Source organism: Egretta garzetta, unplaced genomic scaffold, assembly GCF_000687185.1.
Source record: "Egretta garzetta isolate BGI_Z169 unplaced genomic scaffold, ASM68718v1 scaffold299, whole genome shotgun sequence".
NCBI classification, from domain to species: domain Eukaryota; kingdom Metazoa; phylum Chordata; class Aves; order Pelecaniformes; family Ardeidae; genus Egretta; species Egretta garzetta.
Window position 1 is genome coordinate 637,055 of NW_009260696.1, and position 57,064 is coordinate 694,118.

The window sequence follows — 57,064 nt, forward strand, 5'->3', positions numbered from 1 at the left end:
AGCATGGGGCTGGGCTGCTGCTGCAAGGAGCAGGAGCCCCCCCTGGCAGGGGTAAAGGCTGCGGGGCGGTGGGGTGCTGGGCACGGTGTAACACCTGGAGGGGGGCTTAAAAAATATAATAAAATATAAATGAAAGCACTCCACCCCACTGAGCCTTCAGGAGCGGGTGCAGGCAGCACACCAGCCCTCCAGTTTGTCCCACACCAGGCTCCCAGCCTCTCCCTCCTCCCTCCACTCGTGGGCCGAAAAGTAAATAAATACACGCATTAATAAACAAAAGGAAAACAAAAGCAAAGCCTGCTGCTCTCACATACTTGGCGGGCTCATCAGGCCAGCCTGCTTTCATCTGCGCCCTGGCGCTGTTGTGGGACGTCCTGTTTACTCTCGCCAGCTCGTGGCAGCTGATAAGGCGGCTGTACCTTTTGGAGAGAGCTGGTGTCTGGTGGTGGGGTGGGGACAGGCCCAGCTTGACAGGGAGACTGTCACTGTGTAGGGAGCACTGCTGTTGACACCATCGTGCCCAAGGGATGCTCCAGCACCATGCCCGGCCAAAGGCTTTCCCGGTCCCTGGGTGGTTGCAGCATCGAGGGCAGAGTGTAACACGCTGCTTTAGGCCTTTTTGTTGCTCTCCCACTTCTTTTTCTTTTTTTGGTTTAATTTGCATTTGGGTCACTGGCTATCCTGGACTTTGTGTGAATCGCTACGTTCCCAGCCCAGCTGCAGCATGGGAGCTTTGTGGCGTGGGGACTTCTCGCCAGGCAGCTGTGTCTGCGCAGCGATGGGACCAACACCCATCCTGGCACCGACGCCGACGAGAAATATTTGAGACTCGGGCTGGGAGGGGGTGTCAGGAGACAACGAAACTTGTGTGAATCGGCTCCAAGAGCCACTTCCAGCCCCTCTGGCCCAGCAAACTGGAATATTTGTGGGAAATGAACATAAAAGCGGCCGAATTGCAGGGCCTGAGCAACGGCGCACAATGCTCCGGCTGTGGCTTTGGGATTCGCCTGTCCCAGTGCCGGGAGGGGGGGAGTGCTGGGTCCCCGTGGGGGCATGAGCTGAACCCCACCACCTCCATGCAGCTGGAGGCCATTAACCCCTCCCCTAGCGTTGTCCACCTCGGAGCGAGGGGCTGCAAAGCCCTGTGGCAGATGACAGTGATGGCTGCAGGACAGCGGAGAGGCAGCACAGGGGTGTTCAGGGCAGCCCTCCCCCCCCGCCCCCAAAGCAGCTCCCAGCCATCGCCCACATCCCCTTTATTCTTCCACCTTTCTCCTGTTTCCCACCCCTGCATCACTCACAGATCATTAAAAGAAATACCTCCCCAGAGCTCCAAAGTTTATTTTTCTCTTCCTGACTTTTAAGACCAGCCTTGAAGCGATCAAAACCAATTCCCTCCCCCGGCCCGCCCCAGGGCTCCCAGCACCCGCTGCTTCTGGTCTGCCCCAGTCACCCAGTGGGGCCAGCCCTGCTCCTGTAGCCATTTGGCAAGCCAAGAGCAGAGGAGGAGATGAATCGAGCATCTTAAAAGCAGCTGGAAACACTTCCCACGGCACTGCCGGACAGCCCCGCTCCCAACCCCTCCTTCCTCCTCTTCAGAGGACGTGTTCCCCTCCATCCCCCCCAAACCAGGGTGGCTTCACCCAGGGGGATGGTGCCAGGTTTGTGCCTGTCCCTGCTGAGGGCAGGAGGCTGAAAGCAGCAGTGGCATCACAATGGTCAGCATCCAGTGATGTTCTGACCATGTCCACATCAGCCCAAGCAGTCCCCCCCTTTATTTAGGGGGGACACAGGAGGGGCTGTTATGTTAGGAAACCCCTTGGAGAGCGGGGGGCCATGCCCAAGCAGCCCTCCACTGGCCCCGGAGCAGCAGCATTTGGAGCAGATCATGAGTGACCAAGTGATTGATTTATAGGGTGCAAGCGCCAGGTCCCGTTGCTGCTCAGCTGGTGGGAAGAGGAAACGGGCGGGAGAAGGGCTCCAGCACCAGCATCTGCAACACCTCGCAGTGAGACCGGAGCTGTGCTTCCTCCCACTCCCCTCCAAGGACCAGGGAGGAATTAAAAATCCATGAGCAGGGATTTTCATTGAGGTCATGGTGAGAAATGCTGCCTGCTCCAGGCAGAGACCTTCCTGCCTGCAGCCGAGGCGAACCGCCCTGCGGTCCGGCATGCAGCAATAGGGACATCAGCCACAGGAGGAAAAGCCCTTCTGCTCCTGCCACCACCCATCCCTTCTCCTGTGCCCTGAATGCAATGGCACAAGGGCACAGCAGTGCTGGACCCATGCCCTGAGGTGGCCACAGCCAGGCCACCCTCCTTCCCTGCCCGTCCACCTGAGCCAGCGAAGGCTGCCAGCAAATGTGCCGGGTGGCCACATCCCCCTGCGCCGCAGTGCTGTGACCCACAGAGCTGGTCCAGGCGGGGCTGCAGACGTGGGGTGCAGAGGTGGGGTGCAGAGGGGCCCTGCTCAGCCCCAGGGCTGCAGCGGGGCTGGCCAGGCCCTGGGCCAGCAGCCCCATTGCTCCCTTTGCCCTTCTTGTCGCTGCCTCCGCTTGCAAACCCTTCCCAGGGCCAAGAGCAGGACTTCAGCATCCCCATGTGGTCAGACAGACCCGAGTCTCCCAGTTCAGGCTTTTCCTTCAAGCCGACGGGCCAGCAGTCACTCAGCTATCTGTCCTGGCCACCAGTGCAGTACAAGGAGAGGCCACGACCTCCTGAAAGCAGATGTGGTCCGACAAAGTGAGACAGGGAGATGGGGGAAGGGGGAGGGGGGGGTGGCCACTCCTTGGGGACAGGGGTGCTTCAGAAGGCGTTAGAGGAGATGAGATGCAATTTCAGCTGCCTGCTGCCTTCCCCAGACACATGAGGAGGCAGAATCCTCATGAGACCCTGCCAAAGGAGAGCTGTGACTCCAGCTCTCAAGTGCATCCGGTGAAGAAGCCGGGCAGATCCAGGCTTCAGCAGCAGCAGGTGCTTCATGCACAGCGCCACGTCCAACAAAACACATTACCTGTAGCACAGGCCATTTCCCAAAATGTGACAGAAGATGGGGGCATTTGGTCAGTACCTGCATCCCAGCGAGCACGCCACAGCCACCAGCTCTGCCTGCTGGTTTTCCAGCCGCCAAGCCATGGAGAGCTCCCGGAGGCAGCACTCCTGTTAGCACAGCTCAGCACACCAGAGAAACAAATACATTTGAAAGCATCTCCCCAGGGCATCCCTCCCTGCCTTATCTTCGAGGACAGAGATCTAAGGGACCACTACTGAAGGCTGATCAGAAGGCAAGGTTTATTCAAACACATACTTCACCCACCCTCTGTTTTCTCCCAGCTCTGCATTGCTCAGGAGAGAGCCCTGCCCTGCTCCTGCCGGGACAGGGAGCGGTGCAGCAGGGTGAGCAAAGCCTGTGGCTGCTGGGGATGGCTGGCTGGCAAACACTGGGAAAGGTCACCGGGCAGGTGGCCTTCGCGTGTTCCTATCCCCGGTGGGAGTCCACAAACCTGGTAAAATATTTACGTGCTGACTCTGACGGGGGCTTTATTTTCCTTCATGCCGTCAGATGCCCTTGGCTGCTCCAAGCCCTTTGCACCAGAGAGCAGGTTTAATCATCTCAGAGCAGGGATGAAGATAGAAAATGTGGATTCCTCCTTTAGGGGGAAAAAAAAAGAGGGGAGGCAAATCTGTCAATTATTAGTGAAGGGAGGACAAGTGGTGTCGGTTGAGATTCACAGCCGTGAGGGTGAAAGGCAGCAAAAAGCCCTCTGTGGGTCTGCACTGTACTGACGGGCAGGATTCGAGAGCCAGGGTGTGGGTTTCAGCCATCCAAATGCACACAGTACTTAAAAAAAATACAGTATTGACAAAAACAGAGTTAAATTATTGCTTCCAAGGAAACAGGACGTACCTGTGCACACACACTCCCATGGGGAGCGGGGCAGGACCAGCAGCACTGAGGAGGAGGGTGCCCGGGAGCCCAGGTCACAGGGCTGCAGGATGTGGTCCCTTCTCAGTGGCCTTCAAACCATCTCTGCCACTTAGCCGTGCCATCCAGGAACATCAGCCTTGCAGCATCACATAGAATTGTAGAATCATAGAATCATTAAGTGCCACATCTACACGTTTTTTGAACAACTCCAGGGATGGTGACTCCATCACCTCTCTGGGCAGCCTTTTCCAATGCTTGACCATGCTTTCAGTAAAGAAATTTTTCCTAATATCCAATCAAAACCTTCCCTGATGCAACTTGAGGCCATTTCTTCTCATCCTATTGCTTGTTACTTGGGAGAAGAGACTGACGCCCACCTCACTGCCCTCTCCTGTCAGGCATTTGTAGGGAGCAATAAGGTCTCCTCGCAACCTCCTTTTCTCCAGACTAAACACCTCCAGTACCCCCAGCCGCTCCCCACCAGCTTTGTGCTCCAAACCCCCCACCAGCTTTGTTGCCCGTCTCGGGACACGCTCCAGTGCCTCAATGTCCTTCTTGGAGGGGCCCAACACTGAACCCAGCATTCGAGGGGCAGCCTTGCCAGTGCCCAGTACAGGGGGACGATCACTGCCCTGGTCCTGCTGGCCACACCATTCCTGATACAAGCCAGGATGCTGTTGGCTGCCTTGGCCACCTGGGCCATCACCAAACCCTGCCAAGGGGCTTTTCCATGCCCCTTCCCACCCCACAGTTCTTTTCCCCAAAAAGACCCATGCATCTGCATGAGATGCTGCTCTGCTCCCCCAACCCTCATCCTAGGGTCAAGTTCAGGCGCGGGAGCATCCAGCAGCAGGAGATGATGTTTGGTTTCACCACAGTTTGGTGGTGGGGAATTTCCCAAAGACCCACAGCCGGTAAGCGATGGCCTGAGGTCGGGGGCAAGAACAGGATGGGGGTAGGAGATCAACCCCTCACTTTGACTGGCAGGATCAGGCAGAAAACACATGAAGAGCATTACAAGAAGGTAAAGGTTTTAGTTCACTACTTGATAGAGATGTGGCAGAATGGGCCTGCGATCAGAGAACTGTACACATGCAGAACTAAAAAGAAACTCACAACAGCCCGGGGCAGAACAAAGCTGAGCCCACACCGAGCTGCACCTCGGCTCCCCGCGTGATGCTGCCGAAGGCACGTATATACATTCCACTGTCTCCTGAAGGGGGACGCCTTTGCAGGGCTGAGCTGGTGGTGTAACCCCTCATACTGCTTTTCCACACTTCTTGTACTTCTGCTGGTGAAAAGGAACCGCTTGCGTTCGCTGCTGCTCCAGCAGCAGAGGGGGCTCAGGGGGGGTGTCCCATGCCATGGCACCATGCGCAGGGTGAACATCTCCACAGACTGATGTACGCGTCCCCCCAACTGCTCCAGAATCTTCTGCAGCGGTGCCTGTAGCCCCCGGAGGTCCCCAAAATGAGGACGGCCCCACAGTAGGTCCCCGGTATCAGGATGGCCCCTCAGCAGGTCCCTGATATGAGGACGGCCCCCGCAGCAGGTCCCCGGTACAAGAAAGGCCCTGCAGGAGGCACCAGCCCGGCTCCGTACCCCCATCCAGGCTCCCCCCCTCAAACCTCACCCTCCCAGGCCCCCAGCTGCAGCCCGCTTGGGAGGGGCACAAGCCACATCATTTCTAAATCAGGATCGGTGCAGCTTCCCCTGGAGGAAACGGCCGTATCGATCATTTTTTTCTTCAGAGGTTCTTTTGAAGCTGCCCAATTCTGAAGTCTGGTCTTCAAACGGGATTAGAAAGCCCCCACGTCTGTGATTTCTGAGCAACCAGATCAGGCTGAGACCTATAAGCGAAGGAAGAAAGCAGCCCTGCCAATACCTGTGCACGCACTCCACCTCACATGGCAGGGCTGACACCAGTAATTTGATTTCTGTAGTAGAGGGCACTCCCGTTCCTGTTCCTTCCACACCCTCTACTAGCTATTAGACTTTCTGGCTCTATTACCCATCCTCACTTCATGGATCTACCACGATGTATGAAAGGTAACAAAAATTCAGGCAGGTTTATGAACAACGAGGAAAAAAAAAAAAAAAAGAGACAGAAAATAAGAATCAATAAAAAGGAACAGTGGTTTTAAATCGTTTATTTTTAAAACATGAAACCCAAGCTGAATAGAAACCACAGAAATTACATTTAGGTTTTTTGTTTAGTATTTGCAAACCAAAAAGTTACAGTAAAAAATAGCTACATTACAATCAATAGAACTACAGAATTAAAAGTAAAGATACAAAAATGGGCTCAATCCTCTTTAACCCTCACAATTTAAAAACATTTTGGGTAAGTGCAGGAACACTTGAAAGAAACTAGCAGGTCCAAAGTTTTAAAAAAAAATTATATATATTTATATATTATATATGTATATAAAGTGGTATGATATACAACCATTATGGTTAAGAAGAAAAAACAGAAAAGTTACAAAAAGGCCAGGTACATGTTCACCATTAGGTTTCTGTGCACAGTGTCCAAGAAAATAAACTTCCCTCTGAATGATGTGAATAAAACTCATGGGGCCTCCCGTTAACAAGGGACCTGAGGCACGCGACGTGACGGCTGGGCAGCTGGACCCAATGCAGAGGACAATGAAGGAAATGAAGCTTTTCTGGGACTTCAGTGGCCTCCTGGGCAGAGGCCACTGGAGAAGTCTGGGTGTGAGATTAGAAGAGGAAGAGGAAGGAAGGAGTTGGGAATTGCATAGTGAGGAGCAACGTGGTATCAAATATGCAAAGCACCTAAGAGCTTCATGCTACAGTTATCCTCTTCAGGAAAGGAATATTTTGAACTTTCTGGTTGTACATCAATTTATGTTCCACTTTGTTCATGCATGCAGCCACAGGGGCTGGGTGGGCACCTGGGAGCTCCAGGCCACCAGTAACCCATCCCCTCTCTCTCCCAGCTGGGCAACACGCTCACCATCACGGCTCGGCAGGAGATCCCACTCCCCCCCTCAAAAGCACAGGTCGCTTCCTAGCCATCTAGGAACTGCTACCAAAACATCCCACACTTCTGCTGGGCCTCCTGGAATGATGAGGGAAGCCATCCATAGCACGCACACAAATAATTTCTAGAAAAGGGGAGTAGGCTGTGATGAAAGAATCCACCTGGTTAAAGATGCAGACTAAGCCTTGTCAGGTCTCTTCTCTCAAGGCATTAGATCTACTCCTTGGTATCTCCCTGGGGGCTTTTCCCCTCCCACCCTGGGACATTCACTGAGTTACACTAACAGACTTGTTGAGCTGGGGAAGACCCTGGCTTCTCCTCGGTTCCCAGGTAGGAAGTACTTCAAAGACAGCTCCTCTCCCTAAGCTAATGTGAAAGCCACCCACTTCATCCACTCCTGAATGGGGTGGGGTGGCTAGAATCAACAAGCCAAGACATTTCTCTCTTCTTCAACGGGCTCAGCATGGTATTTCAGTTGCTGCTAGAAGGAAGAGAAGGTGGGACCAGAAGTGAAGCATGGGTTTATCCACACGGGTACCTGTACCTTGCTCTTACGGGTATCCACCCATTCCCATCTGCTATCATCCTGCAGCACCCAAAGCTCTCATGAGCAATTGCTAAGCAGCCCCCTGAGAAGTGGCTTACTCTCAGAAAGGCCAAACTTTTAATGTATTGTCAGGGAACTGCTATGGAAATCCTAACTTAGGATCACTTAAAACCCCATGCACTGTGTCCCCCTCAAAGCACTCAAATGAACATCCTTGCATCTTGGCTGAGATGACCGTACACGGAAAATTAACACCTATCAAATGGAGAAAACTTAAAAAGGACAGGAGGGGAAGGGAGCACTCCATCCTTCACATTTGGGTACATGGATGCACGCTAAAAATCTTAGCTTGAACCCTTTTGTCAGCACATAAAATGAACTCAGTTTAATAATACATACAGGATACAAACACTACAGTTATATTCCCAAGACAGCACAAGAAATTCACAGCCAAGTCTTGATTCGATTTCCTTTACAATTACAATGCAGTCTTGAACACTGGACACAAGAGTCCAACATGCTATTTACATTTCACATTGTGGAGATGTTTGTGTGCTTGGAAGAGTTCTCAGTTCCAAAAGAAAGTGTCATTCACACATGATGATGCAGTGGAAATAAACCAAGCCAACCAGACAAGCCAATGACCACATTTGTGCTTCTGAAAAAGTAACATGAAGTGTCTTCACCGATGCAGTCACCTTCAACCAGACAAGCTGCCTTCCATTTTGCAGTCAGCGAGGTGTCCAGAGGCCAATCTCATCTCCCCTGAATTCTGGACCCTTTTGCTAGCAACCAGTAACATGAGTAATGTTCCAATAAGGTCAGCTGGGACATACCAAGTGATACGGCCTTGGCATTTTGTCACATTAAAAACAGAGACACAAGGGAAGAGAGAGAAGTCTCTACAGCTTTACCTCCTACAGCTTGAAGAGTTTGGACTCCCTCAACCATGAATGCCATCTAGAACAGATGAGTCTTCGCCAGATAGCACCTGCTGTTCACCCCAGAGGGTGGCACAGAGTCTGGGAGATCTTGGCTTTTGAAAGTCCACTCCTCAGACAAAATGTGACCATATGGATGAGGCTGATTATGTCGCAGCCATAAGAATAGGCAAAGGCCATCTGTTCTTCAGCAGATCTGTTCAGACCAGCCTGCAGAAATGCCACACTGTTGTTCAAGGTTCCAGTAAAAAAAAAAAAAAAGTAGTAATAATAATAATAACAACAAACCAAAAGAAACCCATTTGTCTGTGTTTCCTATCCAGCGCTCTGCACAGCATGCAGCGGGGCAGCAGAGTTCCAGGATGCTTTACAAAAGTGCAATATCCATGTCAAGTAAAGGATGTGCTGGCTGGACAAAGGTACACAGCTCACACCGCAGTCACGTTATGCTGGCCTCCAGAGAGCAAAATGTTATTTCCATAACATTCTTTCCAGTCATATTTTGAAGTCACAGAGCACACATCTCCATATCTGTGCCTTGCTGCAAGCCCCAAACATTGTCAGAAGTTGTTCTGGGTGTTACGAGTGGCCATGCCAGACCTTGGAAAGAAGCAGGTCAAGGTGGCTGCTCCATTAGATGCTGCAAACAAAAAGGCATAGGCTCGCTCCCCCGTTATCCCTGCTGGCTCAAACACCACCACTGTGACAATTTAGATTCAATCCAAAGTGCAGTCACACGCACGTTCAGGATGCATTCTGTATACAGAAAGGTCAATATACAGAAGCATTTGTTTTCACAGGGTTCCCCACACCCTCCAGCCTTCAAAACACTTGCCTTCAATGAGTAGGACTGGCCACAGATTTTTAGGGCAGCTCCCCTAAAATTGATAGTGTAAGTAGCAACCCGGGCACATCCTTGCAAGGAGAGATGATGGCAGAACAACTCAGTCTTAATAAGGATTATATGGCTCTTGCTTCTTTCTTCCAAGTGAGGGGAAGTTCAGTTCCCCCCAGATAGCAGTTGCATGCTTTGGGCCCTGCAAGCTAACCATGCCACATGCTTGCACACCTGGGTCTCCTGGTAGGCTTTAAGACAGAGTGGAAAACCTGGTGCTCACGAGCCAGAGTGTCCCTCCATACCACCTGTGACTACATTTCCCTGCCCTTGTTATTTGATAACAGAGGTATGTTTCAGTGTGAAGCCCATCAAACATGTCTGAAAGGGCGTACTCAGTCCTGAGCAAGAAAATCCTGCTTGCAGAGATTTATGGTGAAGTGTGAAGTTTTTCTCCAAAATCTTCTCTTCCTGTCTGCGTGGCGGTGCCTCCTCCCTGTCTCCCTCACTCCTTTGAATGGTAATAGCTGCCCTACAGCTTCTGCAGCCTATTAGTGGTTTCTATCTTAAGAGGAGTCTCAAAGCTTGCTCTTCCACAGAGCTGGTACCATTTTACAGCAGATACCATCGTGCTAGTTAGCTACCTGCTAGGAGCAATTCCTACCTCACTGCAAGAAGGCAACTGACTTGAGTAAAGGCAGATTGGTAGATTCTGTGCCCCGTACAGCAAACATGGGGTAAGCAGACATCAAGTCTGAACATCACTGAGGTGAAGACACTGCCTCTGCCAATGGCTCAACTCCAGTTTGAGAGACGTTTCCCACTTGATTTACTCTGCCAGTTATTTAATGTAATGCTCAGCAGCTACACTAAGATGCCCCTGCTCAGAGGTAAAAAGACAAAAAGGAACATCGTAGTTACCCTACTGAAAGGGCAGTACTCGACAGTACCTCCCAAGAGGCAGTCTCCTCTTCCAGTAGGAAGCTGTCAGTGCCCTTCAGAGCACTGCTCTTCAGTGGAAAGTACAGCACCAATGGAGGATGTTGCCCTCTGCAGGCACCCAGCTGCCCCTTTGCAACCCTTGTTCTGCCTCATGTCTAGAAAAATGCCTTACACGTGCCTTAATATGGTCAGACAGTGGTTAGCAACGTGCCTTGAAAAACAAAGTGAAATAAAATAGAATAAAATAAAAACCTGTTCTGACAGTCACAATGTTCTCCAGATGTCATTTGGGTTTCTGATTCTGGAACACAGAAGTAGTAGTACTGATGATCTTGTGAGTTTGTTAGGACTGAGGCTCCAAAAACTTCCTTCAATGCCAGTTCAGCAACCCTGTGCTGTAAATTACGATTAAAAAAAAAAAGAAAAGAAAAAGTCCAGGAGTTCACAGGTCACTCCTGCAGGGAGAGCTTGCATTTGCTATAAATCCACTGGTGCTTCCAGGCTCTCTTGCTTTTGCAAGCTGACTGTCCCGTAAGATCTAGCATCAGAGAGCCGAAATTCTTCAGTGCAAAAATACCCCCCCCCTAAAGACTTACAAGTCTTTTCCTGGAAAAATTTGGCACCAAGTGGGTGGCTGGCTCCTGTTTGATCTGTGTGTCAGCCTCGTACAGGCAGCACCCAGAATGCCATCTGCAAGTACCTGGGCTTCCCTGATGGAGCAGAGAAGTCAGGTTCAGAGCAATGGACAGGGTAGTTGATTGGTGCTGGGACCCCCTGCTCCTCCTTGAGAATTCACAGGCTAGATATAGTGGGAAAGAAAAAGACATTTTCTTAATGAATTAAAAAAAAAAAGTAAACCAGGGTAGTGGAATGGTTTGCTCCAGAAGAGCCCCAGGCTCCCAAATTGCAGTGGATATACAGTGACAGCAATGAGGCAGGGGGTTCCCTCCTCCCTCGCACAGGGCACCGGACCAGAGGACTCCCAGAATGCTGTATCGTGCATTGACTCAGCTTTCCCTCGTTGTACGCTAGTCACAGGCACCAAGCCTCTGCTGCTTCCGTGTTTAACAGACTGCTGATTCCATTGCAGAAGTGAAGAAGATCTACCACCATCTTTCACCGCGTCCCTCTGGGGAACTCAAGGGGAAAAAAGGGGGCAGAAGATATTCACCAACTCTTTCTGATAAGCTACTCTGATAAAGCTGGCCCCAAGCAGGTGGACCCAGTTTCTTGCCTGGGTGCTCTCAGTTGCTTGCCTGCATGTGCTTCCTCTCTCGCGCACAACAAGGCAAAGGCTTAAATGCAAAAGGGTTTTCCACTCCAGTGGGCAGGTACCAGGTTGGAGGGGTGGTCTGGATTGGAGCAACAGAAGGAGCTGCACTGGATTTTGGGCAGAACAGCAGGATTGTTCTAAGAGGACAGCACAGGGGCACAGCAGTTGGCACATTGTTTAGTCTGACTGCATGTGTGGGTTTTGTTTGTTTTGTTTTGTTTTTTTTTTTTGCTTTTGCTTTTTCATTTTAATGCACGCTGCCAGCATCTGGACGAGGTTGGTTGGTGGCGAGGTATTTGGCTCTCATACTGGAGGTGTACTAGAGGAAGACAAGACAAAAAAACAAAACAAACAGAAAAGTAAGTAAGAATGACTAATGTAAACACGGAACCACAGATTAGGACCACCTCCCAGCATAAGATGGTCTGTATTTACAGCAAGCATATCAAGGAGCTCCTGCTGGCTTGGTCTGACAAGGGAAGTTTCACAAGCCACTGCATAGTCAAGTCTGAGTAACATACAGCCAGCCTGCTGCAAAGATGTTGGGCAGTGCAGATGGGCTAATGATTTATCCAAGCTCTCGACAGAGAATGGAATCCAATAGTCATCGAGTCGAAAAATGCCACACTTCGCTTGGGAGAAGAGAGGGAAATGGAAATGATGCAGATGTAAAAACCCACCTCACACCTTCATCCTCTCTTAGTCATGTTGTTGCTTTCAACCATGCCAGAAAAGGAGGTTGAAAAGACAAAAGGTGTATACTGCATTTTTACATTGCATTTTATGGCAATGAGGGCATCAGAAGACTGCATGCGTCACAGATGGGCAGCTTGAAAGAAAAGTGTGGAAGAATGAATCTCTGAACAATTTATGCCCAAGAAAGAACAGACCCTGCCAGGCTGGAAACAGGCTGTCATCAAACCAGATGATATTAGCTAACAGTTATCAGATGGGTAATAATCCACTGTGGCTTGGGATCCAACCTGCATACCATGCAGCAGTAGACAAGACCGCAACTTGGAGGTGAGAAGAGAAAGAAAGATGAGAGGTTGTTTTGGTTTGGGGGGTGTGTTTTTTATTTTTATTTTATTTTTTTTATTCTAAGCAAGGTAATCCAAAACAGCTCCCCAAAGCTAAGCTACTGAGGTAGCATATGCCACTCAGCTTTGAATAACGAGCTGAAAAGCATGTAAATAATACCCAGCAGTAAGAACAAAAGACTTTGCCTCTTTATACCAATGTGTTCAATGCCTTCATCATGACCACATTACTACTTCTGGGATTCTGCTACCATGACACTAACAACCAAGCAACGAGGACAGACATTTTATTCCTCTTTTTATACCAGCTGGAGCTTGAATAATTCTGTAATACCCACACCTTACCTCCCAAGAGTGCTCTTCAGCACACTGACTTTTTATCACCTTTAAAACTGAGCCACATAAAATAGCCGGTTAAGCTGGCAAAGAGACAACTGAAAGGCAGTTCCACACCAGGAGGTATGATTTATCTTGCTCACTGGGAAAGAACATTATGAGGTATCTTTAGGCTCTCAAAAGCTCAGCTGTCCAAAGGGGTTTTCAGAGAATTAACAATATTTCATCAGTTTTCCTTCAAAGACTGACCCAGGCTGAACCTCTGCACAATAGAAGACAGAATCCGCTCCTTTGGCAGAGCTGACCCCACCGGCACAAGATGAAGACACCTGTGGCTTATTTGCACGCTCATCTTTTAGTGTCTTCCATAATTGGAAAACTTTCTGCAGAACATGGATCTTAATATACAACTACTGGCCCAGAAATGGCATCTATATTTAGAAGACAAGGTACACCTGTTCTTTCTCTTTTTAAGATGAATTTTTTGTCAGTGAGAAGGAAAAAGGTAGAAAATATCAAGCTGAGCCAGTTTAAGGACTGTATGCTATAGAGTTTATTAAATGTGATTACTGTTTCAGAAATAAAGTTTAGGGCATTATTAAGACATATGAGACTAACCCAACAGGTTCAGAGAGGCTTAGAAGTCAAAGAACTTTCTCATAGAGTAAGTAGGGCACGTTTCAGGTAGTGCAATGCTGAAATTACCAGCCAAACGTCATGCTAAGAAGAGGCCCTTAGAAGAAAAAAATGCATTTGATTGCTCATTTTCCATTTGTATTCTGTATGGTGACATGTGGTAGGAGATGGGTATGAACAGAGAACTTCCAGGCACTAAGGTTTTGTAAGAACCATTTAGAAAAAAAAATATCTCAGATCATGGAAGGTTATTGTGCATCCTCTTGGACACGTCATATAGGTTCAGCACACAACATGCAACATCAACTTTCTTTAGAGCATTAAAATCAAGATGGGCCACTTGAACTGTATTTCAAGGATGTACAAAGTACACCCACTGTGGAGGGAGAAGTCAAAAAGAATTCACTCCTTCCTTCACCAAGAAAACACCCCACATTTTTTTTAGTGCCAAACTAATCAGGAACATGAGATTTGGACAGTCAAGCAAAGGGCATTTTACATTCAAACCTACCTGCAGTCCACCACAAGGAACAAATCAAGACTCAGAGTAGTCAGAGTTAGGGCTGATGTTCTCTCCTTAACTCGGGATTTTTGCACCTTTGTACCTTTTCCCCATTACAGTTTGAGCCAGTTACTCCTTCTGTTAAAGCGTATTTTCAATGGCCATGATAAGTATGACTGAAACCTGGAAGTAGAGAGCTAACACTTCACCGCCCACCTCATAACCAGCACAGCTCTATCAGCATGCACTGGATCTTCAGTCACTGCATTAAACTCCATGTACAAATGCTTTGCTCAGCATGCCGTTGACAGTAGTCCCTCATCCAAGTCCTTCAGTGCATCCTCTGCTGGGAAGCAGAGGAAAGATGCTGTGGAATACACAGATCCCGACATCTGGACGGGCCAGCAGATGAAGATGTATCAGCAGACACTTGCCAGTCACACGGATATGAAACCAAACTATATTATCCATAGTTAAAATAACTAAGCCTTTAGCTCCTTTGAAAAATAATTCTAAGGACTTGAAGCCTGAGCCCAATTCAGAGCTAAGGAGGTCTTGGACTCTGCTCTGAGGTAACCGGGATACAGTGCCTGACACAGCGATAAGGTATACAGTTGCATTTAGTTTCCTTTAAAGAGGAGCTTTCATAGAAGGTTAAAGAACACGCACAATGCAGTCATTCTTCCAGTACTCTCGCTGGAAGTACCCATGGACCTATACAGCCGCATTTACCCTTTCAAAAACAGCACAGAGGACAAGTTTCGACCCATACCTTCACTGTCAGCTACCCTAAGGAGCACCCAAAAGACTTCTTGTTACTGTTTCTCTTGGCAGCTTGTGCTATTCAACACAGCACACCCCTCAGTCACTTACCAGCCAGCTAGGACAACCGCTGCTGATTGCACACAAGTTTATTTTTATGTTTCTCCAAAGGAAAAAAAACAAAAACCGACTCTCCTTCACATTCAGCCTTGTTGAGGGTATAAACTTTCATAGGTATGGTTTGCCAGCACACACTAGGTAGGCGCTTAACACTTATAGCCCGTGTACAAAGGAATCATCGGTTGCAAAAGGAATCATTGGTTGCAAAAAAAAAAAAAAAATTAATGGGAATAATCAGTTAGTTTTAGAGACCATAAATTCTACCAACTCATGTGAACTATGTAGGCCATGAGTACTTCACAGCTAACTGAGCTGTGCTGGGAGATCACTTACCATATGAAACCATGACGCTGAGTATAAACCATTTACTGTTTGTGGTTAAAAACCCCACGTCTATCTCTTCAGCTACCCTGACTTTGATTTCCTGCCAGACACATTCAGGTAATCCAATAAAGACCAAAGCTTCTGGATTCAAGTTCTTAAAGACTGATCCACCTCTCGAATAGCTAGAGCACAGTACACCCACAGGGTTTGGTATCATTGCGTATGGGAGGTACAAGATGCAGGGAAACAGCCAATTCCAGCCAGTGGGTTCCAAATTCAAAGGGCCTTAAGTTTTCCAAGTCAAAAGAACAGAGCTTCTGTTTGTTTTGTTTGTTTTTAAAGTCTTGGAAAGAATGCAATGCCTTTTTCTTAGCCCTGCAGACAGCCACATTAAACTTTGGGTGTGACGTTAGGTAAACAGAAGGCAGTGCAGACTGAGATCAGGTCATGTTTCAGCCCAGTGGAGATTTCAAGCCCCACCAGAATTCTGCCCCCTCCCAAGCAATATTTTATTTCATGGAATAGACCCATCTAACATCGCTACAATACCACCTGCAGGAACCAAAAAGCAGAAAACCCACCATAAGCTGACGCCCCAGAGCAGTCTTTGCAAGATTTAAGACAGAAGAAAATTGTGACCCTTTCAAGGGTGTTAGCAACCATGCTTCAAGACAAGTTTGTTTGTATTCATGCACAATGGCAGAGGGCATCAAGACCCCCGGTTCAGACAAGCACCCTTTGCAGCACGTCACAAGGCAGGGAGACAAACGGCAAGAGGCAGTAAGAATGCAGACCAAGCAGCAACATGACAGAAAGGAATCCAATGCGAGGCTGACCAAAGCCCCAACAAGAAGAGCAGAGAAGAAGGGACAGCAGCTTTATGGACATGTATTTCTGGGAACAGAATGTAAGATACAGGTCATTGATTGCATTAGCCAAAAGCAATGGGCCCTCTGTTCCAACTGGAACCAACACCTTCCAGTTTCTGTGTGACTGTAGTTCCCTTGAAGAAGCACTGCCCTTCACACCAGGTGAGTTGCCTGGTAGCTCTAATTATATCCTATATTCAACCAAGCTAAAAAACTACAAGGCCTAATGCAGACCACCTACTCTTTCTGTAGGCACGTGGCTTTGTCATGGACCACTGCGAGGGAAGAAACACTGGCTATCTTGGAGAACATCAGCAACTACAGCTCATTAAGAATTCAGACAGTGAAATGGTACTAGGAGGGCCCTGTTCACAGAGCCTGTGGGACATGGATGGGATGATTTGGACACACACAGAACAAACAAAACAGTAAAAGGTTTTGAAACAGAATGAAACAGATCTTAGTGCTTATGTCTGGACCCTTAGGGAAGTTGTTTGGGTTTTGGTTTTTTGGGGTTTTTTTGTTTTTGTTTTTTAAACTTGCTCCCTTCTGACTTTAAATGCAAAGATAAAAGGAGAAGCTGCACACAGATCTAATGGGCAATGAAGTAACTCTTCAGGACAGGCCACTGTTACCAGCTAGGATCTTTCAAGAAATTAAAAATCCTACCGAGGAGCTTAAAGCTTGTGGCAGGTAAGTATCAGTGGTTTTGGGCACATGCTGTTATGGCCAGTCAAGACAAACAGAGCAGCAGTAGGGCTCAAGGGAAGCAGAAAGCTGAATTAAGACGAGTCCCAACTGAAAAGCTGCTAGATTGGTTCTCTCTACTTCTAGAAAATGGCTTCTTGTGATGGGAGAACTTGTATCCTGCATTTGGAGGGCAAGGTTAGTTCTACATTCGAGCAGCACTCAGTACTAAGTGTTCAAGCTGTTCTCAAGTGCGGGCTCTGGGTCGAAGCTGCTGTGAGTTAACCTTCGTGAGGCATGGGCACCTGTAACCCTCCCAACACACACCAGAAGCCTTTGGAAGGTTGACACTGCTTCTTGAGTCTGCACCAGAGTAAAACTGATTTTAATTTTAACCCTTGGCAGGAGGGAATGGGGTGGGAGGTGCAGAGGGAAGGAATGTGAAGAAATAAAAGGCACTGGCCTGGGATAAACAGTGCAGGGATGAAGGGAGTGGTTGGGAGTGGAGAAGGGGTTGAGCAAGAAGGACCTTTTTTCCAGTACCTGTTCCATTTGCGGGCGCTGTTACCAGTATGTCCGTGCACTGTCCGAGGGCTTAAGCTGCCAGCTCATATGGCTGCTACTGTCCATGGCAGCCAAATACAACTGTGATGACGCAAGAAAGAGAGAGAAAAAGAGAGTGCAGCCTCAACGTGCATGAAAAACACAGTGCAAGCAAGTGAAACGCCGTGGTGTGTGTCAGCGACAAGGTGGGCTCTACAACCCTATGGGAATAGCCCTGTGGCAAGAAGGAGAAAACAGAAGGAATGAGAGAAGGGAAAAGAACAAAAACAAACAAACAAAAAGCCAGGAAAAGTAAACGGACAAACAATGCAGCAGGATCATCACATCTTAGTTTTCACCATCTGTTCACAGAAAGCTAAATGGAATATATCAGCTCTGTCCGCCCACTGGACATAACCCATTTGGATGGCTATCCCCCTCTCCTCCCTCCCCAAGAGAGGTAGGGACATATGCATTGGCATTCCCTTTTTTATCTCTCTCCTCACACAGATGATATGCTACAAAAACTTACAATTTCTTCTGCCTCAGTATGGTCTCAGCCACCTGCTACGGAGAGCTGCAAATATCAAAATCCCAGAAAAGCCCCCTTCCCTGCTGCCTGCCAATATGAGAGTAGACAGTATTTTTCTTCTCTCCACTGCCCGTCTACTATGTCCCTCCAGAAAACACATTTATCCTATAGCCTGCTCCTTGCCCCACCTAGGGAGATGCTCCCTGTGCTCTCCGCCCCCAGCTCCTGCACTTCCCTACAGCCCAAATTGATGGCTGCCAAGTCAAGTTACCCTGAAAAAAATCTCTCCTCTTTATTGACTCTCAGAAACCAGCCTAAGGCACCAGGAGTCAGATTCCCCCGCAGGGTATTAATGCAACCAGCTACTGAAGAACCGGGGAACTTCTTGCATAACTGAAGCCCCTGCGGAAAGGAGCGCGCTTTCTCTAAAGCAAAAGAGCTATAGGGGAAGGGGAAGCAGGACCTGAGTCTACAGATGTTGAAGAACATATGCCTTGGCAGTGCCAGAGGGACAGTGCTCCTCCTACAAGAGGTAACACCACTGGTAAAGCATTTGCCACGCTCTACTGTGTGCGGCACATCAGGTCTTGTTCTGAGGACCACCTTGCTGCTGAGAGCACATAATGCTACCAGAGCTTGCGATCAGAGTGCCACTAGGAATCAGGAAAAACCCTTTGTGAAGGTTGAAAGAGGTCTGGCCAAGTACAGAGACAAGGATCAGCTCTCCACTTTTCCGCTTGCTCTACAGCAAGATGAACTGGTCCTTTTGAAGTGAAAACATGAATGTGATGTCCTCTTTTCCACCACAATTCCTACTCCTTCATCCTCCAACCTCCTCTTCCTTCCCTTCCCGTGAATTTCAACCATGCACCGCATTTACTTTACCTATACCTGAAGACTGGTTGATTATTAAGCATGCTACTACTCATCCTCTGTAACCACACCACCAACTTAGTGAGCACTGCGATGTCATGTTCTCCGAGTTCTGGCATAAGTAAGGATCCAGTGAAGAAGGGCAAGATTCATCTAGTTCTTACACAGACATGAAGGCAAGCCCATGTTTTATCCAGCATACAGAAATGGCTATGAGGCCACTCCAAATACCAAAACCTTCCATGAAAGTTGGTTGTTTTTTTTTTTTTTCCTCCATAGGAAAATAAATACAAAAACAGATTCTAAAGAAAGTAAAACAGTTGTGAAAGAAAGATTTAAAAAAAAACTCTCAACAAAAAAAATAATACAGGTTTCATCCTACCATCTCTTTAGGGCAGATTAAGGAGAGAGGTTCAGCGATAACTCTGAATTGACTGTTTAAACAAGTTTCTTTTTAAACTTGAATTACCAATGCCACAGATAGCAAGTACACTGCAAAAAAAAATACTCAGATAGAAAGATACCAAGATACTCATGCACTTCAGTGGTGACAGGACTGGGCCCATAGGATTACCAGTGTTAACAGATTGAGTTTTATTCTTTTTATGTGCAGTGTCCAAAGTAGCATAGCAGGGTTTTCTTCTCCATGGCAGGTTAGACATGGCTTGTCTGTTCAAAATGCTGCCATTTATGGGCCAGATCCTGTATTTAGCTGCACAATCAGCTCCCTTGAGAGTATACAGGAGTGGTAAACGTGTATTCCCCAAAGTTGCCAGAGCAGAGAGGAGCAGTAAAGAGAGACTTACTGAGGGAGGTGGGGACTCCCGGCCAATGAGCGGGGTATTCTCGCAACGGGGGTTCTGGAAATTTGCATTCTGGCTCCTAGGAAAGGAAGACACACATGGTAACGGGGGGTACATGCCATGCTTGCCTGAGGAAGGTCTCTGACAGTGACATGGGACAGAGCATATGCACCCCCAGAACTACTGTATTGGGTCAATCTCCCTCAAAGCTTTTCTTACAGGCCAGGTGGATCTCCTTTTTCAGACACAGGCACAAAACTAGCATTATTTTCCTCAGATTAAGCACTATCTTTACACTCTTACTCAGAAGGGCCCACACTGAATCATGTCAAGCGATTTAAAAATAGGTCTGTGTGAAAATCTGCCTCCCTGCAGTGCCAGAACTGCCAAGCTGCAGAAATGGAGATAAAATGAGGACAAAGTCTAAGGGGAAGAACAAAATTACGTGCCAGCCTAAAAAAGGTGGGCCCTGAAGGTAGTCCAAGTGTGATCAGGGTTAGGTACTTCTGGAGAAAGCTCTGAAGATCCCACCTGGACTAGGTAGCTCTGGACTGCAACAGATGTCAGAGCCAACTTCAAATACTCTGGAAGGACAGAGCCTGCAGGTTTTGTCTTGGCTCTGTCTCTCAGGAGGCTTAAAATCTTCTGGCAAAACTGGTCTGTCTGAAGAATGAAGTCTTCTGGTGATCAGAATCACTGTGTAATAAGGAGCCCAGACAATACTTTCCTACTTCTTTTCTCTAGACAGACTTCTAAATCCTGCAGGACAAAGCTGTTCACATTTTGGAGGATGCTGTCTAATACAACTCTACTGCAGCACTTTTAAGCTATTCCCTTCTCCCCATAGATACCAATCAGAAAACACACCTTCTGATACTTTGGAAAAAATCCTTCATCCCTTTCTACTGCCTGATCGAAAGCGCCAGCCTCGCAGCACTTAGCAACAACAGAAATCAGAGTGAAGCAACCTGGACAAGCTGCAATACAGCCTTCTTGTCGGGATACTCACATGTACTCTGTGACGGGAGCATTGCTGACTGTGTGTGCTGCTGCTGGAATGCTGGTCTCACTGCCATAACTACTCCCACAGCTATAGAGGCTGGGCATGTGCACTCTGTAAAGATTATCGTGTGTTTGTCTACTCCCTTGAGCAGCTGATTCTTCTTCCCCATCATCATCTGAGCTTCTGCAAGAAGGAGAAAAAGTTCCTCCTAGAACCCTACAATTACCCCACTTGTGGGGTTTGCAGGAAACCATGGTAATCCTAGGAACCTCCCAACCATCTTCCACACCTCCACATTTGTACCCATTTGGGATGCCTCAGGGCGGCAGTGTCAAACACAGCCTACACCACAGTGACTCAGACCTCCCACAGATACCATCTGGACTTTTACACTGCGTGATCCCCTACAGTCTCCCCACAGTCTTCTCTCAAGGCTTGGCAGACAGCACAGTTCTGCAACTGCCCAGTCATACAACTAAAGGATGGACGCACATCCTGAAATATATAGCACTTGAAAAAAAAAAAAAAAAAAAAAAAAAAAAGAAAGAGAGAGAGAGAGAGAGGTGCAGTGGGGATGTAGCGCTATGCACCCCACAGAAAGCATCCTTCAAAACTGCAATCTGTGTCCTTCTATTTCTTGTAGCCATGTCCAAAGAGCTTTCAAGGATAAGACTCTGCAGACTTCTCTGAACTCCCATTCTGGCTACAAAGGGTCTGCTTCAGCTTCCAGCAAAATCTCAGAAGTCTTTACAGAGACTAAGTTGCAACATTTGTCTTTAAAGGCTTTATCTTCTCAAAAATGCCAGGATTTTAAATCAATTTTAATGCAGAGCAGAGCTGTTTGCCAGCTGGTTCCTTTCCCCATTCCCATAGTATTCGCTTGTCCCTCCTATATAACATACACTGCTATTATATCTCACTAATTATGGGAAGAAGCACCAAGGTTTGAAATATATTTTAGCAACGTTTGACAAAGCTAGTAAAAGGTTCTACAGGAAGCACTTTGTTGCTGGGGGAGACAGCATGGACATCACTAGAACATCCCAAACATCACCTGCAGCTTCTGTACCACAAGGTGGCACTGAAGATTTATTCAGGGAATTGCAACCTGCACAGTCTCTTACAGGCTCTAAGTATGACATCCTCCACCTCCCAGAGGGAGGCAGAGGAAGAAATGGTGCTCCGGGGAACATAAGAGGGAATCCTCCAGTCCACAGCAGCAGCCTGAGCCTGCTGGGGTTGGCAGGGCAGGCAGCAGCCCACATGGAAGGCAGCACAAGAGGCAACACTGCATAAACCTTTCTCTTTACAACGGGCAGACTACTATTCTCTTCTCGATAACGCTTCTGCAGCTGCTTGTGGAAGAGGTAAGGAAACCAGCCATTTTCTTAAGTGCTATTCTGACGCATTTCCCAAGGCTTTCTCTGTGGGCACTGCAGGCCTGGCAGGCTCTGGCTTCCCGCTGTTGTTCAGGATGTTCCATTTTACTTTGAACCTTGAGCCTGGGCTTAGACCACAAAAAGTATGTTTCAGGATGACAGAAGAGAATTTGCTGCACAGCCTACTGCTCTTCTGCAAGAACAGAAAACTCAAGGCTACTTGTACAATAGCTGCATGTGGTACAACAGCCCATCAGTGAAACAAAGGTTTGCTCAAGACTTACTGGTCAGCCTGGTTACTGTCATTAACACTAGTTCCAAACAACTCTGCTGCTAGAGGATTGCCATCAGTTTGCAAGTGTCTCATCTGCCCATGCTCTTGCCAGCAAGACAGTTCCCGGTTTCTATTAGTTATGCAAGTCAGTCGCCCCAGCGTGAGCAAAGCCAAGAAAGGCAAGTGTGAACTGCTTCTCATTCCAATCCTCTTCCCCATGCTAGAACAAATACCTCAAAGCAATGCAAGAGAGTTGGTACTTCACAGAGATGGCACATAGTTCAAGCATTACCTCTCTCTAGAGGTATAATCATTCAGCCCTGACTTGACTCATTGTCCTACAGTGTACTGAATACTCTGCACACATAGTATCCCAGTGCAACAAGGTTCAGATGTAAATATTAACCACAGCCAGAGCAAAAGCCAATAGTTTTTTTTTCTGTTGGACCTGTACTTATAGAGCTTTATCCTTCACACTCCTGAGATTATACAGGAAAGAGCTCCATATGTTCATGGGCACAAATCCAATAGCTAGTCTTCATTAGGAAAGAACTCTACAACACTACAGGATCTAAACCCTCTCTATACCTCTTTTGCTGCCAAGTGTGTGGGACACTGCACACAATGGAACTGAACATGAGGGCTGTGACGAAGGAGAAGAGAACCAGGTAGATGAGGCCTTCCACTCCATCGTAGCAAAAGCCCGTCAAAGCCTGGACGTAATCCTGGAAAGAAATGAGCAGAGTTTCCTGATCACCAGAGAGTTAACATTGAGCTCTAACTCAAAAGCCCTTCCCCTGGACTACATTCTCTGAAACAACTTACAAGATTGTAGTCCCTTTTCCAGAGCATACTTCTATTTTAATTTTGGGGACCTCAAGTGTTTTCATAACTGATCTTAACCCTTATTTCCCCTCATAAAGCCCAACTCGGATATAGATGTGGGAATACTTTCAACCCCACACAGTAAGAGTTTAAAAAAAAAAAAAAAAGCAAGAAAAAAGCCAAGACAAATGTATCCACTCAGCTTAAGATACCACATTTTTCATTAAGCTTCCCAGCTCCCTCACTATGTCCCATTGCCCAAGAACACAAGCATGGAGACTCTCTTTCTCTGCCTTCAGAGATGCCTCCAGGGCAACAGTTAGGCCATGGTATACTGCAGCTGTAATACATTCCATTGCATGGGAAAGGCAACAAGCTACGTGCTATGGAAAAAAAAAACCAAAACCTGAAGGCCCCTGAAACCTTAGGGCTGCAGCTTGTACATGTATAAAGGCATGTTATCTAGTTTCCTATGTTGATCTTTAAACAGAAAGCTAACTTGATCCAAATTCCCATTCTCCTTTCTGCTGGAGTCGGTCAGTAAAAGCTGTCGTAAACTGTTTTAGCACACCAGAGATTTGAAACTCCAAAATAATCAGTCACTACAGTCTCTACACCCCCTTTGTTCTTTCTTAGCTCAAGCGCGGTTACTGAGTACTCACCAAATGCAGACTCCGACAGTCTACTAAAGCTGTCAGTTGCTGCAAGTTGATCTCTGTTGAATTTAAAACCTCCTGGATCCGAGTAAGATACTCCTGTAAGCAACAAGCTAGCAATTACAGCAAGGAAATGGCTTAGCAGGAGCTGATCTCAGGCTTTGTACAAGGGTAAGGGAAGCCAGAAAGCACAGGGAGAGCAAACTTGAGGAGAATTACCTTGGAGGTGGGGTGCTCCCTGCTTGCTGACCTCATGAGCTCTGTAACATCATCCTGCATTTCCACCAGAGCCTTGTGACTTCCTGACAGCTTCTGCTCAACACAAAACATGCAATGTTTCAGCAATTCAAGCCACATGAACCAACAGAACTCCTGGAAAGTAAGACTTAAATCCTGCTCCCAAATACCAAAGCATCATCTGTATGAACAGTACAAGTTAATGATGTCTCAACTGACATGGGTGCAGCTGCAATAGGATCAAGTTTGACTTTTACCAACCTGGAATAAGTACAGACAGAAGAAGAGGGGAAGGGAAGAACCAAAAGAGAAAAAAACCAAAACAAAACAAATCCACATACACACACACAAAAACCATACACACAGCTGGGGCCAGCTCCAGGACAGAGGGGAAGGAGAAAGAAAAGACACAAAGAACTCATGTTCTCACCGCAGACCACAGCAGTGGATTTTTCTACTAAATCAGATGGCTGAGAAAGACTTAATGTTAACACTACAAGTTGTTTGTATTGGGGTGCAAGCCTTTGCATCCCATTAAAGCATCCATGGGAATTTCACATGCAACGGCACGTCAGAGTATACTGAGCAACCAGAAATGCAACAGATGGCAACGGTGCATCATACCACAGCTTGAAGTGTTCTTACCCCACCCTTTAAAACAGAGGAAGACGAGACTTAAAAATTCCTAAATATAAATGGTGAAGCAGCTGGTATCTGCCAAACGGTGGGTGGTGTGGGTTCATTCTGGCCTCTGATACATAAGACAAAGTTTGGGATGGGCCCAGGTGCTGTTCCTCAGCCCCCACACAAAAGAATAATGACTCACATTTATACCTCAGGATACAAACCCTTCCACATCCAAGGGATTTAAGAGGCGTATGTGAGAATCACTCCCTCACCCACAGAAATGGCTGCATTTTGGGAGTGGAGTGTTGCCACTGTTTAACCCAAAAGAACCCACAAGAAGAGATTCAAAGCAGGATATATGTAGTTTCACACCCTGGTATTAATTGTGGGTGCTCTGTCTCCATGTTGCTGCCCTTAGAAGATGGCCATATAAACAGAGGTACTACAAACAAAGCCATGGTCCTCACCACATCACACATGGGCCTCTAAGAGGGCATCCTGGACCTGAAGCTATGCAGGTAGTGACAAAGGTGGAAAAAGCTGCTCACTAAATCACAGTGCCACCTCTTCCACAGCTGGAAAGTAGCTGCTAAAGCTTTACCAACAGATGGAGTGCTCTAAAGCAACTTGCTTCATGCTGGCATCACAAGCCTTTAACCTATACCCTGCAGGATGCTGAGAAAGGGTAAAGGGAGGTAGGATGCTTACACTCACCTGCTGGAAAGGGTTGGGGTATCCAGCACTACAGGTTATGTAATAGCGAAGAGTATCTACAAATACAAAAGAAAAGAAAGTAATTCTAAATACACTGTTCCAGCTTCGCAGTATTTTATGACTTCCACAAGGGAGGTGTTAAGTTCTGAAAGCAATACACAGAATGAAAATGCAATATAAATGGAAATACTTCCTTGTCTCCACGTAGGATTACAGTGCATGGATGGCACTAGAGAAAGGGATTTAACCTGCCTTTCGGGAGAGAAAAAAAAAGATTTGCTTTTTTTGGTGGGGGGCATTGGGGTTTGGTTTGTTTGGGTTTTTTTGAATACTGCAAGGCACAGGGCTGTGCTGCTTATATAGTTAGGTGAGCCATCAAAAAAGTTTTATTCAGAAGTCAGCACTATCTGCAGTATACCCGTAAGACCAGACCTTAGCCCTGAAGTCTTCCAACCAGATGTTTAATGCAGCTTCCAAGTGTCAAAATACCATTCTATGGTCACTGAAAGCAACCAGAGGTACAGACTGCTGCCTAGGGGACATAGCAAAGAGACAACTCAACTTTCAGCCAATTCAGTTCACAAGCCACAAAACCTTAGCACAGAAGAGGTAGTAGTGGTGATATAAACACATGCTACCAAAAATACCCGTGGAAGCACACCATTGCACCAAAGACAGTGCAGATAAACATCCCTACGCTATTACACAAAGCTGAATGTACTGCTTCCTAAGTGTACAAGTTCAAGTGTTAAAAAAAAAAAAAAAAAAAAAAAAACCCTCTTCACACCTGATTCTTCTACCACATTCAGGGAGAGACTGGTTTTAGGCAGTGTTCTGCAGGAGAACATAAGAAAGCCCCTCTTCATTCAAGAAAATCACAATTTTCAGTAATATTTCCTAAAAATGGTATCACTTTGAAAGCAAGAGAGGAAATGGATGGAAAACAGCAAGTTCTTGTCTTTCTGACGCGTACTAGGGATGAACAAGTAAATAGTCGTCTGTTTTCTGATGGATGTCACTTGCATGCAATTAGATTTTAATTAGATGCTTTAATTAGACTAACTAAAAGAGCATATGTCATTTGTTTTGCATCCTTCTTTTGACTTATGTGAAAAAAATTATTTTTGGTATTGAGTCAATACTGCAGACTTGATCAGGAAACAAAGCTCTCACCATGTATTAGGATACCAGCAATATATTTGTTCAAGGGACCTCAGATCATTTGCTGGTAACATCCCAAAAGTTAGTCTTAATACTGAGTAGCTCTGTCAGTAATCGCAGTACAGTGAAGATGTAGTGATAAGCTTCCAGATAAGGCTGTTACAGTGCTCTGCTAGCAGCATTACCCATTTCCAGGTTTGAAGATACAGTTTTATTTCTCCTTAATCGGAGGCGTATGAAACCAGCCTGGTGCCCTCATGAGCCCTCCATAATACTACACCAACCACCAGCACGCACAAGTTACCAAGTATCAGGCTTTCCCCTGCCATTCTCAATAACGCTATTGAGGGAGGGAACTCTGAAAGACCAGATCATCCAAATACCTTTAGATTATTTCTCAAACATTTACAGTTCCTCTTCAGATGAATTGGAGTGCATCAGCTCAGCAAAATCAAGGGTGAAGTTGGCTCAGTAAAGACGACAAAAGCCCCAAAACTCTGCATTTCCCTCCCCACTAGCATCCTTTTCTCCATTCCTTTTCATCTTCTGCCCATGTCTTGCAGTAACACATATTCCAGACTGCAAAGGTATTCTAATCAGTCCCAACTCAGAAATCAGTAAACTGCACAAACCACAAGTGAGTGGAGCTTGCGAAGGAAGCAGACCTGACTGTATCCTGACTCTGCCACGCTTCCCATAAATATTGAATGCACCTTTTGGCAAGCCAACACACTGGAGACCAAGTGGTACAACACAGACTGTCAGCTCCTGCACACTGGCAATGCAACCTGACAGCTGTTATTTATAATTCATTAGCCTACTTTGGGGCAGATTCTGCCAGCTGCTCCATTGCCCCCCCCCAGCTCTTTCTCTAGGATGACTTACATCTCCCCAGCCAAGCCTCTAAACAGCAATTACCAAAATCTGGGCAGATAAATGGGCAGCAAGAACTGCTTTGAGTGCCTCACTTTGGGCAGACCACAGAAACGACTGTCCACAACTACTGAGCCAAGGAAAGGACTGCTCCTCCCAGGCTCATAAATCACGCTCAACGGCTATGGAAAAATGGATGAAAATGCACCTGCACTGAGGGAACAGTGTAGCAAGAACAATCCACAGCATCACACATGGTGACCCAAAGGAGCTGTGATCCTGTCACCTGTTTATTTGAAACCAACAAACCACTAGAAGTTTCTCTTAGGCTCCCACAGTGGTATCAAGTTTGCATCTGTAACATGCTTTAGGAGAACCTGCTTTAGCAGGGAGGTTGGACTAGACGATCTCCCGAGGTCCCTTCCAACCCTTGCGATGCTGAGATTCTGTGATCCCCTTTGTAGGTGCATTAAGTTGCATGATACACCGCTAATACGTTAAACTCCAGAAACGTTTCTTCAGGGCCTTCTGGATCATCCCTGGTGGGCAGATGACAGATGAGAGTTCCTGATATCATCATAGTTTGCCGCTTGTAAGCCCAGGATAAAGCCTGCTGGTTCCAAGTGAAGCGAAAAGTAGTACAGTGAAGTAAGTGCTTCCCTTCCTTCACCCTGGAAGGCAGGATCAACAAGGCTTCACCGCGGAGTGCTGGCTTTGCAGCTGACAAGTGTGACACCGTACATAAAACGTGCTTTCCAAAATAGCAAAGCCAGCAGGAGCAGCTTTCCCCTGCACTGAACCCAGTGTGCTAATAGCTGTGGTGCTTTAAAGCTGAAGCTACAATAGGCAGTGAAGCTGCTTTAAAGAGATCCTGCGCTGCAAAGCCTGGAAATTAAGAGGAGCATGACCCCTGCCTCTCTACCACCAGGCTGGGAAAGAGGAAAGAGCAGCAGGCACCTTCACCAGTTTTAAAATTGGTGGAAGCTATCCTGTACAACACCAAACCTCAAATTTCTGTCCAGAAAGCAGCTATACTAACCCATTATTTGCACTCTGCTAACAGCTCTAAGCAATTTCTTTCTATAATTATCTTTCCGATGCATTTTCCTCACAAGGAAAATTCCTGAAGGTTGGATCTGATTTTTGAAGCTGGCCTTTAGGCGATCTAGTTTATAGGAGAAGGGTTAGGCAGGGTCACATCTGCAGCTGCCTATGCCTGCTGTTGCTAGCAGCAATCCTCCCGACCCACTCTCTTAGTGCACAGGCAGTGTGGGAGCAGAAGGCAAGGAAGGGAACTACCCAAAATGCTTTATTTTTGCAAAGTCTGTTTTTCCTAGAAAGGAAAGTAGAACTGCCTACTAAAGACAGCTTCAGCTGCTAGAACTACTTATTGCTTCTGCAACCATGGAGACTTACTATTCACTTCAAAGCCCAGCCGAAACGCAAAACTGGCATTATGCACCCGCCAAAAGGCAGCAAGAAGGTCTGTAGGGTAAAGAGCAATCAGAAAAAAAAAAAAAAAAAGAGATCCTAGTTAAAAAAAAATCCTCACACCTAGAACAGCTTTTCCCAGCCCTTCTTCATCTCTGCTTGAGCATTCTCTAAGTAGCTTGCATTTTACATATACGCCCAGATGAGACACTCTCTGTGGGTTCAGTCATCAGAGAAAGTTGAAGTATATTGCCTGTGATGTCAAAAGATGACGACTCTTCTGGCCAGATTTTCTGGCCCAGATAACATGTTCACCACCAGGAGTTTTGGTTCCCTAAGGCAACAGTCTCACAGGAAAGGGAAGGATCTGCATAACATTTGTATTTCTCTCATATATGCCACTCGTACTGGTGAAATCAGTCACTGCCAGCCTTCAGCAAAGAGCCTGTAGCCATCCCACATGCCCTCCGCTCAACTTTCTGCTAATCAGGAGGCCAACAAAACCATGCTGCAAAACACAGCTTCTCAACACAGACATCAGCTCAGCAGGATTCCTGAGAGCGCTTCTTAGGGCAAACTCTTTTCTGCAGTGCCTGTTTGTAATAACTGTGCAACCACCACATGCCCCACGTGAGGTTTTGTCCCGACCTTACTTCTAGAGGGGAAAGGTGGTGTGATCGTCCTCCAGGTAGTTCAGCTCTGAGCTTCTAAGATGAGAGTGAATCCATGAGAGGCCAATTAGGAGGCGGCACGCGACACGAACGCATTCTGCTTATATCTGAGCAGCTAAGTCGCAGCATCCAGCCTGACCAACTTGGCTGGACCGGAGGTAAAAGGCTCCATCATCCATCCCCTTAGGTTTACAGTTCCTTCAGATGAAGCGAGTGGCTGTTCACCATGCAGATTTCTAGTAAGAGAATCTGGAGAAAGCTCTTCCTGTTGTTTAGACAGATTGTGCCTTTTTATTTAATTTTATGCAGTAAGTCATCTGATAACAACATAATATCAGTGAAAAAGAATGAGACTTGAAGATGGCCTCCTGCTTTGAAAATAAACATCTTGGCTGCACCAAGTCTTTTTACTAGCAGCAGGAGCCCATTATACAGCCACTGTTCAGCTCCATTGGCTTTATCTAAATTAATGAATACTGGACGAGTTAGGCACATGTATCAGCCTCTTCTGCAAAATGATTTAAGTCTCTCCTTCTCCAGGAAATCTGCATTAAGGCTCTTTGCCCCCCATTCCCTCTCCTTTTTTTAATGCAGTGCATTTTATCTACAAAACAAGGACATCTCTTCTCCAGCTAAAAACATGACAACAATAATAATGCACTTAATCAGATTATTCTCAGCTCCATTAATTCTATTTAGATTTGCAAACAGCAATTAATATACAAACAGGAATATTAACACACTAGTTGCCCAGTACCCAACACAGTTATTTTTCTGTGAAAACTACTATAACCACCACCAACAAAAAAGCATTGCAAATATGCAAACCTAGATGACTCAGCCTTAGTCTGAATGCCAGAGCATAGGGCTGGGAATATTACAACACATTATACTTAAGAACAACTAAAAGTAGTGATTAAATGGAAAAATTGATCCAGCACTACAAAGCTTCTTAAGATGACTTGTTGGTTCTTACATCCTTAAAAACAGATGGCAGCACCTAGTCCAGTGTGCCATACCCCAGCACTGGCCAAAAGCAGACACCTAGGCAAGACTGGAAACATAAGTGCCCTCTCAGTCCAACTTCAGCTCAAGTGGTTCTCAAGGTAGATGCGATTCCTACATATAATGGTGACTCCCAAAGGATTCTTCTTTCATGGACTACCTGAGCCCCTCCATAGACTCACACCCTCTCTTAGTCATCTCTTTTCTGAACTGAAAAATTCATGGTCAGATATGCTCTGGCGAAACTAGCTGGAGCAATCTTAAAAGTGTTTCTGCCTCATCTGTCTATACTGCTGTTAACATCAGAGACCGCCTCCCACAAAGCAGAGGCAGCAAACGCAGAGTGTGGAGGGTCCATGCACTAGAATTGGGAGCCTTCAAACAGAGCAGCTTCCTCCGAAACAACAGCATCAATGCTGGCTCCCAGCTGCCTGCCCTGCCTCCTCAAGTTCACCACTCTTGTATAAATGGCTCAACTGATCACAAAGCAGCTGCTACAGTTTACAACCAAGGATATTAATAGATACCAACACTTATTTCAGACTTTTAAAGATGTTTTTAAGGAGCCATTATTGGGATTGAGCAATTATTCAAAGCATCATTGAGCAGTGCCACACTGCAGTCCTTGTGTTGCGATTTTCCTTCCTGCTCAGGTGCGCGGGATGGTCCCAGCATCGGGGACCAAGAGCTATTTCTGTAGCTTCCTGATCACAAACTATGACACAGTAGTGAAAATCCACATGGGAAGGCAGAACATTCGATCATCTCCCAACCAGCTGCCTAGTGAGATGGCAGGCTCAGAAGTTAGACAGATTTCCTTCTGAAAAAAGGAAGAGGCGCTCACGAACACTCAACGGCTGCCTAACAGCAGGGAGCTGACACACCAGCAACCCACGGAAGGGGCCACCCTTCCAACTCAAGCCTGTGGCAACACCTGGTCTTCCTCCTCTTCAGCATTTCGCTTAGACCCATTCACTGGTATTTATGGAGCCTTAACAACTGTTGTAACTGATGGTGCTGCCAGAACAGAGCCTGATTTCACCCGGGGGAGCTGACTGTCTCTGCTGGGGGAAGCAGGAGGAGGGACAGGAATGTCAGTCCTGCACTCACCGTTAGTGTCCAAATGCATGATACTGATTAAAGAAAAACTGCAGGAGCCAAGCAGACAAGGACAACTGAAATGGAGTAGCAGCACAAAGGGGCATTTCTTCTGTTTCCCAGGGTCAATCTAATTGTTACCAAACATGCTCCAGAGGTGATTTGGGTTACCAAATTATTACAGGCACAGCTGGCGTTAGCATCAGATATTTCCTCTTGGCCTCACTGACCTGTTTGTCTCCTTGAACAACTAGGAGACTAACTTTGCACCTGAAGCCACATCTTTGTCACCTCCACAGCCAAGAGAGGATTTTCATCTTGTGCAGTGTTAAGCACTCATTCTCTTCCCTTATTGCATTTCTCTGTAACAAAGACCCTTCTGTATTGAGCTGCCTGGCTCTATCCTCTCCTTCCCAGGAAATCAATAAATAAGGCATTCCAAAAATAAGCTGTAGGGTGGTAACATCAACCTGCACATACTCTTCTAGACTACATTCTGCCTCCAGACATAAACATTTCTTATTGCTTCTAATCCCTGCGTCCTCAGCCATAGCTACATACCTAATTCCCTACCAGTTGCACAGTAAGGGGCAGCATTTGGCTAAGCACGTGGCCATACATTAGACCTTCTATACACAAGGCAAAAATTCTCTGATTCCACTAAATAAGAACCAGGAAAACCCCACATTGTTGTTCTTTCAGATCACTGTCATTAGTTATTTGTGTTTTATCATACACAGAACTATACAGAGGAACTATCAGGGGGAGATAAAGTAGGAGAAAAGAAGAGTTAACTTTGTTATCCAAGCAGGAAACTCAGTCCTGAAAAATACTTTTCCTTTTTAGCACTTATGATATCTCTGCTGGGAGGCACCCAACCACTTTTTTGTTAAGCCACAGTTCTGAACCACTTTTGTCTCCCAGAGGTCCAAATTGGAGGCACCCTTCATCTCATCAACCACTTCAGTCTAAATTAGGAGCAAACAACCCAAAATCCATCAGTGCTTCAGCTGGATGCCACTGTGGTGCAGGCATATTGCTTTAAGTGGAACAGGATAAACAAAGCAGTGAAAATTCTGCATTTATAATGGAAAGGGAAATTCATATTCCTCTTTGTGGCTGTTTCCATTCATTTACCCTTTAAATTAGCTTTAAAGAGACTCCTAATTTATAGCCACCATTAAGAGAAAAAATTATATATGCTTGTTGATAACAGGCATAAAAAGTAAGTATTCTAGATTCAGGAGTACAGTCCTAAGAGCAAGTTTTCAAAATTACAACTCAAACTGCACACTGCTATTGCCACGGTTCTGTCACTTAAGAGAGGAAAAACAAGATTCATGAGTGCTACACTTAAAGCAAAATAATCGAGGGACTTCTGTTGTTCCACCACATCACCTAAGGGCTGAGACAGAAGAAACGTTCCGAAGGCTCTTCTGACAGAAAAAAAAGCATACATGCACTTCAACCAGACTAGAAATGCTTCTTTGGGAAGAATGTTGGTTTTCCAGAGCTCCACACACATATGCTTTCCCCACTGTATGCAAGCTCCTCTGTTCCAAACACAGCCTTAAGTTCTCAGCCACTGCCACGCTCCTGTGTGACAGCTGGAGCTGCCGTACCACATGCCAAAGCCAGTCCCAGCACTTACCAGCACTAAGCACCGAATTCTCTTCAACCACTTTGGAGACATAAGCATCGGGGTTAATACAGAAGTCACTGGAGCCCTAAACAAATGAAAGACAAAAGGGAAAAGGAATATCAAAAAACACCAGTATCAAAGAGCAGTTGAGCCAGGTTAACATCAGGGAACTCTCTGCTCTCAGGGTGTTTCAGAAGCTGAAGTCTCTCATCGTCATCCCCACTAGCACTGCTTTACACAAGCGCAGCAGTTACCAGCTAGCACACCACACCACGGAGGAAAGGGGAGCTCTGTACTTTTCATAGATGCAAATTGCTAGGACAGCTACTTAGAGCAAGATGCGCTATAAAACAGGCGCAGCGTACCATTAATCTTGTGTCTGATAAACCTGCAGCAAAGGGTGAATGGGACCTGGATCTGAGCCACTTACCACAGCGACAGCCAACTCCAGACCCAAGGATCCCCAGCTGACAATCAGGGCAAACACCCCCAGCAAGCACACCCTGTGGGAGACAGACAGATGGCAGATGTAGAAGCTCTGATTTCAAACAGATCCTTTCACAAGATGTATCATTTGGAGTCCAAAGCGATTACCAAAACCAAGAAACTGTCAACCACTGTATCTTCAGATAAACCAACCCATTTTATACATTGTGGACAGCACCAGAGAAGTTTATGTCCAGTAGCTGGTTCACACTTTACCTGGCCCTGGGGTTGCAGGGGAAGGAAGAAAAGGGTGGAAGCAAAGTTTTACCCTGCTTCTAGCAGGGAAAACAAAGGCACAAAGACAAAGGGGTGGCTGTAGGGAAGGCAGATTGAAAGATGGATAACTGCAATCCCGTCACTTCCACTATTCCCATTCTGGACTTGACTTTCTCAGTCCAAAGATATTCAGAGAAAAACATGCCAGATCAAGAAAAACCCACAAAAACATACTGATCCAAAATTGGGCAAATCTCTCCTGTTTCTGGAGTAAATGAGGTTGTCAGGTGTAAGCACTGCAGGGCTACAGACAGTGAGAGGGAACACTCAGCCCCTGTCAGGACACCTGACTTTGGTACCAAGCTGTGTGCACCTGAACAGCACTGAAGCATCCCACACAGCATCAGGAGAGAGACCCGCAGGCAAACAGTTCAGAGCAACAGTTTAGGTGCCCACCACTGCAATGCGAGTCCATCTCTGCACAGATTTCAAAGTTTTGTTCTGATAGCTGGACCTCGTTACCAACAGAAATAGTGGGAAATGTCTGCTATCAGGCAGACACAAGGCAGAGGGGTTGACAGAGCAGCGGTCTCAGTAACATTCAGCTAGCACACACCGATGGAAAAGGCTTTTGCACTTCCCCAACCAGCACATTAGCCCTTCACCTTTCCTGTCAGTATGAGTACAAGAGATACGTAGGCAAAAGTGCTCCCCAATTCCCTCAGGTATGGAGATGCAGACTAATAAGCAGTTTCATTTTATGTACCCCTGTCTTCAAAGTGAAGGGACACTGGCTTGCTCTCTCAGGGATGCTTTTTCCTTCAGGCTTTGAACACAGATAGGTTCCTCCCGCCCACCACTTGAAGAAGACAAAACAAAAACCTGTTCATAACTGAGATATTCTTTACTCAAACCTACTGCAAGCATCTCTTAAGGAAGGAACTTGCCTCTTTTCTGCTACATTTGTCTCGTTGAAGACTGGAGCTTTAAAAAAATAAATCTATGGGCCTACATTTAAAATAAATAAAAATCTATCCCTCAGTTTGCCAACTTATTTTAATTCTGAGTAATCCCCATTCTCTGAATGGATCTGTAGCTCATCTTGCAGAAGTAATGGAGCTTCACCAGACTGACCTCTGCAGCACTCTGGAATAAGATGGCTAAAGACTTTATTATGCTTTTTCCAAATGGATGCAAAAATTACCAGCCATGGATCAGCAAGGCTCTGCGGTTTTACAACATAAGGACAACATGATTTGGTGCCTCCAGCTGACGATGGTAATCAGTTCAATAAGACACATTTATTGTTTTACTTTAAATGAAGATGACTGAGTCAGTAACTGATTGCTTGGCTAAAAGATCTAAAACTGGCATTTCACCATCTTGCTTAGCTGTGATACACTTGCTTCTTTATGCCATGTGCTCCCTTTGGGGAATGCCTTAATATGAACTTCTGGCTAACGGGGAATGAGATTCTAATTTAAACCCTGGGTTTACCATCTGTGCATACACTTGGACTTTTGTCTGTATAACCTGCCAGGTATGAAGTCATCTGGCAAATAATAAATCTGAATTGCATTCCAATTATTAATGGCATCACCATGTACACCAGGATAAACTCTTGGCCATGTCAGCTGTCAAACTGTCACTGTGTTTGTGATACCAGTATCTTTGCCAAATATGCCAAGCTAAACCAAGCTGTAAGATAGGGAGAGGAATATTTTTTCTTGTAATGGGGCCTGAGCATGGCAACATTTGCAGTGCTTTTTAGAAATAGACGTGCATTAAAATTGTAGTACCATGGCAACAAGACTCCTCCTCATAACTGTACAAACCATTGCTTGTTCTCAGTTTAACATTTCTTCAGGTGTGACAGCCAAAGGTAAACAAGAACAGATCGTGACAAAAAAGCATGCTACCAGACACATGCAATGCTTATCATGGATTAACAAATGCCTTCAAAACTACAGAGAACTAAAGGGAGATTTTTAAAGCCTGTAAATTTAAGGGATAATGTTCATATTACTGTCTCCCAGAAAACAGGCTACCAATGCTACACAGCAAAAGGCAGACCTCCCAGATGAGTTCCCTGTCTTCAATGCAAAAGCAACAGACACCAGTACCATTGCATTTTATAGCTCAAGAACCCTCCTGTGAGCATCTCTCACATAGCCCTAATCTTATCCATAGAGCTACACTCTACAAAATCTGTCTATACCGAGTGGCAAATTGAAGCTCGTCAGTCTCAGAAGTCCTTGAAATCAGCTGACAAGAGACTAGAGGTTTACACTAGCAGGCACTTGCATTCAGCTGACCTTCCTTTATGCATGGTGCCTGCATCAGGACTTACCCCATAAGAATGGCCCTGGAGTTTCTAATGAGCCCAAAGAGCACCAGCAAACAAATCAGGACATGGAACAGGAGCAGGCCCAGGTATCCCAGCCACCTGCAGCAAAAAAAAAACCCAACACATAGTCTGCAAAGGAAAACTGGTGTATAAAAGGTACAGATCAAGAAGCTAGTATGACTCATGGGAAAAAAACGGAGACCTTGTGTTCAAATAAAAGCCACCACTAATGATTAATCTCCAGAGAGCTTTGGATATTTGCTGGGTCTGGAGTCAAGGCAGGTAAAAGCACTTACACAACATGCCCAGCATACACCGTTGTTGACAACACAACTGGACACCATCAGGTAAAGAACAAGCATTGCAGCTTCTTGAACTTCCTAGACATTTGTTAGAAAACACTTCAGTTATTCCACATGGGTGGAATAGAGGTTTTCTTTTGTGGAATACATTGGATGCAGTCTTTCATTGAAGTTTAATAAAAAGGAATGTTAGGGTACGGTATTAACATATGGAACTAGTTCAGTTTTCCACTCTATTTAGCCAATGTGTCATACAACTACAATGCACATAAGTTAGGACATTAGGACACAAGAGTAGCTATCTCTGTGGCTGTTTTTCTCCTCAGTGTTAAAAAAGCTACAGCTTTTGTACACTGAGAGTAAGTTTCCCTTTGGGTGGTGGTAAACACAGTTAAGAAAAAAGTTGTTGCCATGCATTTTGATTTAAATTCAATGCAGTTTTGCTGTAAGAATCAAATCAGCTCGGTGGGCCATGAACACCTGCAGTAATATATGCAGCCTTTGGCTCAGCCACCCAGAATACACACATCACTGTTGCAAAACAGGCCAAAATTGATGCCACAACCACCACACTACAGCATGCTACACACCTGTACCAGTCGTAGAGGTCAATCTGAATTGCCAGGTCCTCCAGAGACAGCTCTTCATTCTTCCAAAAGGGGATCTCAGTGGTTTGCCTGACCAGATCATCCAAAAGACCTTGCAGTTTCTGGACAATGTGCAGGTAGTCTGTCTGCTTTGTGAACATCTCCTCCAGGATGAGCAAGTTTGGTTCCACTGTTTGGTTGAGGGCCACTGCGGTATCTAACACCTATTGTACAGCAAAAAAAACCCAATAAAAATAACTAAAAGACAGGAAGTCAAGGAAGTAAAAGAGGATTCATCCTTACTAGCAAGTTACGGACAGCTCCTCCAGATTACCTACCAGTCCTTTGTCTTAAGAGGCTCAGACTGCTTACCCTTCAAAAGTAACTTCTAAGCATCTCTAAAGTAGATTGTTTGCAAGTAGTCCAATGACGGCATCTCAGCTGAGCCTTTAACACATGTACACATTTTGCAGCCATCCGGGTTGCAGAATGATACCATGAAATTAGAGGTAAGCACAGCAGCAACTGATTGTACTAAAATGATACATTTTATTAAGAGACTTGTCTGCTTTGGCTTGCCTCCTCTTCCGGGCGTGGAAGAGAGCTGATGAGAAGCTGGTTTTAAACCTAGCAAAGAGAAGACTTCACTTAACAAGCTGTGTTTGCTTTGATATTTTTAGAAAAGCTGAAGAAAGCACCACTCCATTAATGGAAATTTTAGCACATCTCTAAGCCCAGAGGCTAACAAAAAAAGAGGAAGAGACAGGCGCAGCCAGATTCAAAAGAAGGGGTGCTGAGCAAGTCTGCTCATTCCCACACTCCCCATTTGCTAGTGTCTCTCCCCTACTGCTTACCCGGTCTTGGACGCCTGCCACAGTGCGGTTTGCATGGCGTAGCGAGTACGTCAGCCGGTGAATGCCATCACTGGTCTCTCCATTCCCATAGAAGCCAACAGCAATTCCAGCACTGCGGTGAAAGAAAGCAAAAAAGGGTAGAGTTAAAGCTAAAAGGCAAGCTAGACAACACACGGCTTGCTACTACAGCACCCTTCATAGTCCCATCAGCACCTTCCACAGAAAGGGAAGCAGTGTGTCTCCACAAAGGGTAGCGGGGGTAGTCATGCTCCTCAGCAACCACTAAAAAAATTCACCTGTAAACACACCCCTGTCTTCCACACAGCCACCAATTCTCTGTATAGCATCCATATGAACAACAGTGGAACACCAGTCCTTCTCAGTGTGTAGGTTTCATTTACGGTCCAATAACGAAAATATGTTAGAGAGTTCAGATCTAGCCATGGGCAACCAGAAATCCAGCCAGCCACGTGTCTCTCCAGTGGCCCCTGCAAGAGCTACCATTGCTATGTCAGGAGGCACATGCCTTCTCTGGACATGAAATACAGATTGTTTTGTTACTTTTTTTTTTTTTTTTTTTAAAAAAAAGCAGAACACAAAGAGCTTGCATTGACTACTTCCCCATGGTGGTGGTTCCTCTAGATACATTATCCATGCCCTCTTCCCTACAAGTGAAATATCTACGAATATCATCTATCTTGATTTATCTTCCTATTAGAAGCATTTGTGTCGCACTGATTTAGAGTACTGGGAAGGAAAGCTTAATAACTTACTGGAACAAAAGGCTTATTTATTTTTAAAGCAAGTGAATTTCAAGCTTGCAGACACAATTCAACTCCAGCTGCTTAGCAAATTACCACTTATCAGCTGATTTGCCATAACTGTCCACACATATCAGTCTGCCCCAATTATGAAGTAAACCATATTAGCTTAAGCCTCACTTAAAGGAGGAAGATCCTGTAAATGAGTTGCAATCAGGAGATTATCTCATGCAAGTCAGTGATACCTCTTCTACTATGACATCCCTGCAGGAACTCACAGTTCCTCTTCCCAAACTCATTTTTTCTAATAATAGAGGAGCAAAGAACTTGTGAACTGGTCACACAACTGAACAAAGAGGAAACAAACGTTACCAAGACACAAATTTCCTATTCTCATGTCATGTTTAGCTTCAGAGCACCTAGGATCTTTTCTGGGAAAGTTCTCAAGACACCAAGGTTGAGTTTGTGATAGTGGAAAGGAAGATGATGGTGACGGTTTTGGTGTAAATCTAAAGATAGTCTGGATGAAACATTTATTTTCTTCACAACAACTCCGTGCTTGGGTTATAGCACTGCCCTCAGAGTTGGCTTGAAGGAGGAATAAAAGAGACAAGCCAAACAACAGCTTTCAGAACAAGTAAGTGTAGTGCCTTTGTTTAACAGGAAGGGTCACTAGAGGATATTAGGCATTCTTCACCACCACCCAGCTGGGAAATGAACCCAAGCCCAGATCTGTGGGCTTTGTCTAGATAACAGACCCTTGCACAGATTTGCTCTGGCACATACATCAATCTGCAGTCCAAATGACTGTTTCTGCTCTCGCTCCTCTCCTGCAGGAAGACAGCATCCATCCCTCCTTTCCAGGGTTCATCCACTTCAGAACCACTGGAAGCGGATCCACTATGAAAATCTGTGTCAGCCTCATGCTTTTTCCAACAATTGAATCTCCATAAATTATAGAGAGCTTGGCCCATAAAAGCCTCAGCTGAAGAGTCTTCTAGGGACAGGAGGCAGCCTACATCATATACAGAATGAGAGGCAGCAGATATGCAACTCTTAATATTTAGTACTAATGCAAGAAATCAGCCTCTTTCTTCACGAACACCATTCCTCAAACATTTTCCTAATGCAAATTATGCTGTTAATTAAAGAGAGAAAAACCCTATGCATTCCTCCCTGGTTGCAGCTATTATCAGAGCTTGATAAGATGCACAGGGGTGAAGGGGATAAAAAAAAAAAACCAAAATAAAACCCAACCACCACCACACACACCCCTCTCCCCCTGAACTAGAGAGATTACAGATCCAGAGTTACGCCCAGGATAAGGTAGCTCAGCATCCCACCGTGGCGGTTACAAACCTCTGGCTTGAATTTCCCCTTGTCTTATCAGAGCAAACAAATTCAGGCAGACCCTTTGATTCTCCTGAGTTTAACAGTTGTTTCTACTACAGACACCAAATAAATTCCAGAACATTCTTGACATTGAATATGCGTATCTGACCCCTTTTTAATTGGTGAGTGATTTTTATTCAGCCTGTTACAGCTACTAGGAGCCTATTCTTTCAGCAAAGGCTTGGTAAGTGCCCAAAACCTGCTGCGTGGCTCTCAGTATTCCCAGCACAGTAGCACCGTTTTGGTGGAAAAGACTCAGAAACAGCACTCCGAAGGAGCAGCAGTCATCTTGTCCTTAACGATCCAGCACAGGTATATTTGTCAGTTGACTCAAAGGTACCATTTATGAAGTGCTAGCAACTACAGGCAAGAGACTTGAAACTCGTTACCCTATGCAAGGCAGAACCACCCCAGCCGCCGTCCTCGTAGGCTTCCCGTCCAGCCCTGCGTGAACCACAGCTTCAGCTGCCCTTAACCCTCTAGGCACAGTTGCTATTAGAAAACACTAGAGCGACAGGAATTTGGATAAAAGCCATTGAATTCAAGTAACAATTCCTCTAGACATGCACATCACATTCACTGGAAACTACACATAAAGTATTAATTATTCCACTACTGCCCAGCAAAAGCCAGCTCTGCTTTCACACCTTCTACTAGCAAGAGCCGCTTACACAGCCATTCCTTCTCCTAGGAGCAAGCTGTACAGTTTTGTGGCAGCTCCCCTTTCTATCATGCTACAGAGGGAAGGAAACCATCCCCAAAGCCCAGGCTGGGGGCAGCTGCCCAGACCCATGCTGTGGCTGAGGAGGGGCAGAGCTGAAGGGCAGGCAGTGGGGGGGTAAGAGGAGATGAACCACTGCTGTTTAGTCTTCTGTTTGCATTTGGCTTCATCTAAAGCCAACAGTTGTTTCAAATCCCTGCCTACACACACTGGTATAAGTTGCTATTGTTTAAAGCAGATTTAAGGATTTGCACTAGTTTTTAACTACCTTTTATTTGATTAAAGGGAAACAGAGGGGCTCCTTCTATTTAAGCGCATTCTTTTAAAGTAAAAATAGATCAACTCGTCTTAACCCAACAGCGGTAAGTCCTTGAGGTCAGGACAGATCACATGGCTTCTTGCACAAACCCCAGGAGGCTCAGTAGCCCAAGATACAGCAGATCCATCTCCTCACCAGTACAGGATGACAAAATCATCGCCCAATGGGGAAGCCTGCATTTCTGTCACGCAGTGTGGATACAAAACCAGCATTCCTGAATGACACAGCTTTTTTCCACCCTAGCACCCTCTGGAAGATACTCCAACGCATTTTCAGCGCTTCTACAGGAAAGTCATCTCCGCTTCTGCTATTCTTGTTTCTGTCGCACTCCCCTCCCTAGCACACACACCCCTCTCCCCTCCTGAATCCGCACCATCCCATCCTCAGTTCTTCCTCCCAAACCTACCTTTGTCAGTCTCCTGTTGCTTCCACTAACCCCACCTCTCCCACGCCTTCTTTCTCACTCACATTTTAAAATAAAAATCTTAAAAAAAAAATAATAATAATAATAAAAAAAATATCAAGGCCATTTAAAAAGTTACTCCTGCTGTTCAATATTGCATTTTAAAAGCCACTTGGCTACTCAGTCATTTTGGTGAGTTTTAGTAAACCCACTTAGGTTGAGTCAAAAACCCACTGCACTCCTGAGATAAACATTATCATCACCAGTGCACACCCACAGAAACACACTAGAGACAGACCAGCTCTTCAGAGTTACATGACGTGAGGCAGAAGAGCAGCATGCCGTGATTTCTGTGTCTTCCTACAGATAAAACAGAGTGATGTAAAATTCTGCAGGTTGTGTACACACACTTCAGTATCACTTTTCAGCAAGACTCAAGAAATTCAAGTCTGGACAACAGCTTTCCTGTTGTTTATATGCAAGAGTCACATGGGCTTAGGACATCCCCTGATAAAGAACCAGAAAAGAAAAATCAAGTCTAATTCCAAACTGGCTTGCAACATGACCTGCAAAAAACCCCACGTTTTCTGGATTACACAAGGTATACATGAACAGCTGAGTGTTAATCTGATACAGAGAGCATATATATGCCGTCTGGTGGAGAAATCCTGCCGTTGTAATACCCACGCACACACAGCGAAAACCCCTCTGGGTATCCAGTCACCAGTCTGAAAAGATGAACGCTAGCCATTCACATCACATCCTTAGAAATGAATAATCTAACTACACCAAGTCATCTTTAATTACAGGGACTTCATAAGGAGAGCCCTTTTTAGACTTCATGTTCTCAGGAGGAATGTTAATTTGTCTGTCTAATTACCACCTTGCACTTTCGCACCAAGGGAAAGCGCTATTACTGGCACTTGAGAAAGCAAGTTTTCACCATCTATTTGTACCCGTTTCTTTCAGGTATCCTCTCCATGAAGCTTCCTACCCACCTTTGGAGCCGAGCTCCCTTCTGGGAGAGTTAGGGTCACTTAAGTGTAGATGAAATGATTTATAAGACAACTCCCCATACACAGAAACCGATTAAAATTGGTAAGGACTAGAAGAACTAAGTATTCAAGGAACAGTCTAGGCAAACCATTCCTGCAGCTTTGTGGCTAGAGCAACTGGAAAGAGTCATTAGAGAGATATTTTGTTGGAGGGCTCCTGTTAACCAGTTATGCCTTCCTGCTTTAAAAAAAAAAGCAGGAAATACTGAGTCATTAGGAACAAGTGATCCATAGTACTCAGCAGGATTCATAGTACAAACAGCCCTCTGGGATTAAGTACTACCTAGATAAGCATCTACTAGACACCGCTGGACTTAACCAGGGTTAACTAGTTCTCAGCTAGGAAGACAACAGTCCATTTCATGGTACTTGGACAAACCAGACCGGTTGCTGTTTGGAACCTCTCGCTGCTTCAGCATCCAAGCGACTTCTTTCCCCTTGCATCCCATAGTGCAAGCTGCCTCCCGGGTCAGCCTGCTGTCAGACAGATATTCAGAACAGCCTTATTCCCCATCACTCTGAAACAGAACAGCATCTGCCAGTCTGGCACTTCTGCTATGTGTAATGCACAGCTAGCATAGGATATATCCAGTGGACTAATCTTTAACTGTTGGTATCTAACTGGGACTTCCTGCTAGCACAGATTAGATTCTGTGCTTGTCAGAAGCCATATCTGCATTCCCAGCCAGACAAGGAGCACAGAACATCAAGAGGCACCAGTTTGAGAGCAGCTGGACATGACGATGCACTAAGAGGGGCAGAAAACCAATCTTGAGTTTGCAGGGGAGCGGCAGCACTCAGGCAGCCCCTTCACTCGTCATGGATGGCACCAATGTGCTATCACTCAAGCGTGCCGACTTCAGAGTGGAAATTCAACTCAATTAAAAAAAGTCAAGACAAATATTCATCCAATATCACTGTAGAATCAGGGAGAATCTTAGTTTCAAGGATACTCCTGCATTTAATACTTAGAAAAAAAAATGGTACACCAAGATGGAGAACCAATGGTTCGGATTTTGAGGAAGCCTAAGCAGTTTTCCAGCCTGCAGACTTGACTGGGAATTGCGTCAAGTTTACCAGAATTTATATGCTGACCTTCCAACTTTAAATTGTCTCACACATGCTCTGGGAGACGTGCAGAATACCTCCTTCTCACCCTTTCTACAATTAAAAACAAACACAACTACCACACTCTGCAGCAGCTGTCTTGGACACACATGCTGCATAACAATAGCTAACAAGAGCCTGTAGGAGCAGCACAACTATAAATAGCATCAGCTACAGCTTCTGTAAGAGAAGATTAGGACCACAGCACTTTCAGTGGATTGGAATGGATGCAGCTGAAGCTCCTGAGATCCCTAAAAAGAAAGGTAAATGAAGCTGAGATTTCTTCTTTGCAAGTTGTTCTCTGGTTTGCCTTTCCATTCCAGGCACCTATTTGCAGTCAGCAAAGCACAGAACTCCCTGCAAAGACAGCAATGTTGGCTAGTGCACTGCTCTCCTCCTCGACACTGAGCCCCTGCCTCTACAGGCAAATCCATCCCCAGCTGCTAAACTCACAACATAATGTCTGCTCTGCAGCGTTTGTTCCTGTACTTCAGGGGTTTTCTATTCTCACAAGTATGTGCCTCGAAAGAGCAAATACACAAAGGCATTAGTAGCACAATCTAGCCCTTGAACAGCTAAGCCTGGCCTTCAAGGAATAGCATGCTCACCTCCAAAAAGATCACAGGCCATATCCATCACCTATCAGCAGGTTAATACAAAAAGTGAACCACAAAACACTGCAAAATGCAGTCGTCTCGTTGTTATGACCTTCCTGAATAGGGGACTGATCCTGGACCTGCCAGCCCTGCAAGAGGGACAGCTAAGACCACCTGGAATCTTGGGCAAGAGCAGATGATGCTTGGAATTGGTAAGAAATGCAGTGCTCAATCTCCAGGCACACATCCATAGAGCTCAGAGTACGCATGCTGCCCAAGTCAAAACAAACCAAGTCCAAGGCTCCTTCCTAAAGTTTGCAAACATGTGTCTGCTTTCAGATGCCCCATCATTAACTTTCTAGGAAATGGGATCCTCATCTGTGTTGACTAAAGAAACCAAGCAACCCAGAAAATCATCAACAAAATGAGAATTCTCCTGTTTTAACTTCTTTTGCACTTGTTCTCCATCAATTACTTAATTTTTCTTGGTTTTCAGAAACACTTCTTTTCACCTCACCTCCAAAAGCTTCTATTGCTCAGTCATAATAGGAAACGTTGCTGACACGAGCACCATTACTAGCAACCCTTGGAGACAGCACATTAGTACAGATAAAGAAATGCAGTAGTGTCTTACACAGGCTGCAAAATCTGAATGGCCACTCCAGTGAAATACCAATACTTCCAAAACCAAAAGAATCATCTGTGCCTCTTTCCTCCTAACCTACTCTCCCACATGGTCATTCTTTCTGGACACCAGATTCTAAGAAATCTCCATCTAGACCTGATAAATATTTCAGCTATATCCATCGTATTTAAGTGATAAGCTCCCGAGGACACAGTGTCCTTGATTTACCACTTGCAAAGTATCAAAGAGCAAGTCATTAGCTATTCCTTCTCACATTGCTCAAACCATCAGGCAGTTCAGCCAAGTGGCAGAAAGGAAGAAAATACATTACAGATATTTAAAACATACATATACCAAGTGGAAAGAAGGATTACTGCCAACATTCATTAACTACAGACACGGCATACCAAGTGTGACAATGCACGCACAGGATACATCACCCCAAATAACAGGGAGGATCCCTCTCAGGCATCGACCGTACCTGCACACCAGGGTTGCGATGATGACACACCATGCCGTACAGCAGCAGTCAGCATTTAGATGTTCTTCGCCCTTCCGATGGCGGCAACACAGCCAAAACGAGTAGAACAAGAGAAAGAGCAGGTCCAGAGCGAGGCAGGAAAGAGCAATGCCACCCAACAGCAACAGGGCCTGCGGAAAACAGAGATGGTTGTCACATCTGGCCACGGCACAGCCACAGCAGGGGACATGAATCAGGGCCCAGATGTTGGAGGGCTCTGCAATAAGACAGCACTGAAGGCATACCCTGAAAACAAGTTGTTTTGTGGGTTTTGTATATCTTTTAAATATAAACAGGACATTTTTAGCACTGCTTTCTCCCCTCTCTGCATCCCACTTGATGAAACCACATTCTGTACCTAAGCAGTAAACAGCTGAGCCATTTTGTCTGTCCCAGTCTGCAAACAGCCTAAGTGAACCAGAGAGGGTTTCCTCTCTACTCCTGATCAGAGGTCAGCAGATTTAAAGGAAAAAAAAATAGTTCAGCCAGCTGCCTCTATCTGTACAGTTCTTTAATCTTCATGAATAAATATGCAGGCTTATTCATTAGAAATCCAAGTGCATGAGTGGGTTTGAAAGGGGGTGGAATTTAATTATACACGCGTGAGATTGATTTTTAAAAAAATGAATCCCCATGCAATGCTTCTGTTCAAGGTAGACCTAGAATAAGTGCTAAACCCCACCATATACCATCCACATATATAGGTACAACAAACGCGGATGCTACAGACACACTAGCTTGAAGCCGCCGCAAGCTGATTTATTGTGTTATACCTATTTCTAGTCAGATGTTTCTGAGAGGAAAGGGAAGCAATAAGTACTTAATTCCGTTTCATTTAATTCCATTCCAATTTCTTTTTATTTGGAAAATCCTGGCTGAAATCCAAAAATGCAAGACAAATTTGTTAAATAAAATAGTAATAAAAAAATTTTTAAATCCATTCTAACATCAAATCCAGCCATATTTTCCCATGTGAATGAAGCAAGTAAAAGGATGTTGTTTTATCCATAAGCTTTTTTTGGATAAACCCTTGGTAGTGGGGACAAATGCCAACTTTAGACTAGAAGTGACTTAAATATCTGGAAAGGGCCTAAGTCACCTACTGCTGCTTCAATATTGGGAAGACAGACATGGATCTGTATCAGCAAACTTAAGACAAAGGTCTGGGTTTTTTAAATCAGTATCTCTTTTCCTCCCCATGCAGAAATTCCTTAAAGACCATTTATATGCTTCCTCCCGATTGAAACAATAACTTCCTCCTGGTCAAAGAAATAAAACAAAGAATGCTGTGATTAAAGTCAGATTCTCAGCAAAACTGGTGACTGTTTTTAACAGAGTCTGGTAGTAACTTGCTCTTCGTAGGCTTTGCTTCCCCTTCTTTCCCCCCCGGTCTGCTCCGTAGGTACTCCCTGCTGAGTTATTACCCTGGGAAGCTATACAAGCCGCACAACATACTTTTGAGCCAAGCAAACGTCAGCGTGTACAGACTGTAAGGCCCATCGGCCATACATAACGAGATTCACGCTCGTGAAATTTAACTGCTGCATCACAGATACTCCACGTAGCCATGTGCCGTTTGCTTTCCCAGCCTTAAGGAACCCACCCAAAGCCCTTCAACCGCACTGGGATGGGGGGGGGAGTTTACAGGTGCTGCTTTCCCAAACTAAACAGCAGAAACCCGGTCCCATTGTAGGAAGTGAACTTCGGGATCTTTAACAGAGAAGAGTGGGGGTGGAAGGGAAAAAGCCCTCTCCCCCTTTCCCATGATTATGCCAGATGGTGTGTGCGCCGTTTGAGTTCCTGAGCAGAAAGGGGCCTTCGAGAGGGAAGCTGCGTTTGGAGCCCCACGTTCTCCCACTTCTGAAGGCTTACCATGTACGAGCACTCAATACTAATTTAACTAACACATTCGGCGTACCAAAGCTCCTCGGGGATATTCTTTATTTTTTAAACACGTCAGGCTGCTGCAATGCAAAGCTTTCCTGCACTGCTTGCCCTGCGCTTCTGTCTTCACGCCCTCAACCTTCCTTGCACACGCTAGAAGGCATTACCCCTGGAAAGCCAAACCCAGCTGAAAACACCCTCCCAGCAACTCTTTATCGGCAAAACACTCACATCACAGCTCCAGATGTAGGGGAACAACCCCCATTAAAAGGAGACCATACTAAAAAGAAAAAAAAAAAAAAAAAAAAAAAAAAAACACAAAAAAAAAAAAAAAAAAAAAAAAAAAAAAAAAAAAAAAAAAAAAAGACTGCCTTGCAGCAAGCAACCTGAAGTTCTTGACACTTAATATATGCTTTAATTTATGCATCTGGCCAAAAGGACTTGGCTGGCCACTGCACCATGATCTGTGTTTCATTTTCCAGAGAATATTTGTTTTCCATTAATGGACGTGTGCCATGACAACAAGTGAAATCATCCAGCAGAGCAGTTATTAATCTTTCTGACTGATGAGTCAGTTTAGGACCCAGAGACTGGCTGGCAGGGAAAGCCTGGTCGCAACCAAAGATATGCCTGTGCCTGCTTGTCTGCATTAAATGACAGTCTTTGGAAAAGGGGGGTTGAGGCTGGATAAACCCTCAGACACTCTATCCTGCAACAGTAAATCTGGGACTCGGTTATCCAAGGCCACGTTATCCCGAGTAAGTGTAAAATTATGCACTGGGCCTTTTGCCACAAAAGAGCATCAATTTGTCTTTGAACATTTGCTGAGCTATCAGAACCTTTATAGCAAATGATGCATGAACTGCCCTTATAGGAAAATGGAGACAACTTGGAGGAGCAACATTTTACCACTGTGCTGACACTAATGGCAGAAGTGGAGACAGAGCAGTCCCTGAAAATGAGTGTAAATCCAAGTGGTATCAGCCAGACTGGCAGGAGATGAAGCTACAGTTTCAAAATAAGAGGTAATAGCAGTACCCAGGGAAGTAACCACGCGCAGCATCGCTAGCTTGGAAAGGCACCGTGAAGCCTGAATACGCTCAGTCTTGTGCAGGGACAGTGCTTGACAGTCTGCTGCAGCGTTAATAGCCTTTTTCAACTCCAGCACAGTTGCCAGGATTCATGGTATTTGCTCCCTCAATGGGACTAAGAAGCCAAAAAAGGGGCAGAAAATATTGAGGTCCCCATGCACAGAGAGGGGCACAATCACAATAAGAAACACAGGGCACAGCAAAAAACATCTCCTGCAAAAATACCCAGGGCTGGTTAGTTCTTCCACATGGTATATATATATATATATATATATACACACACCCACATAAATACCCATAGGTCCTGATATTATACCTAAGGACATATATGTAGATCAGCCTTCAGTTAGCACAATCTTTGGTCTCCAAGATCCATGCCTTATGTTACTGTAAATAGATTCAACAGATATACTTGTACGGAAATTTTTCATCGAATAGACAAGACAGCTGTTTTCAGCTCTCAGACCTCAAGTTCTAAACTGCAATCCACAGGGTTAGTTACCTGAACGTATCTCTGATCACTGTGGTCCTGGAAAGCTAATTTTAGCTGTTGAAACTGTGCTTAAGGGGATGTATGCTCCATCCCATCCTACATATTCAGTCACAAAGAGAAGTGATCTACATAATGTGAGAAAAGAATATACAAGATACATTTGAATATGTTTCCTTAGAAGGGAAAGCCTAAATAAAGCCACAAAGCATTGTAACGCAGGAGGTAAGTGTTGGGTTGCATTCATCAAGGTTTAGCACTGCCTTAAGTGCTGTTTGTTCATCACTTGACTGTACAGAGGAGCGTTGGCTTAGGGACACCTCCTCACCCCACTACCTCCCCTCTGCCATGAAGGTTACTTGGCACAAGTCCTGGCAGCAGAACAGGTTTAGAAAGTTAATTCTGAATGCACATGGGTTCAAAATAATGCATGTGTTTATTAAGTACAAGTTTATTAAATAATACATGTGTTTATTAAGTACAATCTCAACCCATCCAACTTCCAATTACTACACTCTTTAGACCTTAAGTGTACTCACAGCAGCACAGCACAGTGAGCAGCTCTTCACATGGAATAGGTGATAGCAGTGCTATCCAGAAATAGCTATTTTACTACTAGTTAGAAAGTCCACTAAAAACTCATTGAGAAACTTGAGAGCAAAGCTGAAGCCTTCAGGTGGTTCCTGAAAAGCATGCAGTTTTGCTTTTAATCTCCCATCAATAATTTTGAAGCTATTTCATCTTAAAACTTCATAATTTCAACCCACAGGACAAAATAGCTACAGCTTTTGAGCATCTCAACAACACAGCTGTCTTAATCATTGCCAGATTGAGAACTGGTTATAGTTTTACCTTAAAGTTAGCTTTTGCCAAAAGAAAGCTTTCCACTGAATCTGCAACTAAAGTTCCTTCTGGATTTCCATGCAGTGACTTGAGATGTGATAATAAAACAGAGAGAAGAGGTTAAAAGAGTGTGGGAAGAGCAAAACGCTCACCCAGAAGAACAAATGAAGCAAACTGGGCTGCTGCCAAAGGAGCACTCATCTCTATTTGTTCCACGAAGGACGGAAGCCTTCTTCGCAAGAAAAGAAACTGCTGTGGGATAGTCTCATGCCTACACTCCTCCTACACTGTTTTTTTGCAGACTTCAGGACGTCTCTAAGAAGCTTACGTACTCGTAGATAAGTAACTATGTGCTACCAAACTGCTGGCAACACAAGGAACACACACTGACCCCCTCATCAACTTATGCTGAACATGCTGTGTGTTCAGAGACTTGATTTTCATTTCTGAAAAGTGCTGTGCGTGGTGTTTGTTGAGATACTTAAGTGTCTCAGGATGTCATTCATCCCACAGCCTCTACAGAAGGATGCAGGCTTTGGTGGGGAATGCAGCCAACCACGTATTGGCAAATGTAATGTGGGGGGAGGATGTGGAAATCACTGCTGATCTCAGCACTAAACCATCCATATCTCCTCTGCCCGGGGGACAGGCCTTCCCAGGCCAATTACTGTACTTAACACAGTAGAGGAGGAAGGCTGGACAGGAAACGTGCTGTGGAAGAGGCTTTTCCCACGGTACTGAGATGTATTCTCCTTCATGAGGGATCCCTCAGCAGCATGGAAGAGCACCATGGAAACAGAGGACAGGTTCCCCTGTGTCATCTCCTTATACAGACATTTCCCAGAAAAAGCATGCTGCTAAGGGAGTGCAGTAGATTTTGTATATATATTTAGGACAAGTCCACACTGGAACAAGCAATATAGGCCAACGCTTTGCCTTTAGCTTTTTTTGGCTATTGGCTTTCCTTTCTGGAAAAGAGAAAATGCCAAGGATTATGTCATGCTTTTTTTTTTTTTTTTTAAATCACCTTAAGACAACACAGCAGACACATTAGAATAAAACAGTTCTGCAGTTGAAATACATCCTAGCACGACTAGATAGCTCAAACCTATTTAACCAAGTCGGTTAAATAAACAGGCTAGCCTCCTCAACACTGAGAAGCTATCTACACAGGCAAGGGCATTCCACAGTTAATTGGTATTAGAGCTGTGAACTAAAGCCACTTTAATTACAAATGAGTGTGCACACAGGGTTTTAATGTAGTTTAACTAGAATGGCCTTAATTCAGTGTAGTTTAATTCACTTTAGTGCATTTCAAGTGGTTTAACTAATCTGCTTTGAATTTATTCCTCCAGTTAATTCAGATTAACTTCTCAAGTGCCCTTGTGCAGGCAACGACTGAGAACAAGGCTAGGTTGATTAAAGATTCATCATCATTTCCTCCATACTAACATTCTGACCCCTTATTTCATAATTAAAGACTTTCAACACTGCCTTTATATTTGGTCCAATTCACAGAAGCCACGAGTGCAGAGGCTGAAGAGACATGACCATGCTGACGCTTGGCTTATGGCAGCAACTAACACGCAATACAGTCATTGCCAGAGTTTTGAGCTGTGGTTAAACAATATTAGTGCAGGAACATCTGCACACCTCAACTTCCACAGGTTACACGGGGGGCAGGTGCTAGAATTCATCAGAACATCTCATCACAAACTAAAGAGATGGAAAGCACAGAGTAGAAAGGATTTGCTTAACAATTGGGTTGGATTTTTTTTTTCTGCCCGTGAATGCAGATCTAAGCCGTGCTAATCAGCAGTGAACACTGGAGTCCTATTGGGTTGAAGTCAAATAACAATCCATTTATTCCCTTAGCTGTTACCAACTCAGCAATCTCCATCTTACACAGCAAGGAAACATTCCCAGAGGTACGGGGGTCCTCTAAATTGGATGTTCTTATCTCTAGTTTCTCCATAATGCTGGCTGAAAGCCTCTATGTGCTACAGCGATGAAAAGAATGAGACACTCTCACCAAATTCAGTTTCCACTGACAGGTCCCCACAGACTAAATCTTTATTAAATGAGGCTTAGCTCAAAACTGGCAGCTTGTCAAATGAGCATTCTCGCTGAAAAGGCGGATTTCCTTTCTGGGGATTCTGCAAATTCCCTTGCAGGGCTCTAAAAAAAAAAAAAAACCACCACAGATGAATCAGTGTTCATGCAGGTCTTTGCCCCAAATCCCAGACCAGCAAAATGTGTAAGGAATCTTCTTGGGAACAGGCCTTCAGCTTTAGAAGTTTACTCCTTTCTAGTATTCCCAGTTGGACAAAGTTAAAACCATTAGTTAACTCTATTTAAAGGCAAGAATCAGATAAATATTTGGAATATTGAGGCAAAAGGCACCAGAAGGATAGCTGGAAGAATTCGGTGGGTCTCCTGCACTGCTCGCATCCATGCTGAGCTTGCCCAGCTCATCCGTGGCAGATCTGTACAATTTCACCAGACATTCCTTTCCCCCAACAGATTAGCTCACAAATTCCCACCCGACAGCAGCTCCTCTACTTGAAGTCTTTTAGAAGCATCTTTGTTTCCTTGGTTAGAAAGCTGTATCATCCATTAAAGTCTTAAAACACAATCTCCTCGCGAGGTAATTTTCCAGCAAACTGGATAATGGAAAGAAGCTCCGTGCTATAAAGGAAGTATGAATTTAATGCTCCTACAACTCTGGGATAAGCAAGCACTGCCTGCATTACCTGGCTTGAGGCCAAGTGCTGTATAAATTCCCATGCCAAGGCAATTCCCCATCCCCAGCTCTGCAGCGGGAGCTCAGCTATGCTCTTGCTGGCCTGGAGCTCCCTGAAGGCAAGACGTGGCACTGCCGAGCTGCCTGTTGCACGCAGGCAGGGACCAGGGCATGCTTGCACAGCCCAGCACGTGAGCTAGGCAGCAGTGGTGTATTTAAAAAAAAAAAAAAATTAAAAAAGCAAAAAGGCAGGAAATGCTGAGGCTTGAAGCCCAGTGACTTAATCCAATTTCCATCCTTCTTCCCTTCCCCCTCCTACAACGTGGACTCTCAGAGACAATACACTTCATTTAGAGGGGAAAAAAACCCCTCTCCTATGTGCCTGTCCTTACACACTGCTAAGCAAAGTGCTGGGACACTGCATTTTTTTTATCTATCTATGCTGACTGTGCATGCTCTGGAGCAAACACCAACCTCAAGGATTTTCTTTCAAGACTCCAGCTGTAAGGATTTTTACTGCCAGCTAGCTGCTCTTCAGCTGTTGCTGTTTCTTATTAGATATGGTTTGAAACCAAGTATTCATTCTACTCCTATGAATTTCAAGAGTTCTCCGCAAAGATAGGGTCTTTCAGTAGAGATGATCACATGAATCATCTACAAGTCTCCTGTTCCTCTGTAGGACCTAAACCATGTCCTTTCCAGGACTGGATAGGTAATGACATGGCACCGGTTAAGATTAAATGCCATATTTAGGCTCATAGCAGCTTCTTGATCATCATCTCCTCTTAAACCAGCCAACCAAATCAAAATACTACAGAGTTTGAAGACACTGAGCTCAACCCTCAGCTCTGATGTCCAGAGCAGGAAAGGTCTGGCAGGGAGGTCACTGCCAGCTGCATACACCACACAGTGCCCCCTGAGAAGGCAGCCATCAGTCTGCTTCAAGAGAGGGTTCCACACACCATTTATATTTGGAAAAGAATAAACAAGGCATTGGGGACAGAGGGGAAGGAGAGCGGAAACAAGCAGAGCCACCCCTAAGTGGAACAGAAAACAAAAGCTTGTCCCAGTTGTGGAAACATTCCCCAAAGGAACATCAACCTATCAACAGGGTTAGCCCATCCCATCAGCAGGGATGGCAGTGTTACCATAAGTACGACTGCGGTAGATAATGCGGTTCTGCTCGCTTCTGCCATTATTTTGAACTTGCTGGTTCATCTTCAGTGATACGGTATCACATCACTTGTCTTAGTTAAGAAGTTTTGCTGGGCAAAGAAGAGAAGATTTGTTTGAATTTCTTAGCCACGTATGCATTCAGTTGCATAGGACGCAAGCACAGACGTCCAGCACAAGTATTCTTCCTCTCACTGTAGTTTTCTGGCATCTTCTCTATGCAGCTTGTGACTTGTAGACACATCAAAGCAGCTGAGAGGAAAACAGTTCGAGTATGGCCCCTTCCCGTCTATGCCAAGTGATAAAAACCCACACTGAGTTTCCAAATTTGTCTCCAAAATTTCCACATGAAAGAAGTTCATTTTAAGAGAAGATATTTTTAACCACCACACTTGGACTGAAGTGATTCTGGAAAGCCAGGGCAGGCTGCCTTTTGCAGGTTTTCACTATGGGACTATGCACGATGCCTCATTCCCTTCACAACATCACTGCAACCTTCCACTGCCAAGTAATTTTGGTGGGACTGTAACCAGGATTTGGGAAGGTTCGCTGATCAGGCCCAAAAGGGTAGGGAAGCTCATTCACTTTGGGGAGAAGTGCAACAACAGGACTAACAGAAGCAGTAATGTGATCTTGGTTCCCAAGCACTGTGTGCAAATAATGTAGGTCTGAGTAGACATTGGACTACCAAGCTCATTTTTAAGGAGACTATTAAGGGGACCGCAATGATTTATGGCAAGACTCATAACTGATCTGCAAAGGAACACTGCAAAGTATGAAGAAACCCAAGAGATGAAAAAAATTCAAGACAAATGTGAAAAACGTGGTCATCACTGGGCTAATGGGGTTGCGTCCTTGAATAATTTGCAGAATGATGTCTTGTCCAGAAAATTCTCAATGGCAATACCTCTGCAGACACCATTTTAACCCCATTTATGTCTTAGGAGTTTTTTGCATCTACTGCTGCACACTATAAACTCAAGCGTAACATTTGCTGCATTGAACCACAAAAGTGATGCAGAATAATTAGAGTGTCCAAATTGGAATGGAAGCTCCAACATGAAGTTGTTACTAACATTAGACTTGAAAGGCAACTTAAGGTGCCTGCTAACATTTTTACAACTTGTTTCATATCATTAGCAGCATGAAGAGGTCTTTTTCTAAACAGCAGCTATTAGGAAAATGTTTAAGGCGCAGTAAGAAGCTCTAGCATATACTTTGGCATTTGGAAACGCCAGAGTTGAAAAAAATAAAAATTAGTTAGGAAGAAAAATGATACTTTCTGGCCAAGATAACAAATCCACTGCAAATGAGTTCATAAACTGCTTCTATCAGCACAGAATGAATGGGAAGGTTAAGTTGCTGTAATTGGGCTTCTGCATTTATATGTCAGTGATGGGAGTGGGCTAGATTGGTGCTATTAGGGTGTCTTGAACATGGAGTTCCAGGTTCAGTTTGTGCTCAGTTTGCAACCTAAAGTCAATCTTCAGAATCAGAAGTGAGAAGTTTGGAACAACAAGGAAAAACCAACAAAAATAAAAATGGGGTACTGCATTTCCGTCGATATTTACCACATTCAGCTTCACTGGCATTTGCCTTCCCAAATGAAGCAGGACAAATAGCTGTTTACACAGCAAAAACTTGGTGTAGTTCATAATACATATTAAGCCTAATACAGGGTGAGAGAAATAGCACTCTCAATTACATTAGCAAATTCCACTGGTCTAGTGCCCTGATAGCTGACCTCTGGGAGGGGATAAAGAACAAAAATCAAAGGCAAACTGCCCTACATCTTTAAAAAGTCAGAGCCCATTGTGCTACAGCTACCAGTCCATATGACACCTTCCTTAAAATAATTTGTGTTTGAAGTCAGCTTTAATGCACTATGGCAGTCATGTGGAGAGGCCGCAAGGAACTGGAAAGGGGCAATATCCCATAGGGTTATCTTCTTTAAGTCAGGGAAGGAGGAACACAGACCTCTGACCTGTCAATTGGCTGCAGACCCGAACTGACCTCCTTGCACAAGCAATGCAAACGTGCCATTTAACTCTGAGACAAACAAGGGCCACGCTTCTCACCATAAATCCACTCCAAACTTACTCTTTGAAGAGTACTACAGTTGGGGTTAAAAAGAAAAAAAAAAAAAAAAAAGAGGAAATCTTTTCCTTCAACTTAAAGCTGTGCATTTCCCTCCCCCAGAAGAGGCTCATTTCATGTGCAGGAAACATTTCCACATCAAGTAATCCTTGGGTTTATTTCAGGTGGGGGTTTTTTTGTTTTTGTTTTTTTTGGTTCAGGTTTTTTTGTTTTGTTTTTTTAAGTTGGGTTTTGTTGTGGTTTTTTTTTCCCCCTTTTCTTTCTTTAAAGAAGGAAAAAAGCTCTCAAAAAAAAAAAAAAATCAAGGACAAAGACAACCAATATTCACTATTGAGAACTTTCAAACCCAGGAAAAAAAAAATACCATGGAGAGACTAACAGAGGAAGCAGATCAAAAAACTATCCAACCTAGCCAAGACCCACCACAGTCACAGCTGGAGCCTGTGTTTCTGCACCACTGACAAGACTGGGAGCGTCATTAACCACTTCTCTGCTCAGCACTGCAGCCTGCGCGAGGGAAGCTGTAGAGCTGAGAAAGGCCTCATGCAGGCTCCTCGCCAAACGCCGAGAAGGGATTAGGGCCTCCGGCAGCTATACTGAAGGGAAATACAGTTTGAATAGAGATGCTTTCTTTACAGCTTTCCCCATTAAGAAGTGCAGAGCTGCAGATGGCCCTCTCAGCAACCAGGGTGAAGTCAGATGCTGCCCTCTCCAGAGCAGCCTTCTTGCAAACGGTCACAGCCTTGCCCCTCCACTTCTGCTGCCCAGTTGTGCTGACAAGAAGGGGGGCACACGCTTTTTAAATCATAGAATCATAGAATGTTTTGGGTTGGAAGGGACCCCTAGAGGCCATCTAGTCCAACCCCCCTGCAGGAGCAGGGACACCGCTAACTAGATCAGGTTGCTCAGAGCCCCGTCCAACCTGGCCTTGAATGTTCCCAGGGATGGGGCCTCCACTACCTCTCTGGGCAACCTGTTCCAGTGTTCCATCACCCTCAGTGTAAAGAATTTCTTCCTTATATCTAGTCTAAACCTATCCTGGTTTAGTTTAAAACCATCACCCCTTGTCCTGTCACTGCTGGCCCTACTAAAAAGATTTTCCCCATCTTTCCTATAGGCCCCCTTTAAGTACTGAAAGGCCGCAATCAGGTCTCCCCGCAGCCTTCTCTTCTCCAGGCTGAACAAGCCCAACTCCCTCAGCCTGTCCTCATAGGAGAGGTGCTCCAGCCCCCGGATCATTTTTGTGGCCCTCCTCTGGACCCACTCCAACAGTTCCATGTCCTTCTTGTGCTGAGGGCTCCAGAGCTGGACGCAGTACTCCAGGTGAGGCCTCACCAGAGCAGAGTAGAGGGGCAGAATC

The 57,064-nt window shown here is 45.3% G+C and overlaps 1 protein-coding gene across 1 annotated transcript; it reads right to left on the reverse strand.

Moving 5' to 3' along the window:
- Positions 1–6,368: 6,368 nt before the first annotated feature.
- Positions 6,369–46,952, reverse strand: TTYH3 (tweety family member 3). The gene is made up of 14 exons (XM_035901336.1): positions 46,893–46,952; positions 45,345–45,514; positions 37,885–37,996; positions 37,034–37,254; positions 36,145–36,240; positions 33,523–33,595; positions 33,102–33,177; positions 25,212–25,267; positions 23,853–23,945; positions 23,640–23,732; positions 22,741–22,877; positions 20,506–20,682; positions 19,500–19,575; positions 6,369–11,788 (listed from the first exon to the last, which is right to left on the reverse strand). The coding sequence occupies exons 1-14, from the start codon at positions 46,950–46,952 to the stop codon at positions 11,717–11,719; spliced, it is 1,512 nt and encodes a 503-aa protein (XP_035757229.1). The 3' UTR covers positions 6,369–11,716.
- Between the last annotated feature and the right edge of the window lie 10,112 nt (positions 46,953–57,064).

Coding starts and splice junctions, on each gene's coding strand:
- TTYH3 (XM_035901336.1), bottom strand. CDS start 46,952: ATGGCTACGTGGAGTATCTGTGATGCAGCAGTTAAATTTCACGAGCGT. Junction 45,515..46,892: donor ACGAGCGTGAATCTCGTTAT/GTATGGCCGATG, acceptor TGTTTTCCGCAG/GCCCTGTTGCTGTTGGGTGG. Junction 22,878..23,639: donor ACTGTCGGAGTCTGCATTTG/GTGAGTACTCAG, acceptor ATTTCTTTCCAG/GATTACGTCCAGGCTTTGAC.